We start from the raw sequence: 72,089 nt of genomic DNA, 5'->3' as shown, positions 1-72,089 counted from the left end.
GAGGGCGCGTGAGTGGAGTCCCTAGTGGATGAGGAGGCAAAAACAGTGGACAAAGTGTTAGATACAGAAGTTTGTCCCTCAAGCCTTGGAGATTTCAACACTTGTGCAGCAGTCCCTTCCCCACCTGCCCATGCAGGAACCAGTCACCCTGTGCCCAGTCAGTGAGATGCAACACCCCTGCCCATGGTGGCTCGTTCAGATGTCAGTGGTGAAATGCACCCTGGCAGACAGATGTTTTTCAGTTAAAGGGAGATGGCTACTCCCCTGCTTCTCCCCTCTGCAAATCCCTCCACTGGCTTCCAATTCCCCAACGAATCCAGTTCAAACTACTAACACTGATCTACAAAGCCATCCACAACCTGTCCCCTCCATATAGCTCTGAACTAGTCTCCCAATATCTTCCCTCACGTAAACTCCGATCCTCCCAAGATCTCCTACTCTCCTCCACACTTATTCGTTCCTCACACAACCGCCTCCAAGATTTCTCCCGAATATCCCCCATCCTCTGGAATTCCATGCCTCAACACGTCCGACTATAAAACACCCTCGGCTCCTTCAGACGGAACCTGAAAATCCATCTCTTCAAGAAAGCCTACAGCCTGCAATAACCATCCTGCCACCTCGCCATCGCCAGAGCCGCCGCTTCGCCCCTACCTTCTGTCTCTTCCCCACTATCCCATAGAATGTAAGTCCGCAAGGACAGGGTCCTCTCCCCTCTGTACCAGTCTGTCACTGTAAATTTGTTTACTGTAAATGATATCTATAACTCTATATGTAACCCCTTTCTCATGTACAGCACCATGGAATTAATGGCGCTATATAAATAAATAAATAATAATAATAATAATAATGTCGGCAACATACTGGTGTAGCGCAGGTACGTTGTTGGAGAAGTAATGGCGACTGGGCAACTGGTAATGGGGAACTGCAACAGCCATTAGCTTTTGGATGCAGTTTGTATCCAACAGGTGGAAAGCAGCATTTCCATGGCCAACATATTGAAGAACGTGAAGTTCAAGCTCTTTGCTTTGGCATGTGTAGAAGAGAGGACAGGGCTGCACGTGCTGCTGTTGCGCCAGTTCCGGAACTGCTGGGGCTGAGCCTCCTGTTGCTGGAGGGAGCTAGTAACCTGGGTGAAGGGAGCGTAGCCAGGGGAAGGTTAAAAGGGGTTGCACGAGAACTGCAAGGGGCTTCCTGCCAGAGTGCTGAATGGGTGCGGACCGCAGATGCAGTGAGGAGAGCGATAGGCTGCAGCACGCAGAGACAGGGCAGCCATGAGAGACTCGCCTATATCGATGGGTGCGCAAGGAGATGCGTGCCAAGCATTGCAACACAGACGTTCAGGTATCGGCCAGCACACAGAGGAGCGCACGCCGGGCAGAGCATTGCAGAGCAGCCATGGAGGTGATGGCAGCTGCTCAGAGACACGCGACAAGTGGAATTTTGCAGAGAGCTCTACTCTTCTACTCCACAATTGAATGGACTAGGGGCTCAGTGGGCAAAACCGGTGAACACCCGCTGCCACCAGAAGCAGTACCGTGTGTTGGGTGGGGACGCCTGAAGACTAGTGATGAGCAGGTATGCTCATTGCTCGAGTTTCTCCGAGCACGCTCGGGTGGTCTGAGTATTTCAGCATGCTCGGAGATTTATTTTGCAGCTGCTAAGCAGCTTGAATACATGAGGGGATTGCCTAGCAAACAGGCAATACCCACATGTACTCAAGCTGTCTAGCAGCCGCAAATCATGCAGCTGCGTAGACAAAAACCAACAATTGAAAAAAATCATCATTCTAAAACAATGTGCTAAATTCTGCAGACACACGAATAAGACGTGTACTGAATCAACCAGAGTCCTCTGCGACTAAGAATGGTGGATTAAAAGAATTGTAGAAAAATCCATCAGTCTCCTTTAATAGAGCAATGGCAGTAAGTGGTGCTGTAAAACTGTTGGAAATCACTGAGGTCACTAGCTGATAGAATACGCAGAAGAGATATTAGAGAGAATGCAGCAGACGCGCAAAATTCAGCGCAGAATCTACACTGTTAAAATAGGGGACAGTGACAGTGAAGGGCCCCTGTGCAGGACTTGTGTCTGGGCCCCCACCATCAATCCCCACCCATATAAACAAGCGCATTTACATGTATATTCACATTATATACAATACAACAAAATATTCACATGTCTGTTTACACACTACACACTTGTACATAGTAAATACGGGCACAAAATCTATAAAAGATGCACATACACTACTGTACATTACTGTGATCCACTTGTTCCCATCAGCAGATGATCGGATTGAAGAAATAGAAACCAACTAGGATTAACAGTCGCACCTTTTAGTTACACAAGTCTCACTATATTACAAGACGAGCTGTAATGTTGGTAGCAGTGACTTTCCCAAACACATACAAGTGTTACAGAAACTTTGAAAATTGAAATCATATTAAAATATATTTAAGTCCAGGATGTAACAGGAATTTACCTCGGGGGTGGGATACATTTATGCGGATAGTGGCAGAGTTAAATATACACCGTCCTTCATCGTGGGTAATTCTACTATAGAAAGATTTTAGACAGATTAAAAATGACAATTGATGACCCAACCAGAGCGTGTCTACATCTCGTGGGCTGTCCTCACCACGCCGTGTGATTCAACCGTTACGTTCCCCATCATTAGGTTTCACACGAGGGACCTTACTGCCCCCCAAAAAAAGACTCTGCCGATGCTACAGTCCATGCGGCTGACGCTGTGGCTTATACGACTGCTAAAAGCTATACTTGTACAATAACGTTCTATTATTCTGTAAGAATTATAATGGTCTTTATTATTAAATACAGATCGTGGTATATTATTGTAATGAATCGCACTGCTCCATCATTCTGAAATGTCCCGTGTCTGACTCGTGCTTGATCAATGAAGCCTTTAAAAACTTTACAATATTGTGTCTTTTATACAGTTAGTAAAAATGAAATCTATACTTTATACTTGAGATCTAGAAGAGGTGGGAATAGCATTTTTGGAAAAGGAATTCCTATTGGTTTTTATCTATATGTCCGATAATACTATTACACAGTAACAAGGTGGGAATATCACTACCTAAAAGAAGAGGCTGCCAACGAACTAAATTGGGAATCTCACAATTAAATCCAAATAAATGTGAGGACGGAGAGGAACACCGGCTCTGACAGATGGTCCGATATTGTGGAGGCGATCAATGTGTGGGGGCGGGGGGGGGGGGGAATTACAAACTTTGATATAGTTTTTTTTTTTCAGGAGTGCGGGACCTGTCAGATTATATTTGACAAGAAATATAGAAGCATCACTAATAAACGGAGTGGTCTAATTTTTGGCATTTACTTTAAAAATGCCCAATTCTTATACAGTACTATCACAGGCTGACGCAAGACCAACATGTGTTTTTTCACTTTGCAATATCAGTCACGTTAATATACAAATAATTTATTTAGTACTATTTAAATATCAAAATACAAAAAAATATTACAGAATAGCTATAAAACACCCCTATAGGGATAAACAAGGGAATCAAGGCAGCAGTCTCTGGGAGGTGGTAAAGTAAGCCTAATGCTCCCACTGGTAGGCCCTTGATTGTGACGGCCTAACAGCAGAAGTTGGCACCCTAATTTTGCGATGTGGCACCACCGCTCCTCGACGGCTGTCCCTTCAATCCCAAAATCTATAAATGTAAGGGGGTACAAAAACTCTCACGTCCCTACCCCATTAGAGTATAATGCTTTTCGTCTGTCTGTCTGTGTCTGTCTGTCCCAGTGCCCATGTAGGGCGGATAGCTCCGCAATGTGAAAGCAAAGTACCCAGCCATCCAGAGTCCAGATGGACAGAAGCTCAGCTGAAGCAGCTGTGCGACAGCAGTGTGGAGCAGAAGCAAGAGAAGAGATCCTAAGCAGTACGGGGGATGCAGGTCGCTCATCATGTGGCAGATCATCCCATGGTCCAATTCCCTCAGATCCGATCCAAAACAGATGAGGGACCCCCAAGAGTAGACTCTTGACAGGGAGTATGCTGCATTACCGCAAGAGGTGTATATAAGGGGACAATACAAATATCTCGCTGAGGATCTGTTTATACCAAGGAAGGTGACGGGCACAAGGGGGCATTCTTTGCGTCTGGAGGAGAGAAGGTTTTTCCACCAACATAGAAGAGGATTCTTTACTGTTAGGGCAGTGAGAATCTGGAATTGCTTGCCTGAGGAGGTGGTGATGGCGAACTCAGTCGAGGGGTTCAAGAGAGGCCTGGATGTCTTCCTGGAGCAGAACAATATTGTATCATACAATTATTAGGTTCTGTAGAAGGACGTAGATCTGGGTATTTATTATGATGTAATATAGGCTGAACTGGATGGACAAATGTCTTTTTTCGGCCTTACTAACTATGTTATGTTACTATGTAGGTGGTACGACCCAGGCACGTACTGAAGAACCTAGAAAGAAGTGCAGGGAAAGTAGAGAATGTTAACTGTATGGAACTCTATGCTGATGCTGTATCTGAAAAGGATGTGCTGTGAACAGAGGAAAGTAAAGTTTTAAATGGACTGTCTTTATATGCAACAATGCCATCAGCAGAACTTCAGCCAGCTCGATGGGACCCCGACGGTGCAGAAGGTGAAGCAGAAGGTATGCTGCAGATGGGACATTATATTCTTGTGATGGGAGACCAGGGCGCATTAAAGCACATACTCTCAGCCCCGACCATGGCCCTGGCACACCCTCACATAAGGAAAACACAGAGCGGCAGATGCAGGAGGATCCAAATGGATCCAATTCATTTGTGAAGATTCAAACACACTAGACCACTGAAGTGTATATAAGCTTGATAATACTTTATATATAGGCTGTCAAGAAGAGGAATTATAGCAATAGCAGTTTGATTTTAACTGACCAGTATAAACTATGTAACTAGCAACCAGATATTATGCTGTATAGATATCATGGACCGACATCCACTCAATTAATACGGTCTCAGAAGCATGTACTTAGGTGTATACTTGATCTATAAAAGGTTCTTACACTGACTAGCTCACAATATATGGTGACATAGGATGACCACAAATGTTACAAAGGGAGACTCAAAGATGTACGAGTGTCAGGCTAACATTATAACGGAAGGCTATGGTGTCAGTTATAAGGTGACCATTATGAGAGTGGCCTTTAGGTCCCTCAAATGAAGGACAAAATACAGAAAAATATTTCAACAATAAAGTGCAAGTGTGCTTGACAATCAATAGCTCAGATTAAAATTTAGCCGCATATATAAGGGTGGTTTCACACTTGCGTTTTTGTCTGCAGCGTTTTTTGCACACAAAAACGCATGCGTTTTTTCCCCTATATTTAACATTGAAAACGCATGTGTTTTTTCCCCTATATTTAACATTGAAAACGCATGCGTTTTTTTACTTGCATGCGTTCATTTTCAAAAATGCAACTTGTAGTATTTTTGAGGGGCGTTTTTTGGACAAATAAAAACGCATGCGTTTTCATGCGTTTTTTTAGCCAAAAAATACATTTGAGTTAATGGAAACGCATGCGTTTTTGTGCATGCATTTGTTTGCGTTAAAAACGCATGCTTTTTTATATTAAAAAAAACAGAAAACACACTGATATGCCACCCCCCACCATAAAGGTGATAAAGGGATCCTAACCCTAACCCTAAAGGGATCCTAACCCTAACCCTAACGGGATCCTAACCTTAACCCTACAGGGATCCTAACCCTAACCGGATCCTAACCCTAAAGGGATCCTAACCCTAAAGGGATCCTAACCCTACCCCTAACCCTAACCCTACCCCTAACGGGATCGTAACCCTACCCCTAACCCTAACGGGATTTGGGTTATGGGTAGGGTTAGGGATACGGTTAGGGTTAGGATCCCTTTATGGTTAGGGTAGGGTTAGGGTTAGGATCCCTTTATGGTTAGGGTTAGGGGTAGGGTTAGGGTTAGGATCCCTTTAGGGTTAGGATCCCGTTAGGGGTAACATAGTAACATAGTTAGTAAGGCCGAAAAAAGACATTTGTCCATCCAGTTCAGCCTATATTCCAGTAGTTTTAGGGTAGTGTTAGGGTTAGGATCCCTTTAGGGTTAGGGTTAGGATTCCTACCCCTAACCTTAACCCTAGCTATTTATGTTTATAGTGTTTTTTTTACTTTATTTAGATGATTGGCAGCTGTCACACATTTCTCAGCATGCGTTTAAAAAATGCAAACGCATGGAAAAACGCATGTAAACGCTTCAAAATGCCGCGTTTAAACCACATGCAAAAACGCATGCGTCTAAAAAACGCAGCGTTTGCATGCGTTTTTTCAACCATGCGTTTTTTTTTTTTTCAAACGCATGAGTTTTAAAACGCAAGTGTGAAACCAGCCTAAGACAGATGTCCTGTGCTCAGAACTTCTGAGGAGGGCAGAATGTTATCCGACTGTAGCTCTGTTGGCCCATTGTGGTCTCACTAGGAGAGTCCCCTGATGAACACTAGCAAAATCTAATGGGGGAGAAATGTGTCAGGTCTGAGGATGAATCTACCTTCATGGCTGACACAGGACATCGGTCATATCTTATATAGTGGAGTGTTGTCCTCCACTGCACCTCCTCCCCTGCATCCATTTACTACTTGCATTGAATAAAGAAAGGATTGTTTTACTGTTCACGGAGTGCCAACTATTTTTTCCTCCTTGGCCAGACTGTCTACAATGTGGTGCTGCTCAAATAAGAATTTTTTTATTATGCACAACTATATTTTGTTATATTATTCTATCAAAAATCAATTTTCTTAGGTTCTAAAAAAAGGGTCCCCTGTCTTTATTAATGATATGGAAAAGCAGGTAAAAAAAAAAAAAAAAAAATCAATAGGATGAAGGCACCAAAGAGCAGTTTCACACAAGGCACCATTCAGGCTAAGGCTGGCCGTGGCCATTGTGATTCATTATGTGAAACAATACTTACCTGGGAGAGGAGATGTCATGATCTATAAGGTGGATCTCCTCGGGCGGTAAGAGTTAATTTAAATCTCATCATGGCTGGTGCCAAAGTCTCATGTGTAAAAAACACCATTTGTTTACTGGTTAAACTGGACTTGAATAGAATTGAACTGGAGACTTCTCATTGAATTCCTTTTATTTCCTGCAAGACAATGCTGGTCAAGGGCTTTATAAAGTTGCTTTTGCGACAAGTGGACATTGCCTGAATATTTTCCATTGGTGGAAAGAGCTGAGTGATCTCCCACAGGTGAAGACTTGGAGATTTATTCCCCTTTTCACCATGGATGAAAAGCCAGTGACGATCCACCTCTGCAACCCTTTCATAGAGCTGGCATACGTCATAGCCTTCTTAAAAAGATACTGCAGTTCGGTCAGAGGAGGGACACAATTGAGGAATAGCTCTAATATCCCCAATGGGAAAATGCTTTTCTGGGTGCGCTTCAAGCAAGATCCAGATGGTATCGGAGGAGTTTCCCACCCCCCAGCTACCTTTTCTGTGGGAAGTAATCGGGGCTACCTGGTCTACCCAGGGCAACCGGACTATTGTCGATCGTGCTTTCAGTTCACTCACACTGAGGACTCCTGGTCCAGAGTACGATGTTGCCACAACTGCGGGATGCCCATTTATTGGGCTGGCACAGACGCAGCCAGATCTGGAAGAGGCACCAGTTTCCTGGATACCTCGGACATCCCATCTCCACCACTGAGTCATCTAACACCCTGGAGACCTCCCTGCCAGAATCTATAGACCACCACCTCTTGGAAGCCGCACAGAAAAAGGACTTTGCCACCCACTGCCTGAAACTGGTAGCTCTAAAACCTCTGGGGATACTGTTGTGAATTCTGTGGCAGAGCTCCCTCCTGTGGTCACAAGTGGTACTTCGGCTGGTTCTCTCTGTGAGCTTCCGTTGGTGGAGGAAAGTGGTACTGCGGCTTCTGAGTTTCCTTCCTCAGGTGATGTGGTGAAGTCGTTAGGTGTTTCTCTATTTAACTCCACCTAGTGCTTTGATCCTGGCCTCCAGTCAATGCTCTAGTATTGGACCTGTTTCCTCCTGGATCGTTCCTGTGGCTTGCTGCTCTGCATAGCTAAGTTCCTCTTTGCTATTTGTTTGCTGTTTTTTCTGTCCAGCTTGTCAATTTGTTTTTTCTGCTTGCTGGATGCTCTGGGACGCAGAGGGTGTACCTCCGTGCCGTTAGTTCGGTACGGAGGGTCCTTTTGCCCCCTTGCGTGGTTTTTGTAGGGTTTTGTGTTGACCGCAAAGTTACCTTTCCTATCCTCGCTCTGTTCAGAAAGTTGGGCCTCACTTTGCTAAATCTATTTCATCTCTGTGTTTGTATTTTCATCTTACTCACAGTCATATGTGGGGGGCTGCCTTTTCCTTTGGGGTATTTCTCTGAGGCAAGGTAGGCTTATTTTCTATCTTCAGGCTAGCTAGTTTCTCAGGCCGTGCCGAGTTGCATAGGCAGCGTTAGGCGCAATCCACGGCTGCCTCTAGTGTGGTTGGTGAGGATCAGGGATTGCGGTCAACAGAGTTCCCACGTCTCAGAGCTCGTTCTTGTTTTTTGGGTATTTGCCAGGTCACTGTGTGTGCGCTGACCTCTATGTCCATTGTGGTACTGAATTACCTTTCAGAACAGGATACGTCTGAGCAGTCTGCGTCTGGATTGGCATCAGTCAAATCTGGATTGATGTGAGACCGTCCACAAGAACGTTAAAAGATTTAAAGCAGACCCAGCTAGTTGTGATGATGACATTGGGTCCTTTCACTGTGGGCACATTTTTAATTTAACGCCTCATCCCACCTCCCCCCAAAAGGCAACATTTACATGATATACAGGCAAAATATATTGATTGTCCATTTCCATCCTTCATTCTATATTCTATTGTACACTTGTTTCACTTGAATGATGTTTTATTTATTTATTTTCTCCTTCAATAAAATGAATTTAAAAAAAAAAAAAAAAAATAACAGCTTTGTTTGAGAAACAACTTTTTCCTTCCTGGTAGATTACTTTTCATCTTGTTGGGGGACTTGAATTGTGGCTTACACATGAGTGTGTGAGATGTGAATGTGATTTGGAGGGGGGAGGACAGAATGGAAAAGGTGTCTGGAAGCTGAATGTTCGTTAATATGCTGGAAAACCAGAAACTGGAAATGGGCTTCAATGCTCTAGACTAGAGGTGTAGGCAGAAGGACGATTTTGGGAATGTGTAAATGTGTGGATGATGGGAAAAGTTAAAATGATATTTTAGGTGGGAAAGGTGAAGGTTCGGCTGCAAAGGACAAGCAGATTCCAATGAAACCGAGCTGCCTGCTGTGTCCATATGTCCCGTAATCCTCCGTTAGAAAGGATCCAGCAATAATCCATTAGCAAAAAAGTTTTGCATAAAAGTTTTTTGTCTGGTTAAAACAACTGATTTCAGCTGCAACTATATATATTTTTTTTATCTTGAAGCCTATGGTAAAGTCATCCATTAAATATCCATTTGTTTTCTTTTATTTCTGTGGATACTTTTCTGCCCAATGATGACAAATATTCTGAGTGATACCTTTTCTTCCATTTGAAGCGGATCCAGTAAACAAAAAAACACAATAGATTTTCAAAGAAAAACAGATTGTCATTTCAAAAATCCCTTTCCTATGGAATTTATTGTTAAAAAAAAACCTGATCATCAACTGGATCGTTTTTTTTATCAGAACAAAAAAAATGAAAAAGCAAAACCGTTGTCTGCACAACTTTTTTTACCAACAGATTGCTGCTGGATCTATTCTGAGGACAGGTGAAAACGAGCGCATATTCTCTGATCTGATATAATCCAGTCTTAAAAAAAGTCTCTTATCAATTCTGTCAGTCTAACACAGTACCACAATATAATTTTTTTTTAATGCACATCATGAAAAAGATGGAACTTGTTCAAGGTTCTGTAACTCCTTCCTGACATGCTGTGTTCCCGCAAACAGCAGTAGAGGTACGGCGCACTGATAGTGTGGCCTCACGTCGAGCGCCGTGGCGATCGGGTGCGGGTGTCAGCTCTATGTGAGAGCCGACTCCCTGCAGCAATGCCCAAGATTGGGGCTAGCATCGATCGCGGGAATTTAACCACTCTGATGCCGCTGTCAGTATTGACAGCAGCATTGATTATCATCGTGCAAGGAATGAGTTCCCTGCGCGCTTCCATCAGGACAACACCATGCAATCACGTTGTTCTGATGGTCTCTATGAAGACCCCAGCTGCAAGATGGCTGCGGGGTCCTTCAGGGAAGTTGGCTTGTGAGTGCCTGCTGACAGCAGGTGCTGACATTCTCCTTCCCTGCCTGTCAGATGCCAATGTGATATTCTGTAGGGCACAGCATCAGATCAGAGATCTGACACCATAGAGTGATGTCCCAGAATGGGACAATGTAAAAAAAAAAAGTATATGTTAAAAGGTGTAAAATATTTTTTTTAATATCTCTAAAGAAAAAAAAAATTATATATATACAGTTAGGTCCATATATATTTGGACAGAGACAACATTTTTCTAATTTTGGTTATAGACATTACCACAATGAATTTTAAACAAAACAATTCAGATGCAGTTGAAGTTCAGACTTTCAGCTTTCATTTGAGGGTATCCACATTAAAATTGGATGAAGGGTTTAGGAGTTTCAGCTCCTTAACATGTGCCACCCTGTTTTTAAAGGGACCAAAAGTAATTGGACAATTGACTCCAAGGCTATTTCATGGACAGGTGTGGGCAATCCCTTCGTTATGTCATTCTCAATTAAGCAGATAAAAGGTCTGGAGTTGATTTGAGGTGTGGTGCTTGCATTTGGAAGGTTTTGCTGTGAAGTAAACATGCGGTCAAAGGAGCTCTCCATGCAGACGAAACAAGCCATCCTTAAGCTGCGAAAACAGAAAAAACCCATCCGAGAAATTGCTACAATATTAGGAGTGGCAAAAATCTACAGTTTGGGTCATCCTGAGAAAGAAAGAAAGCACTGGTGAACTCATCAATGCAAAAAGACCTGGACGCCCACGGAAGACAACAGTGGTGGATGATCGCAGAATAATCTCCATGGTGAAGAGAAACCCCTTCACAACAACCAACCAAGTGAACAACGCTCTCCAGGAGGTCGGCGTATCAATATCCAAATCTACCATAAAGAGAAGACTGCATGAAAGTAAATACAGAGGGTTCACTGCACGGTGCAAGCCACTCATAAGCATCAGGAATAAAAAGGCTAGACTGGACTTTGCTAAAAAACATCTAAAAAAGCCAGCACAGTTCTGGAAGAACATTCTTTGGACAGATGAAACCAAGATCAACCTCTACCAGAATGATGGAATGAGAAAAGCATGGCTAAGGCGTGGTACAGCTCATGATCCAAAGCATACCACATCATCTGTAAAACACGGCGGAGGCAGTGTGATGCTTGGGCATGCATGGCTGCCAGTGGCACTGGGTCACTAGTGTTTATTGATGATGTGACACAGGACAGAAGCAGCCGAATGAATTCTGAGGTATTCAGAACCATACTGTGTGCTCAGATCCAGCCAAATGCAGCAAAACTGATTGGTCGCCGTTTCATAGTACAGATGGACAAATACCCAAAACATAAAGCCAAAGCAACCCAGGAGTTTATTAAAGCAAAGAAGTGGAATATTTTTGAATGGCCAAGTCAGTCATCTGATTTCAACCCAATTGAGCAGCATTTCACTTGTTAAAGACTAAACTTCAGACAGAAAGGCCCACAAACAAACAGCAACTGAGAACCACTGTAGTGAAGGCCTGGCAGAGCTTCAAAAAGGAGGAAACACAGCGTCTGGTGGTGTCCATGAGTTCAAGACTTCAGGCAGTCATTGCCAACAAAGGGTATTCAACCAAGTACTAAAAATGAATATTTTATTTAAAATTATTGAATCTGTCCAATTACTTTTGGTCCCTTTTAAAACAGGGTGGCACATGTTAAGGAGCTGAAACTCCTAAACCCTTCATCCAATTTTAATGTGGATACCCTCAAATGAAAGCTGAAAGTCTGAACTTCAACTGCACCAGAATTGTTTTGTTTAAAATTCATTGTGGTAATGGCTATAACTAAAATTAGAAAAATGTTGTCTCTGTCCAAATATATATGGACCTAACTGTATATAAATTATTTTCCAACAAATACATTTATGCAATAAAAAAAAAATACATAAAAGTACACATTTGATATCGCCACGTCTGTAACGACCTGCTCTATAAGGCCATTCCCACACGTCCAGATAATTCCGGTACCAGAGTAATCAGTGTCCGTGTGCTCACGTGGCACATCAGTGTGGCACACGTGCGGCAGCTGTGTGCTGACTGGGTACCACACGGACCATGCAGGAGACAGCGCTACAGTAATCATTGTTTTTTGGGTGTTTTTGCGGTTGAAATAAAGTTCCCAGTAACCAACCCACTCCCACCCCCTGTGCGTCCGCCCGCTGGAAATAAAATACTCACCCAGCTCCCTCGATGCTTCTTCTCAGCGTTGTAGCTTGTCCTGTATGAGCGGTCACGTGGTACCGCTCATTTCAGTGATGAATATGCGGCTCCACTCCTATGAGAGGTGGAGCCGCATATTCATCACTAATGAGCGGCACCACATGACCGCTCATACAGGACGAGCTGTGGCGCATCGAGGGAGCTGGGTGAGTATTTTATTTACAGCGGGCGGGTGCACAGGGGGTGGGAGTGGGTTGGTTACTGGGAACTTTATTTCAACCGCAAAAATAAAAAAAAATGATTTTTCATTCCTTCTCTCCAGCGAACGCTGCTGGAGAGAAGAAATGAATGGCGGCTTCAGCACCACAAGCTGGGGGGACAGCGCTTACTGTAGCGCCATCTCCTGCACAGCATACGGACTGCACACGGACAGCATCCGTGTGCGGTACGTGTTTTACACAGACCTATTGACTTTAATGGGTCCATGTGATCCGTGCGCTCCCATGAACACTGACATGTCTCCGTGTTTTTCAAACGGACACAGTCCGTGAAAACACGCTGACATGTGCAGAGACACATTGATTTTAATGTGTCTACGTGAGTCAGTGTCTCCGGTACGTGAGAAAACTGTCACCACACGTACCGGAGCCACTGATGTCTGAAACCGGCCTAAAACGGTCTTACTAGTTAACCCCCTTCAGTTAACACCATAAAAAAACAAATGAGGCAAAAAAAAATGCTTTATCATAACACCGATCAAAAAGTAATAAAATGCGATCAATAGACAAATGTAAATAAACATGGTACCGATGAAAATGTCATCTTGTCCCACAAAAAAGCCATCATACAGCTCCATCAGCAGAAATATAAAAGTTATAGCTCTCCATAAAGAGATTCAAATATTATTATTTTTTCTGTAATAGGTTAGTTTTTACCCTGTAAATGTGTCATAACATTTAAAAAAAAAAAAATTATGAATATTGCAGTAATCGTACTGACCCAAAGAATAGATCTGCCTTATTAATTTTGCCACATGCAGAATGGCATTTAAATAAAATAAACACCCCCGGAAGCAATTGCTGGTTTTGGAATTGCTGTTTGCTTTCTATTCTGATTTTTAGGAGACAGAATAAACAAAAATAAAAAAAATGTAATGGGTCCGAAAATGGTACCAATAAAAACGTCAGCTGGTACCACAATAAGACCTCACATGACTGTTGGCCGAAATGTTGGAAACATTTTAGCTCTCGAAATGTGCTGATGCAGAGACTATTTTTCGCAAATAGAGCGTCTTTTAGTGTGTGACCGAAGCCAAACATAAAAATCCGATATAAATCTGGCATCTCTGTAATTGCACCGACCCGAAGAATAAAGTCGCCTTATCACTCATACCACAAGGAATGGCGTAACAAATAATTACAACCAATTCTTCACATGCTGTTGATTTTTATTTATTTTTATTTTTTTAAATTCTGCCTCCAAAAGATCGCAAGAAGGCTCCGGGCATTTATTTTACACTCAGCCCTTACATTGGGGTTTCCGTGTAAAGCTATGAAATACGCCATTCAGACAGAACCCCCGGCAGGAGATCCCTATAATGAGGCAGATGGAGGCGCTGTGGATGCCATAGGACCTGTGATCCGGCAGTATCCGTCGTCTTAGGATTGCATAAAAGTGCCGTCGGCCAGTTTTGTGCACTTCTGAAAAGAAGGACATCGCTGAACAGAAGCCAGACGGAGTCCAGAGTAACTCTGCTGCCTCATTATAGTGAATGGATCCATCAGGGGTTTCACCTGTCACATGGGGGTTTCCATCTAAATCTCTAAGTGACGTAAGTGCTCAGAGTAGAGTGCCGGAAAATGTGCTCCCAAATGTTACGCAAAATGTTCCCAATAAATGCTTCCACTCAATCCACAAGAAAAAAAAAAAAAAATCACTCAGGTCCATCATCTGCTAACGGAAATATAGGGGGCTTCCACGTTACTGGTAGCACAAAGGCTCTGAAGAAGGCTCAAAAGAAATTCAGCAAATTCTCCGCTCCCAAATCCAAATGCCCCCCTCCCTTCAGAGCCCCCGTGTGCCTAAACCACATTTAGCATCCACATGTTTGGTCTTTCTGTAGTGATGAGAGCCGCCTAATTTACAGGTGCATGTCTCCAGAAGCACGGGCTGGGCATAATGTACTGGGCACTACAAAGGCAATTTGCAAATTTCACTCTGCAACATCCACTGTTGCTCGTTTCTGGAAAACACCCATGGGGACAAAAATAGATCAATTCACAAAGGGGTATAATTTCCACAATGGGGTCACTTGGAGGGATTCTGCTTTTCCAGCACTTAGAGGTTCTGTATATGGAGTCCGTAAACTATGCTAGGAGAATCTGTGCTCCAGGAGGCAAATAGCGCTCCGTTACGAGTATCCTTATGGCTAGGCAATACTGTACAGCCACATATGCGGTATTGCTACATTCAGCGAAAGTTGGACAAATTTTGGTGCCATTTTTACCGTTCTCCCAGTATGAAAATGTACAATTTGAGGCTAAGAATTTTGGTAGTAAAACAAATGTTTTTTCCTTCACTGCCCAATGGTATAAAATTCTGTGACATACCTGTGGTGTCAATATAATCAATGCAATCCTAGATGAATTAATTGAGAGGTTTAGATTATAAAATGGGGTCTATTACACATATTTTATAACTGCCTAACAAAAAGATTTAAAAAAAAATTGTGCCAAAGTAGACATGTGTGAAGTGTTATTAACTATTTTGTGCAATATGACCGATTTAAGAGCATGAAAATTAAAAGTTTGAAAATTGCAAAATTTGCCAATTTTTTCCACAAATAAATGCAAGTAATATCAAAGAAATTTTACCACTATCAAGAAGTACACACAGTGTCACTAGAAAATCTCAGAATCAGTGGGATCCATTGAAGCGTTCCAGAGTTATAACCTCAAAATGACAGTGGTCAGATTTGTAAAAATTGGCTTGGTCAGGAAGTTGAAAACAGGCTTCGGGGTGAAGGGGGTAAAAAATAAATATATATATAAAAATAAAAAATCAGCGTGGGAGGGATCCTTCTCTTCTTGATAACCAGTCATGCTAAAGCCGACAGCTGAGGGTTGCAGCCCACAGCTGTCAGTTTTTCCTGTGCTGGTTATCAAAAAATGGTAGAAACCCTGTCATTTATTTATAGCGCAGAGGCGCAGGCTGAAGGGAGTACTACTCTCATCAGCCCACACCTGTGACTGGTGGGAACCGCAGCTCTCTGGCCAGCAGTGAATATTTTAGCACCAATGAGAGCTGCCGGAGAGCTGTTATGCAGGTGACAGCATGGATAACAGCACACGTTCTCTGCCAAACCCAAACAGTATCATGGACCGTGCATGAACACCAAGTTTTCAGTATGGACCCTGAACTTCACTGTTCAGGTTCATGGCTCGCCCAGCTCTACTGAGGATTAGAAAAAAAACAAAACACGACATTACTTCTTTGTATTGATTTATGCACCTTTTGTCCATTATTTCTTTACAATGTGAAAATTTGGTAAACTCGGTTGGCTTTTTCTTCTGAAAGTTGTGTCCCTAATTGCATAATTTTACCAATACCTGCATCTGAGCTGCATGTTGTTGATTCAGTGGCACATTACACGCAATGCTATTATCAAACCCCGGGGACTAGCAGTGCAAGCCTGTCATGTAAGTAGTGTATAGCGCTGCACGACACTGCATAAAAATAGTGTTGCAAAAAATTGTACAGATGTAATTTCCTTGTGACATTGGCTGGTTAATATTATTGCTCTGTTATGTCTATAATTGAATTTTGGGAATTTTTAAAAGTTCCTTTTTTGCTTTTGCTGTGATTTTTATTCTACAATAGTGTAGGAACTCAAAAGACACTGTAGACAATTGACTTGGTTCGCATCTTTGCGTATTTTAGCCAAAATACTAAGTTGTGCATCTGATCCGACACACACTGCTCCGGCGTCACTTCATTAAGGGGTACCGGTACTTCATTCGCTCTGGCTATCTGGTGTCCCAACCATGTCTAGGGCACTCCAGTATCCCAAGGGCCACAAATGACAGCTATAGGGGCCTCCCGTTTGCGGCTCTTGCACTACATCAGTCTCTCTTAGGCACAACCTGCAAGATTCCTACATCTATATAGAACTGCACCACTGGGTCAGGAACCTGCAACAGAAATAACTGCCGGCATCACCACTACAAGACTAAGCTTTGAACTTTACATAATTACCGTCAATTTGTGAAGAGGGACAGAAAGATGCCGGATTAGTCACCTAGAATGAGCCAGATATCATAAATCCATACAAGATTTGTCGTCGTGAACCGAGGCACAACATTCAGCACAGAATCTACACAAGATATCCCGCTGGAAAGTAACATTGACACATTACAAAATGCACAATATGATGGTCGGGGCGGTATTGTACGGCCTGATGTCACCTTAGTGTTTCTGAAGCTTTTTTTTTTTTTTTTTTTAAAGGCAGAAGAGAAGACCAACAGCTTTAATGGCATCATGGACATCGATCATTTTAGATTTGGGAATTTTACGTCCCCTACACTCATTTGTAGAGGCGGTGAGCTCTGTGCATGAGGCCATTCAGTCCTGGCTGGACTCAGTGATCACAGATATGGAGTCCGGTGATTTTGTGCACTTAAGGTCTAAACTGATCTCCTTCGAGGTTTATTATCGCAACAGAACAATCGCGGGAGGACAACGATGCTGAAACATTTTTAAATGCAGTGGCCCGTGCACTACAGAGCAGTGCGGAGCATCAGGCTGGTGATTGTCTGAAAAATTGCCTGAAATTAATGGTGTACAGTCAAATTAAGGTTTGAAAAAAAGAGATGGTAGCATGCAGGTGTGGACATGGACAGTGAATGGCTCCTGTGCCCCCCACCATCAATCCCCACCCATATAAACACCTACATTTACATGTATAATCCCATTAAACACAATACAATAAACTATTCACATTCCCATTTACACATTACACATGTACATAGTAAACACGGGCACAAAAGCCGATATAAAATACGCGCATAATGAGGACATTACTGTGATCCACTGGTTCCCATCACAAGACAATAGTTTTTGGGTTTTTTTCAATCCAAGGTGTAACAGCAGCACCTTTTAGTCACGTGTTTCACTATATAAGGACTTGTTTTTTTAGGAGACCGCTGTAATTTTGGTAACTGACCCTTTTTAAAACACAATATATAAGTGTTCGGATTGAGTTTTCATACGATTTGGATTTTCAAAGTTTCTGTAATTCCCGAGTGTAACATGATGGACTTGGTATGTAATATACTGCACAATCATGATGTGACCCACATGAATTTACCTCAGGGCTGGGATACGTTTATGCAGATAATGTGGTGCAGCAGCAAAAAAGGCAAACAGATCTAGGATGTATTAAGAGAAGCATGGATTCTAGATCACGGGAAGTCATTATTGCCCTCTACTCCTCCTTGGTCAGGCCTCACCTGGAATACTGGGTCCAGTTCTGGGCACATTATAAAAAGACATAAAAAAGCTGGAGTAAGTTCAGAGAAAGGCTAACAGGATCTTTAGCGGACTGCAAAATATGTCCTATGAGGAACGGTTAACATATCTGGAAATGCTTAGCTTGTAAAAAAGAATTAGAGACTTAATAGCCATCTACAACCATCTCAAGGGCTGTCACAGTGTAGAGGGATCATTCTCATTGGTACATGGAAACACGAGAAGCAACGGAAAGAAACTGAGAAGATACAGATGAGATTAGAAAAAGCTTTGACAGTGAAGGTGCTCAATGAGTGGAACAGGCGGCCACTAGAGGTGGCGAGTTCTCATTCAATGGAAGTCTTCACACAGAGGCTGGACAGACATCTGTCTGGGATGATTTCGTGAATCCTGCATTGAGCAGGGGGTTGGACACGATGACCCTGGAGGTCCCTTCCAAGTAACATTAAATCAGCCAATAATAGAAATATACCAAAATAATCAATGACCCGACTGGGGTCTACACCTCGTCGGCAGGCCTTGGTATGACGCAATGGACTTTGCAGCCAAAAAAAAAAAAAAAACTCTACTGATGCTATAACCCACGTGGCCGACAACGTAACTGATGTGATGACCAAGTGATCTACTTGTATTGTAATACTTTATTATTCTGTAAGAAAATGTTATGGTCCATATTAAATAAATACAGATTGCTGTATATTCTTATACAACCATTACAGAATAATATAAAGTAATCATTGTGCTGCTCGATGGTAATACAAATCATTCTGAACATTAATTGTTCTGCTCTCCATCATTCTGAAATGTCCTGTGTCTGATGCATACTTGATAAAGTTTTTATATTTTACAATATTGTGTGTTTATTTTATGTAATTGAGGGTAAAACCCTAACTTTATAAATAGGGGTTAAAATTGGAGGGGAGGGGCCATAAAGTATTACATGTATGACAAAACACTATAGAAAACAATGGAACTGTCAACTTAAAAGATGGCCTTGGATAATCTCATATGTATTGCTAGAGATGGGGAAAATTAGCCGGCTTGGACAATCTGACAGGGTGTGATACGGCGAGGTGATACATTACAGCGGTCATAGTTTGATGGAGCTTAAAGGGAACCTGTCACCTGAATTTGGCGGGACTGGTTTTGGGTCATATAGGCGGAGTTTTCGGGTGTTTGATTCACCCTTTCCTTACCTGCTGGCTGCATGCTGGCTGCAATATTGGATTGAAGTTCATTCTCTGTCCTCCGTAGTACACGCCTGCGCAAGGCAAGATTGCTTTGCGCAGGCATGTACTATGGAGGACAGAGAATGAACTTCAATCCAATATTGCAGCCAGCGTGCAGCCAGCAGGTAAGGAAAGGGTGAATCAAACACCCGAAAACTCCGCCTATATGACCCAAAACCAGTCCCGCCAAATTCAGGTGACAGGTTCCCTTTAATGGAGGTGGAGCAACGGTCACCTTGATATTTGGTGAATTATATGGAATCAAAACGAAGAGCATTACAATTACAGAATAGAACCAGCCACTTTATCCATAAGAGTTTATCGTGCATTTGTGCTCTACCCAAGGCAGCCGGAGTATTGTCCATCATGCTTTCAGTACATTCACACCCAGGACTCCTCCAGAGGTAAATGCTGCCGCAACTGCATGATGCCAGGCTATGGGGTGAGACATTGATGCAGCTGGAACTGGAAGAGACCCAATTTTTCTGGAACCCATGGAGACAGATGCAATATCTGAACAAGTTACAGAGTTGACAGTGGCCCACACACTTGGCCAGTTAGCTCACCTCGTCTTAGAGCCTGCCTGATAGGAGGCTGCACACAGTGTCTGCCGGTGACCAGTCACAGACACCGCTGCACCAACTATTCAGGGCCTTTCCTCAGAAGGACCTTCATGACGTCACGGTCACATGATTGCGCCATGTGACAGGTCACAAGCGGAGGTTTCGTTTCCAGTAATGAGAAATATGGCCCAGAAGTGTAGTAATAAGAATCCAAGTGGAGGGAAAGCGCTGTACCTGCGGATCCGGGAGTTAAGATCCCTGTGGTGATGTGCGCTGGCATTGGTGGTCAGCGGGAAGTTCTAGTGCCGGGGCAGGAAATGCAGAGAAATTGCGTGGAGATCATGCATGCGCAGTGGATAGCCTGAGGGAGAGGTTCGAAACGCTCAACCAGGCGGGCGCCTGCGCGATTGCAAGGAGAATGGCTGGAATGTGCACATGCGCAGAGCAAGCCAAAGGCGCAGAGGCGCTGGGAGAGGCGGGCATCCACAGGAGGAACTGTGTATGCGTGCGCAAAGCACGCTGAAGAGAAGCGCTGGGAATGAAACTTGCAAAATAGAGGGGGAGATGAGAGTGAAGTATGATGGTAGATGAAAGAAAGGATAGGAGCCAGATGATCGCAACAAATAAGGTGAAAAGGTGATATGAACAATAGAGATTGAAAGAAGGAAAAAGGAAATAAGAAAAAATAAAATCGCAAAAAATTATTTAAAAAGAGGGGGGAAGGGGACTACTAGATTAATGAATGATGAACATGTGATGAAAGGTAATAAGAATGGCGAGTGGAACAAAAAAATAAAAATTAAATAAAGTAAAAAATTAAATGAAAAGCAGTGAAGTGAATGTAAAATGAAAAATGGAAAAGTGAAAAATAATAGAAGTAAAAATGAAAAACAATGATAAGAAAATAAGTACTAAATAAAAATAACATGAAAAGTGGGAGTCAAAAAGAATACAAATAAAACTAAAATGAAAAAAGGAGAAATGGAAAAAATGAAGATAAATCTAAAATGAAAAAAGGGAAAAAAAAGAGCAAGTGAAAAAAATGTGTAAAAATAAAATGGAAAAAATTAAATAAAATTAATGAATAAAATATAAATAAAAAGAAAAAAATAAATTAGGAAAAAATTTTTTTGTTTTGTTTTCTGGGTACTTACCCCAGTCAGGTGTAACAGCCTGAAAGCAGTGAAAAAGGTTAGTGCACAAGAAACCAACTGGTCAGTCTGTTAAACACTAAACCGCCAACAATAGTATATTGAAAAAATATATAGCATAATCATAGAAATATGCATTCAAACAAACTATTGAGTATGTAGATCGAATACAGCAGGAGACCCGGTGGCTAAGGTACACTTTCAGAAAACTAGGTCAAGTTCCCGATTTTAGGCCTTAGTGACCGGGAGTTTTCATGTAGTGTAGGTGATCGCTGGAGAGTTATCTCCGGCGATCATCTACAGGCTCTGCTACATCTGGATGCTTAGGTATAGGTTTTCAAATGCAAAAATTGAGTGATATTTTATTGTATTCAAAACAGTAGCATAAGGGTGTTGAGGTAACGTTTTGACCCCATAATGGGCCTTTATCAAACCTCACTGGAAAAAACAAGATACAGTACATTGGATGTTGAAGTAAAAAGTAATATGCCAGAACTGTATACAAAAGCGATATACTAACATGCCAATCGGATAGAATAAGTTCCGATATCAAATAGAAAGAGATCCGATACCAATAGAAAAATGCATGTGGAACTACATACAGGGACATAAAATACATGTATAATATATACAATATATACACAATGCCCATATAAGGGTGAACGTAGGTTGCAATCAATGATGCAGACATAAGCAGATATAAGCATGACGTGGCGTAAGTGCAGCGCCCCAGGGTCCTGGTAGTTGCAGTAATGTCATTCTTCCACCAGGGGAAGTGATGTTACACCTGAAGGCAATAAAGGAGAAAGCTTGCCAGGTATCACATACATCCCAACACAGTTCACACTCCAGGCCAACAGGGGGAGCCTTGCATCTATTTATTAGGACACTCCTCACAATTAGGAAAAACTGGTGGCTCGGGATAGGAAGTTAGACAGACGGAAGCTGACTGGAGGGAGGAGTTAGTCAGTCCCTGTCAGGCAGACAGAGGGAAAGGAGGAACATCGAATAACTGCTGACAGTGTGGTCCCTGACAGGAGTGGGATCCTGTCAGAGGCCTAGACAGAAGGCCACGGAGCTGCGCCTGCCCCACGTGCGGCAGACTCCAAAGAAAGACATTAAAGGGAATTGCGTTGCAGAGAGTGAGAAACGAAGTCTTAGCAAAGGAGAGGAAAACCAGAAGGAGTTTTGCCCTGTAATAGGCTGCCTCCTTCTGAGGCGCAGGAGCCGGTAGCCGGAACACCGAAGGAGTACAGACCTCTATGCTTTTCTTCAGAGACCGACAGGACAGCTAGTTCCATATTGGTTGTCCAACCTTTTACCCAGGAGGCAGGGTAGCAAACTGTGGAGGCCGGGGCGTCTCTAGGGTCCCTGTAAAAAAGCCTCAGGCCACCAGTCATACGGGTTGTTCCTATCCATCCAGGGGACAGAGAGAAAAAGACATAACATCCAGAACACCAACATCAGTTGTGAGAACCTCACCGAGAAGCTCAGCAGAAAGGTACTACAACACTCAGGTGCTAGAGGAAGGCTACTGATTTCCACCTGGTTAAGGGGACTCGATTTCCCTTCAGACCGGCCGGACTCTGCCCAACAGTGATCTGGTGCTCTGGACTGTGGATGCTGAAGCCTTCAGTAAAAGGTAAAGAGACTGCAACCTTGTGTCCTTGTTCTTTACTGCGTCCATCTACACTTCTGGGAAGCCCTGAGGACATACTTCACCTGTGGGAAGGTATACCATCTAGCTGCCATAATATCACCCCAGCGGACCCCAAAGCAGCGTCGGTCACCCTGACCGAAAACCACAGGTGGCGTCACGAACATTAAACCTACCTGGGTTGACCCAGAGAGGACCTGTCAGGCAGACAGGGGGAGAAGGAGGAAAATCTGAGCTGCAGACAGAGGGTCCCTGTCAGGGGTGGGATCCTAGCAGAGACCAAGCACGAGATAGAACGTTACGGAGCTGCGCCTGCACCTCATTGCGGCAGCATCCTAAAAAAGGACACGAAGCGAAGTATATTGTGGAGAGTGAGAAACTAAGTCACAGCACAAGCAGACAATACCGGGAGGAGTTCTGCCCCAAGATCGGCAGCCTCCTTCTGCGGCGCGTAGCCGGTGGCCGGAACACCGAGGGAGTAATGGGCTCTACGCATTACTTCAGAGACCGGCAGGACAGTCGTTTCCAAGTTGGCTGCCAGACCTTAATACCTATGAAGACAACGGAGGCAAATTGTGGGAGAGGGGCGTCTCTAGGGTCCCTATAAAATAGCTCCAGGCCTACCCCGTCATATGGGTTGTCCTATCCATATCATCTGGGGGACAGAGAGAGAGAACATCAGAAAGATCCACGAAAGTTGTGAGGACTCTCCCGTGGTGCTCAGCAGGGAGGTACTACAACACACAGGTGCTAGTAGGAAGGCTACTGATTTCCACCTGGATAAGGTAACTCTGGATGTGCCTTCGGACCAGCCCGCCCTGGGAACGGTGCTCTGGACTGTGGACTCTGCTGTCTCTACCTTTTACTGAAGACTTCAACCTTTGTGTCCTCGTTATTCATTGCACCTTACATAGTCCACCATCACCACCTACACTCTGGGAAGCCCTGGGGATATACTTCAGCTGTGGGAAGGTATACCATCCAATTGCCATTCCATCACCCCAGTGGACCCCTAAGCAGCGTCGGTCACCCTGACCGAACACCACAGGTGGCGTCATGAACACCATAACAACTACACCTTTAATTGGACGCCCCTCAGAAGGGCCACGGACCGGGTCGGGTCACCGTGACATTCCCAGAACCGAGAGAGATAGACCCGGTACCGAGTACCCCATTGCCCTATATGTGGGGGCGCTCCAGAAACACAGTAGAGGATAAGGAAACACCGCAGAAGGAAAACAATTATGAAAAGGGCTCCTAGGTGGAGCTGTGGAAGGAAAAGAGATGCTGAATAAAGAAAAAAGGAGGGGGAAGGAAAGAACAAAAGGGAATGAGGGAAAAAAAAAAAAAAAAAAGCTAAAAAAATGTATTCTGCAGGTTTATAAATAGTGCACTGCTGTCCATTAACTCCATATCAGGTCCAGAACAATATTAAGGTCAAAGCACAGGTGGTGTTATATGAACAGCAGCAATGAATGTGTGCACCATCCAGGAGAGCGTGTGCCAGCAGTCTTTTCTTAGGATGGAATTATATGTAAAAGGGGTGCACCCCTATACTGATAATGATACAGGGTGCAAAACCTAGTCTGTAGGGCAAACTAGATGCAGCAAAAAAAAAAAAAGAGAAAAGACTAGACTAATGATGGTATGCACACCCGAAATATATATCTATCTATCTTTATATTTATTTTGTGTACTCGTTGGTCTGGTGTGTTGATATGGACTGGGACGCCAGGGAGGCTGCATGGCTGGCGCAGTCCTCCAGTGTATTCCATACAGTTAAGCTCTCTACTCCAGATTCAGATTTCTCTGCACTTTGTGCCGAACTCACTAGGGCCCATGAGACAGGTGTCAAACTCAAACTGAGAGGCCTTGAGGAATACTCTAAAGCAGGCCTTGTACCTAGGGGTTTACGTATTTCCATTTTTTCCAGCTTGGGAGCCATCGGCCTCGTTCCAGCAAACTTGGCAACAGGGTTTGACACATTGTTCTAACATCCTTATCGCCTTATTGATTGATCATGATAGGGAATTGTTTTCCACTACAAAGACACACATTAAGGAACTAGAAACTAAATTAAACAAATATGAGGAGACACAAGTGGGGGCTTTCAAAATTAAGCTTAAGGACGCGCTGGATAAGTATGAGGCGGAGGTCATTGCGGGTCTATAGATGGAGACACAAGGGGAACACTAGAACAGGTGCTTCTACCATCAGGAGTGGTGTTACCCTTCCCGTGAGTACCGAACCTTCCCTCAGAGGGGCAAGCTCTAGTGATTTTTTATCCTCAACGGGGAGCGAACTCAACCGCGGACCAGACGTGGCAGACGAAAGAAGAATTCTCACAAAAAAACGCCCCACATACCATCGGGGGGAGAACGTCGCCATATCGGCACAAGTACATGGAACTGAAATCCGGGACACGGTAACATCGGACTTAGAGGTACCGAGTGACACTTTGCAGGTTATCCACTTGTCTGATTATCCTCTATCTCAGATAGAAATGTCGGTCCTCCGTAGAGGTTTAACATTTGTCCCCACACACAGGGTAGACAAGTTCACCCTCATCAAGGACTTGTATCTTTTTTTGCAGGAATATCACTCTTCAAGTAATGTATAAAAGACCTAATATCTTGCAGACTGTCCCCCAGGATGAACGCCAAGTTCTTCAGGACTTGGTGGATCTATTGGAAGAGAATCAATCTACGGCTCCCAACAACAGGTTTCCATACAGGAACAAATCAACAAAGGCACCCTCTTTTTCATTGGTCCCAGCTGTTAAAATTTTCTATGAGCTGGTGAAACGCGACATAGTGGCAATGTCCCCTCAGATTAGTACAGCTCCTAACCTTTCCTTTGCAGAGCGACGGGCCATTTCGGACTTGAGTAACAATTGGGGCCTTTATAATCAAGGAGGCAGACAAGGGGGGCAATGTCGTCCTGTGGCCCACCCACATGTACCAGGAGGAGACAATTGAGCAACAGAAGATATTACAGCAAATTACCATCAGATCCCACAGGTATTTTTATCCAAATTCCAGACCTTGTTGTGTAGAGCTAACCAACTTGACATCATTACCTCCAATGAGAAACGGTACATGTGGGTGGAGGATCCCATCATTGCCACGTTTTACATGCTGCCCAAAATCCACAAGGATGATAAAGTGCCCCCTGGTCGTCCCATTGTCTTGAGTATAGGCAGCCTATGCGAAAAAGCCTGCAATTATATTGATTTCTTTTTGCAACCCATCGCAGTGGCATTACCCTCATACGCAAGGGACTCAGACCATTTTATTGAGATTGTTCGGGACATTGTTCTACCCGCTGAATTCCATTTGGTCACATGCGATGTGGAATCATTATATTCCAACATCAGCCATGTTGACGGGATCAATGCGCTCTCTTTTTTGATCAACAGAAACATGAAGACTCTAGACATCACCTGTTTTTGCTTGAACTGTTGATATTTGTTCTATACCACAATTTTTTTCTTTTTGACAGGACTTTTACCTCCAGGTGTCCAGCGTGGCCATGGGGGCTAAGTGTGCGCCAGCCTATGCCAACATCTTTTTAGGCTGGTGGGAGGAGAACGTGGTATATCCCTCTGACATTCAAGGAGAAGGTGCGTCACTGGCATCGATATATCGATGACGTGTTTTCTATGGCTGGGCACCGAAGTAGAGTGCATACAATTTTTGCAGGATTTGAATGTTAATACCTATAATATTCTCCTCACACACACTATGTCCACGGCCTCCGTCACCGATTTGGATTTGAAGGTTTCTGTAGAGGGCAACCATCTGGTCACGGATCTCTTCTGCAAGTCTACAGCCACCAACTCACTACTTGAATATAGCAGTTTCCATTCTGCTCATACAAAGGTGGGTGTACCAGTCAGTCAATTTTTGCATGTCAGACGGAACTGCATGCATGATACTGACTTTATATCACAGGCCCGGGATCTCACTAACCGTTTAAAGCAAAGAGGGTACCCCAAACATGTGATATCTGCCTTTCAAAGAGCACGACGGGAGGACCAGTCATGGTCTCCAAGATCACGGAACTCGGAAAAGGCCACGAGATTTGTCACAGATTATAATACCAGCTGGCCTCAGGTAAAGAATATCTTTCGGCATTGGCCTATTCTTAGGACCGATGTCCAGACAGCTGAGGTCACAAGTGACAGGCCACTCCTTGCGACAAGACGGGCCCCAAATCTACGGGACCTTGTAAGTAGCCATTTTTTCAGACCTACCGTTAGACTAAACAGGGGCATTCTCCTTAAAGGGTCGTTTCCTTGTGGGGACTGCAGTGTATGCCCATTTATGATACCTACAAGGGACACCTTTTTCAATCCGGTTGACTCGACTAGCCACTCTCTCGAACATTACATCAATTGTAAGACGAGAGACGTGATTTATGTGATAATATGTCCTTGTGGCAAGCCGTATGTCGGACAAACCTCTCAGCAACTGAGAAAGAATCCAGAAACACATGTCTACCATCCATCTGGCAGACGCAGACCAACGGAAGGGCAAGCCCCTTACCCCGGTAGCTGCACATTTTTTTGGCAGCCCATTGGGGAGTCTACCTCTAACACTAGGGTTGGGGGTTTGCAAAAGGTAGGGGGGGTGGGGAGGGTAATCCACGCAGGCTACTGCTTCAGATAGAATCCAGGTGGATTTTCACCCTTCGATCTGTAGCACCACAGGGATTGAATGAAGAACTTTTATTCACGGGGTTTCTAGGTTGATAATGGGCCCTCATTTACGAACATGTCTACTCTTTATGCTCCCCACTTATTGTGGCTTGCATATTTAATGCACTGTGTGTTATCATCACTATTTTCATGTTTGTTTCTATCCTTATTTCCAAGGGCCGTCTTCTGTCCATCAAACATCTGGGGGCAATCTGCCTTCTGTCGAGCCATAGGACCTTATATGTCCCAATTGGCATTTGCGGTTCCCATGGTCATCGTTCTGGACTTTACAAGCGAACGTTTGGGTTTCAAAGGATTTTGGACTCCGCCATTGATCTTCTGGGAATTTGGCTACCTTGATGACTATGAACTATGTTGCATTGATTCCGGGACTTTACGTTAAACCAAGTGGATTGGCCCAGGCTTGCCGCCATTTTGGGAGTCTCAACACGCACATATCAAGACCTGGACTCTACAAATGTTTTATCGGTTTCTTCTGTTTGCCCCTGTTTTGCATCCTGGGCAGCCCCTTGTTTTTCCACCATAGGTGCCATATGGCGTTCTACCTGTCTCTGTTCCACTTTATCTGTGCTACTATGGGCTCCTTAGGGTATTATACTTTATTTACCTGAGATATAATAAAATATCTTCCTTTTGGGCATTCTTTGCTCTTATTTGTAAATTTGTTTACTCAGATGTACAGTTGGATCCCATTCATTTCAACAGTGACGTACTATAATTCTCTTGCCTTTGTGCAGGGTTGATATCCTTCAGATCATGGTTCATACCCTTGTATGGTTTTTGTGTACTCTTAGCATCCAAAAGGGCTGTGATGTCCATGGTTTTTCTTCTTTTACTCTCAGTGGATGGGGGACTCCTATCTGCCATCATCTATTTTTATGGTGGTGTTTCATATTGTCTCCTCCTCTCTTGCCTTTTGGGAAGGCTAATGTTTTTTCTACCCGTGGGCCTGTGCTTAATGTCCTATACCTTTTAGGCATTGTGATATTGGTTTCCTTCACTTTCCTTACCCGGGAGGCTAGTGCTTCCTATGTTTCCTTTAAGACTGTAAAATACCTAGAGGAGACCAACAAAGAAGAAAAGAAAAAAAGTTGTTCTCATGTGCCACACTAATGGACTCTGCTGTTCGTATATCTATGATTATCAGGGTTCATATATAAGGCTAACAATTTCGGCCACTCCTTTACCATTTGGGAACTTTGACTTTACATGACATATACCTTCCATAAAATGAGCCAGATTGCAAAGGTTTATTATGTTTCTACCCGGGGGGGGGGCCTTCCCCCTCCCCTTGGGGTATTCAGTTAGACGTATTTTGTTAACATAATATGTCTGTGGTCTTTTGTTTACTTGCTTTTGCACTCGTACATCATATGCCCCCCGTAGCTTATCGGCATTCATGCCGTGTGAATAGAGAATCTATTCTGCATTTTTTTCTATATGGCGCTCTGCTACTGAGGCTTCTGTCTGGCGCATGCGCGGTTTGCTCCCCCCAGGGTTGCCTTGCGCATGTGCATCATGACAGCGACAAATCTTCTGGCTATAGCCACAATTGTTGCACCTTCCAGGGCGGCTGGGAGGGGCGCCTGCAGTGTCTGCCACACACCGGTTCGTATTTATCTAATCAGCAATTCCTCCATTTACCTCAGAAAATACTGATGACCTCACATCCCCTGACGAAGCTGCTGTTGCAGCGATACGCGTGGGGCTCTTGCCGCACCCCTTATTCTTGTCTCTTCTGGGTGCCTCAGCCCGCTGCACTCCCCCGCAGCTCGAGTGGTATTTATCTGCCTAGAGTGGGCTTATTTTTCTCCACCTTATTTTCTCCAGGAGCAATTGCACATTATCTGTTATCAGTTGCTGCCCATTTCTGTTGGACCAGGTCCACATAGGTATTTGGACATACATCTTTGTGGGGTTTATGCTCATATGTTAGCCTAAATATTGTAATGTGCACATTGGGACTTAGGCTTTCCAGGTACCTAGCATGCTCAGACAATACGGTTATTTAATGTATAGCCGTATATATCATCGTGGGGTCTGTGCCTACATTCAAGCCCAACATTGTGATATGAATATTGGTATTCGGGCTTTCCAGGTATTGAGCATGCTTAGATAACACTGTCACTCATAGTCATGCCTATTTTATAGGGTTTCAATCGTGTGTATATGTTTGCAGCACATTATGTGTCATGACATTCTTCTTGTTTTGGTTCAATACTAACATAGTAACATAGTTAGTAAGGCCGAAAAAAGACATTTGTCCATCCAGTTCAGCCTATATTCCATCATAATAAATCCCCAGATCTACGTCCTTCTACAGAACCTAATAATTGTATGATACAATATTGTTCTGCTCCAGGAAGACATCCAGGCCTCTCTTGAACCCCTCGACTGAGTTCGCTATCACCACCTCCTCAGGCAAGCAATTCCAGATTCTCACTGCCCTAACAGTAAAGAATCCTCTTCTATGTTGGTGGAAAAACCTTCTCTCCTCCAGACGCAAAGAGTGCCCCCTTGTGCCCGTCACCTTCCTTGGTATAAACAGATCCTCAGCGAGATATTTGTATTGTCCCCTTATATACTTATACATGGTTATTAGATCGCCCCTCAGTCATCTTTTTTCTAGACTAAATAATCCTAATTTCGCTAATCTATCTGGGTATTGTAGTTCTCCCATCCCCTTTATTAATTTTGTTGCCCTCCTTTGTACTCTCTCTAGTTCCATTATATCCTTTCTGAGCACCGGTGCCCAAAACTGGACACAGTACTCCATGTGTGGTCTAACTAGGGATTTGTACAGAGGCAGTATAATGCTCTCATCATGTGTATCCAGACCTCTTTTAATGCACCCCATGATCCTGTTTGCCTTGGCAGCTGCTGCCTGGCACTGGCTGCTCCAGGTAAGTTTATCATTAACTAGGATCCCCAAGTCCTTCTCCCTGTCAGATTTACCCAGTGGTTTCCCATTCAGTGTGTAATGGTGATATTGATTCCTTCTTCCCATGTGTATAACCTTACATTTATCATTGTTAAACCTCATCTGCCACCTTTCAGCCCAAGTTTCCAACTTATCCAGATCCATCTGTAGCAGAATACTATCTTCTCTTGTATTAACTGCTTTACATAGTTTTGTATCATCTGCAAATATCGATATTTTACTGTGTAAACCTTCTACCAGATCATTAATGAATATGTTGAAGAGAACAGGTCCCAATACTGACCCCTGCGGTACCCCACTGGTCACAGCGACCCAGTTAGAGACTATACCATTTATAACCACCCAATACTAGGAGACTTGACTTATTTAACCTATGAGCAAGAGACATTTTGCTATTTATATCTGTACAGCCTATTATATTATGCATATTTGTTTATAATTACCGTATATACTCGAGTATAAGCCGACCCGAGTATAAGCCGACCCCCCTAATTTTGCCACAAAAAACTGGGAAAACTTATTGACTCGAGTATAAGCCTAGGGTGGAAATGCAGCATTTACCGGTGAATTTCAAAAATAAAAATAGATCATTATTTCCCCCTAGCTGTGCCATATAGTGCTCTGCACCGTTCATATTTCCCCATAGGTGTGAACCATATAGTGCTCTGCACCGTTCATTGTGCCCCCTAGCTATGCCATATACGGTGCTCTGCACCGTTCATTGTGCCCCATAGATGTGCCATATACGGTGCTCTGCACCGTTCACTGTGCCCCATAGCTGTGCCATATACGGTGCTCTGCACCGTTCACTGTGCCCCATAGCTGTGCCATATACGGTGCTCTGCACCGTTCACTGTGCCCCATAGCTGTGCCATATACGGTGCTCTGCACCGTTCACTGTGCCCCATAGCTGTGCTGTGCCATATACGGTGCTCTGCACCGTTCACTGTGCCCCATAGCTGTGCCATATACGGTGCTCTGCACCGTTCACTGTGCCCCATAGCTGTGCTGTGCCATATACGGTGCTCTGCACCGTTCACTGTGCCCCATAGCTGTGCTGTGCCATATACGGTGCTCTGCACCGTTCACTGTGCCCCATAGCTGTGCTGTGCCATATACGGTGCTCTGCACCGTTCACTGTGCCCCATAGCTGTGCTGTGCCATATACGGTGCTCTGCACCGTTCACTGTGCCCCATAGCTGTGCTGTGCCATATACGGTGCTCTGCACCGTTCACTGTGCCCCATAGCTGTGCTGTGCCATATACGGTGCTCTGCACCGTTCACTGTGCCCCATAGCTGTGCTGTGCCATATACGGTGCTCTGCACCGTTCACTGTGCCCCATAGCTGTGCCATATACGGTGCTCTGCACCGTTCACTGTGCCCCATAGCTGTGCTGTGCAATATACGGTGCTCTGCACCGTTCACTGTGCCCCATAGCTGTGCTGTGCAATATACGGTGCTCTGCACCGTTCACTGTGCCCCATAGCTGTGCTGTGCCATATACGGTGCTCTGCACCGTTCACTGTGCCCCATAGCTGTGCTGTGCCATATACGGTGCTCTGCACCGTTCACTGTGCCCCATAGCTGTGCTGTGCCATATACGGTGCTCTGCACCGTTCACTGTGCCCCATAGCTGTGCTGTGCCATATACGGTGCTCTGCACCGTTCACTGTACCCCATAGCTGTGCTGTGCCATATACGGTGCTCTGCACCGTTCACTGTACCCCATAGCTGTGCTGTGCCTTATACGGTGCTCTGCACCGTTCACTGTGCCCCATAGATGTTCCACATAAATTTGTGCCGCCGCTGCCGCAATAAAGAAAAAAAAACACATACTCACCTCCCTTGATTGCAGCTCCCGGCGTCTCGTTCCGGCGCCTCCATCTTCCCGGCGTCTCTGCTCTGACTGATCAGGCAGAGGGCGCCGCGCACACTGTATGCGTCATCGCGCCCCCTGCCTGAACAGTCAGAGAGCAGAGACGCCGGGAAGATGGAGGCGCCGGCCGGGAAGATGGATCGGCGCCCGGCGGCTGGAACGAGGACAGGTGAATATGCTATACTTACCTAGTCCTGGCGATCCTCGCGCTGTCCCCTCCTGTCTTCGGTGCCGCAGCTTCTTTCTCTATCAGCGGTCACCGGCACCGCTGATTAGAGAAATGAATAAGCGGCTCCGCCCCTATGGGAGGTGGAGCCGCTTATTCATTTCTGTAATGAGCGGTCCCACGTGACCGCTGAAGAGAGGAAGAAACTGCAGCGCCGAAGCCCGTGGGACGGCAGGGACAGCGCGAGGATCGCTGGGACTAGGTAAGTATACCTCAGCGCCCTCACCCCCTCACCCGCCGACCCCACCGCTACCGTGACTCGAGTATAAGCCGAGGGGGGCACTTTCAGCCCAAAAATTTGGGCTGAAAATCTCGGCTTATACTCGAGTATATACGGTACTATTGTACTATACTATATTTGCGATATATAGGGTTGTCGCTTATCGGTCCTATATCTTAGGCCCTTTTAAATGGTTTTATCTGTGGTCTTTTTTGAGGTGTAATAAAAAGGTTTCTGATTTTTTATAATTTTCGGCTGTGCATACCATCATTAGTCTAGTCTCTTTTTTGCTGCATCTATTTTCTTAGGATGGAGGGATTGTTGACAGATGTTCCAGTTCATAACGTCCACCCTCCGCTGCTCCTTTCCCATCCTTCTTGTGTTCAAGAATCTGTCGCATTTGCTCTTGTGCATATGCTGGCTTTTCTGTAAGGGGTCCTGGTGGGGCAGGAAATCCTAGAACTTCAGGTGCCATGTATGGACGGAGCCACCCAACCAGCGGAGTACTAGCTGGAATATAGTGTGTGCGCTTGTGGTAAAATAACAGGCCGTCCACCTTGTAGGGATAGGACTGTGTGAGGACACTCTGAATTGAATCCAACGAACAGGGGAAATTCGGCAGACCAACGAACTTGAAAGGGTTGATCTTGGAAATATTACACAACCCATCTTCTTCCTGCAGCTTTGATTGGAGCCAGTTAAGGCGAAAGTCAGTGTGGTAGTCGTACACCGAGTCTCCCCTCCAACACATGACATCTAACACGTAATATGTGCGAGACTCCTCGTTATATATGCAGTCTAGAATAGTGTAGTCTTTACCAGTACCACTGTTATGCCGATTTCCACCTGGTAGTAATGATGGAAACCTGTTCACGCAGTACCCACTTTTAGTCTAAGCTGCAGTAGAACCCTGTGAAGCCACAACTAAAGAACGCTTTCCAGTGGGGCAGACTACAAGAATATAAAGATCAGCCAGATCTGGAGGAATTTCTATTAGCCACTCAGAAAGCATAATCTGGTTAGCATAATGTCTGGGTAACTTTTTGCAAGGCTCCACATCCATGTCCTCTGCGTCTTCATCTACGTCTTCTGTTTGTTTCCCATCCTCATCCTTCTCTTCATCTTGGTCTGTCCAATCCCCAGATGCGAGCCGGCGAGCATGGTTGCTATAGTCCAAGCGCTTTAGTTTCTGTAGCTCCAGCAGTTTCCTCCTGCGCTCGCTCTGCTCCAGAGAGCTGGATTTGCCTTTATACTGCGCTAATCTTGGATGAGGAGCTGAAGTACTATTGAGGTGGGAAGAAACAGCGAAGCTCCCGGCAAGGGCCTCTGTGAGGGCGTCCATCATCTGCTGTTCACGTACTCTCTGGTGCCTCAGAGGAACCCTGTCTCCAGACACAAAGCTGAAGTACAGACAGTGAATGCCAAATGACCTCATACTTATAGCACTACAGACAAAAACCCATCTTGAAACCCAGATGATGGACTGGAGAGCTTATACCTTATATCCGGACACAATCAGCCTGCGTCTGACAGCGGTGAGTTTTTTTAATTTAAGAGCGCTATGCAATACAAAATCCAAGAGAGCACGAACAAGGCGCTAGTTCAGCAGTTGACTCGCCCAGGCATTTCAACTGACACTAGCACACCTCAATCAGCTAGCCTTCATAAGGACATTTTTCTGTGGAGTTAGCCCATTAGGCGCACATGTTGACTTAGAAACCAAACAAAAGATATGGGATAATGAACATGTGGACATATGGTCACTATTATCAGCAAACCAACAGTGCCTAGACAAGGAAAGGAGGACGGGTGAGCGGCTACAAGATAGGAACAAACCAAAAATAAAGCAAACTATGAATAATTGGCTGCAGGCCTTCACGGTTCTCGGCTGCATCATGGGCCAAAAACCATCCAAAACGCTGTTCTGAATTTTTTATTTATCAGGACCTAATATAAAATTCATATAAGTCCCACGGCGGTTCTACATGGAGGCTGTACGACGAGGAGTTCCGCAGGCGGCTGGCCTAAGCGGATCTGGGCTGGGGCGTAAAAGCAACGGACGTATGATTACTACTCATGCGGTCCCAAAAACCGTCCCCCTTTTCAGCAGCGACCATTTATTACTCAGCAGCCGCAGGCCTGAATTCAGTGGTCATACGTGGACCGGGGGCCTGCTTACTTTTTAACGAAGGATACTGCCAATTCCACGGGTCCTGTAAATACAGACACGAATGCTCATCCTGCCGCCAAGCAAACAGAGCGCTTGCAAGGCATAACCCCGGTGAACGTAACCACAATAAGCCCATGGCTAAGCCTTTATTTTAATAAAGAAGCTGCGCAGCAGCTATATTACGGCTTTAAACACGATTTTATCCCCTTCAAATTTAGTCAAACACCGACTACGGCAAACAATCTAAAAATCGGTGTGCAAATTCTCTGAGATTTTACATAAAAAAAAATCCAAAAATGTAGAACTAGTCAGGATAGCGGGTCCAATTAAATCATTGCCATTCAGGAATTTCAGAATCTCACCACTAGGTATTGTTCCCAAGAAAGAACCCGTAAAAGATTGGCTGATACATCACCTTTCCTACTCAAAAAGGCAAATGAAAACCCTGATATAACTAAGTAAAAAAAGCAAAAATGCATTTAAATAACAGAGTTTTTAGTAATACTGTTTTTTGATAAAAAAAATAGCACAAAAGCCATCCCACCTCGTCACGGTAACTCTGATCGGGACAGAGTTACCGTGACGAGGTGTGATGGCTTTTGTGCTATTTTTTTGATCAAAAAACAGTATTACTAAAAACTCTGTTATTTAAATGCATTTTTGCTTTTTTTACTTAGTTACATCAGGGTTTTCATTTACTTTTTTCTCTTGTAGGTTTTATGTGGCCATTTTGAACATGCGTTTTACCTCTGCATGTATACCAACTTAAGTTAAGCTCAATTATGTGTTTTTTTTCTACTCAAAAAGGCGCATAGGTTAATGATGTGATACCCGCGGAAGAGACGTCTAACATACGCTTTGTTTGACAGGGCAATCGTGTGCAGCTGGGCCCGGTGCCCTGCTGGCAAAAATCAAACAGTCAGCATTACGCCTATTGCCTGTGCACCCTGAATGCTTCCATTTATTAGGTTGTAATGTGGACCAGCTGTTTTATTTCAACATGTGCCTACCGATGGGCTGCTCCATTTCCTGTCACTATTTTGAGCTTTTCAGTACCTTCCTCGACTGGGTAGTAAGATACGAAACCGGCAGCAATTCAACAATTCACTACCTCGATGATTTTTTGTTTATTGGACCCAGGGACTCCAAACACTGCTCCTTCCTTCTCCAAAAGTTTCAGTTTATATCTCGTCAATTCAGAGTACCACTATCACCAGAAAAAACAGTCGGCGGGTGCAACGTGCTGCCTTTCCTCGGCATCGAAATAGACACCAATACAATTGCTTTTCGATTACCAGCTGATAAAAATCACAAAAACCCTGAAAATGGTAGAAAATTTCCACGAAGCAAAAAAAGCCACCTTACAACAGATTCAGTCCTTGCTAGGTTTGCTCAATTTTGCTTGCCGCGCAATGCCAGTGGGCAGAGTTTATGCCGATTGTTGCTAGCGACCAAGGGCATCGCCCAGCAAGGCCACAGAATTAGACTCAACCGCTCTCTGAAGGCGGACTTGCTGGTCTGGAGGACATTCCTAGAATCCTACAATGGGCATACATGAGTCATGGCACGAGAGAGGCCAAGCAAGGATCTAGGCCTAGTGGTGGGTGGAAATATCACAGATGGTTTTGTGGCAATCTACAAGGACCAATGGTGCAAAGGCACCTGGCCAGTCTTATGGACCACGGCTACGACCCAGCACTGGTAGAAGTTTTTTCTATAGTAACATCAGTCGAGTTTTGGGGTGCCAATTGGTTAAAAATCTATGTTTGTGTTTTTCAAACACCCGAGAATAGCAAAAACCTTAAAGGGAACCTGTCACCTCAAATTGGCAGGATATGTAAATGCCTTTTTTCTGGCCTGATGGGTGGCGTTTCATCTTCATTTCTCCACCCCATCCGTCCCTGTTGTCCGTAATATGTTCGAGAATTAGAGTACTTGCCTCCATAGTTCGTGCGTGTGCAGTATGCTTTGCCCATCTGCGGGCAAAGCCGGAAAGCATTACTGCGCACTATGTCCTGGAAGTATTTCGCTGTGTTGTGGGACATAGTGCACCGGCACATGCGCAGTAATGCTTTTCGGCTTTGCCCACAGTTGGGCAAAGCATACGGAGTGTGCATGAGCGAAGATAGCATTGAGCACGTGTAAGAGGGTGGTGCTGTTATGGACAATAAGAAACACGCTGTCACTTTAAGAGGCTGCATCCCCTTGTCTGGTGTGTTGGTATGTTCTGCTTTTCTCCCCTGCTCTGATGTTTGTTATGAGCTGGTCTGTGCTGTGTGGAGGGGTGGAGCTGAAGCAGCGTGGGGAGGAAAAGTTTCAGAGAGACCTGAGAGTACTTGGTCCTGTTCTGGCTGCAAGGAAGATTACACAGCTTGAGACGAACTGTGTTTGTTAAATAGACTTTCCCGGTTACAGCAAATGGTGGCTTTTCTGTGCTGGTTTGTGAAGCCACGAAGATACTGAGAAAGGGACTTCTAGTATCCAGGAGCAAGGAGAAGACCACGCTTTGCAGAGCTGACAGGAATCCGTGCGCACCACCATTTTGGACTTCAGGGGCCCCCTGGGACTGTACCTGTGACCCCAACATCACCGTGAGTTTGTTTCTGTTTGGTGCACCTGTTAGAGCACGGTAGCCGTGTGGCCTGCGTAGTAAAGGCCAGGGAGGTTATTTGCAGAGTAGCATCGATATTTGTTTTATTGTGTAAAGTTGCTTGTGAGACAGATTCTGAGTTTGTAATTGTTGAAGCACACTGCTATTTTACAGACAAGATAACTCATGTGTATCATCTTTTGCTATTGTAAACCCCTGTTTGCATCTTCCTTGTCCCTTCCATTCCCTGTCTCCCAATAAATCTATCCTTTGTTGTTTGCACCTCATCTTGTGTACAGTAGTCTACCTGCCCCGTGGTGGTCCCCCGGCCATCGCTTCACACGTGCGAACTATAGAGGACAAGTACTCCAATTCTTGAACATCTTGTGACAACAGGGACGGATGGGGTGGAGAAATTAAGATGATGCCGCCCATCAGACCGGAAAAAAAGGCATTTACATATCCCGCCAATTTGAGGGGATAGGTTCCCTTTAAACAGCATGTCCTCCTCTTCCCTACCCTTACTCATGCTGTTGCACCGCCTAGCGCCATTATGCATCAAACATCTGGTGCTGTGCCACATTTACATCAGTTGCAGATAACATTGTTAACTGTTATCTTCTGATTGGCAGGCCTTCAAAATCTTCCTTCCCAACGTGCAGCCATCGGGCCTACGGTGTCCTCCTTCCCTTTGGGACATGATGGCCAATCACTGTTGCCCTTAATCCGCCTTTCAGTGACACCGGCTACCTGGCAGGTTTACGGTAAGGCATGGGAAGAGTGGTGCTCGCTAATTCAAGGAAGACCAGTCGATAGGTGCAACCGGGTGAGATGCGAAGTGTTAGTAGAACTCTTAAAATCGGCTCAAGCGTCAGGTAACATAGTAACATAGTAACATAGTAAGGCCGAAAAAAGACATTTGTCCATCCAGTTCAGCCTATATTCCATCATAATAAATACCCAGATCTACGTCCTTCTACAGGTACATTAACGGCATCTATTGGGAATAGCCTTCTTTCAGATAATGGGGTGGGCAGACATAACTAAATATTTTTTCAATCAAGCAAGCCATTAAAAACTGGAAAAGGCTTCAACCTAGGTCAGGAATGCCATCGCTCCGTTTTGTTAAGGCTATTGTACAACATTATTGAAATTTCTTCATCAGTATGCAAGTCACAATACAAGTCAACACTAATATCTGCAGAGTTCGCAATAGCCTTCTTCGGGGCACTTCGCATTAGCAAACTAGTGCTGCAGTCATAAAGCATTGGTAGGCGGCTTAATCAATGAAGACCTCGTTATATGTGGCGACGCTCTGCGCATTAGAGTGTGGAAATCCAAATGCGATCCCACTGGTAGGGGGATGTGCGTCTGTCAAGGCAGCAGACGGTACTATATGCCCTGTAAAAATAGATGCTATACAGTAATAAGACATGTGGGTAGATTTTTTCCTCTTTCACACACCCATGGGTCCGCACTTACCACACTTATCAGTTTCACACAATCTTTAAACAGTGCTTAGAGGCAGTATGTGTTAAACAAAAGAATACAGGACACATTCCATCCGAATAGGGGCGGCCACCAAAGCAGCTACAGCGGGGGTATCGAAGTCGAACTGCAGAGAATGGGCCTCTGGAAATCTGCATGTTTTGCCAGATATACAATACCAGACCTGCTTTAACACCTCTTGTCTTACAGGCGGCTGTAAGCCCACAGTTTGGGTAGTGGGACATTCTTTTGTCTATTGGACTTGCAAAATGGCCAAACTATGGCCGTGCGGAAAACATTTTTGACCGGCTTGCGGGATAGTGCTGAACAAGCCCTAATGATGCTGTGTGGGGGTCGGGGTCCTGTGTAGGTCATACATATGATCCTCCGTGGCGGTAGGGTAGAGGAGCGCAAAGGTTTGTAACTCATCGGCTTGCTCACTCAGCGGTCACTGACGGGGCCTTCAGCGATGAGTCCATTGCAAATTGTAATTGCCCTTAATTAATAAACTGACCAAACTGTTCAACCCATCCAGGCCTGTTGGTGTTTTTTTATTACTGGATTGGTGGGAGGGGGGAGGAACTGTTTAGTATAGACTGCAGAGACTCGTATGTCATTCTCCTGTCCTGAAGAACATCTCATGTGTAAGGCCAGCGTCACACTCAGCGTATGAAAATACAGTCCGTTTTTTACGGCCGTAATATGCAGAACTGATCCCAAAATAGTGATCCGTATGTCATCCGTAGGCAGGGTGTGGCAGCGTATTTTACGCATGTCATCCTCCGTATGTAATCCGTATGCCATCCGTACTGCGAGATTTTCTCGCAGGCTTGCAAAACCGACATACAGTGGATCCATGGGCTCAAATGTTCGTTAAGACACACACACACACACACACTGTATTTATATTTATTTCCCATCTTCACAAACCCAACATATGACATCAGACATGGTTTACATACAGTAAACCATCTCATTTTTTTGCATATTCTACACTACTAATGTTAGTAGAGTATGTGCCAAATTTGGGCGCTCTAGCAATTAAAGGGTTAAATCACGGGAAAAATTGGCGTGGGCTCCCGCGCAATTTTCTCCGCCAGAATGGTAAAGCCAGTGACTGAGGGCAGATATTAATAGCCTGGAGAGGGACCATAGTTATTGCCCCCCCCCCCCCCCCGGCTAAAAACATCTGCCCCCAGCCACCCCAGAAAAGGCACATCTGGAAGATGCACCTATTCTGGCACTTAGGCTCTCTTCCCACTCCCGTGTAGTGGTGGGATATGGGGTAGTGAAGGGTTAATGTCACCTTGCTATTGTAAGGTGACATTAAGCCAGATTAATGATGGAGAGGTGTCAATTATGACACCTATCCATTATTAATCCAATAGTACGAAATGGTTAATCAAACACATTACAAAGTATTTTAATGAAAGACACAGGGTGTTTGAATATTTTATTATACTCTTAATCCACCTTAAGACCCTCATTCTGTAAAAAAAGAAAAAAAAAACAAAATCCCATACCTTCCGTCGAACAGTCATGTCCCACGATGTAAATCCATCTGAAGGGGTTAAATCATTTTACACCCAGGAGCTCTGCTAATGCAGCTGTGCTCCTGAATGTAAAACCCCGGGTAATGAATGACCTGTAGTGACCTCAAGTCGCGGTGATGCGCCCTCTGCTGGATGTCCTCATGTGAACTTGAGCGTGGGAACTTTTCCCAGGCTCGAGTTCATCGAATAACAAATCAAATCATTACCACATACAAAGTGCAAGAGTGCAAAAAAAAGTACTGGAGGAATTGGATATGGGGGTAATATACTTTAAGGGTCACCAGGTCAAGTATTCAGCACACCAACATGTGTCTCGGTAAAACTTCCTTCGTCAGGGTTTTTTTTCCAAAATGTGTGTGGTTACGGAACCAGGTGACCCTTAAAGGTATATTACCACCATTTCTAATTCCTCCAGTACGCTTTTCTTGCACTCTTGCACTTTGTGCATGATTAAGTGTGGATATATCAAATAACAAATCAAACTAGAAGGGCATTTCCCGAAGGAAATACATGGTGCTTGAACAGCGCTGCCAGCTTTACAGCAGCACTTACTTATCACACACAGGACGGGGGGCACTTGCTTATCACACACAGGACGGGGGCTGCACTTACTTATATACAGACATCCCCCTATATACAGACACCGTACATTTGCCTAGCTGCCAGCTTTGTAAGGTCAGTGCACCTGCGCTGTGGCTTTAATCCATGTCAGTTGGGGGTCATGGAAAGGTTGCCATTAATTCCTATGGGAATTTTTTTTTTTTTTTTTTTTTTTTTTTAAACTACAAATTGGAGCAACTCCTAAAATACATAACACACCTGTCCCCACCGAGGGCGGCGAACGCTACCTTAACGGAGTCTACGCCAAGCGGTTTGGGCCGCATTAATTGCGGAAAACGCGGAGAATAATAAAATAAGAAATCGTATTACAATATGTTGCTTGAACCTAGAGGGTTCAAGCACCATAATCATTACCACACACTTTTTTTTTCTTCAAACTCTGGGCTCCAGATCCAGCATGCCACCGATGATTTCCGTGCCAAAATAATGTGGGAACTTGTTATGGTCTTCGATAATGTGAGCAAAACCTCCTTGTAGTCCAAAATCCACTGAGAAATAAGGCAAGCCTTTTGGAACAGATCGCCCAACATCCTTTGTAGACAGGTCTATTAGCTTCTTATTCATAGACCATTCCTCGTCAGATTCCAGAATTGCTTTCTTGAAATAAATGGGTGCCATATCTCCCACCTCCTTCGCAGGGGAATACATTCATAGACCAGATGAAAGAGTTTTTTAAGTTTATGTTTGTTTCCAGAAAGACGCAGTCCAGTCAGTTATCGGCAAATAGCCTGACTAATGTTTTACGGAACATCTGAACTTCATTCCATACGTCTTCATCCAGAAGCGTCGCTGCAGTGTAGTGTTGTAAAGGAACGATCAGACAATGTCCCTCCGTGAGGGAAAGGTGGTTGGGAAGACACAAATATACCTTCACTCCTATAGCAATGATCAGGTGCTTTGGCAGCTCAGCATTATCGAAGCAAAATGGACATTTTTCCATTCTGACAGCCAGTCTCCGATGCTCGGCCATGGCTTGCCGCCTCTTTCCTCTTCCTCATTTGCTCGCTCTTTCTTTGCAGCTTTTGAGACAAACATATCGTCCAGGGTGTAGTAATCCTGGTCAGTCTTCTCTCTGAGCTTGGCTGCAATTCTCAGGTATAGCTTGTTCTGGTCTTCGGCTGTTCCCATCTTTTCTCTCTTGACCAGATCTTGAAGGCTCTAATGGTCGTCATCATGGAAGTAAAGCACCCTCTCCTTGTCCACGTGTGTCTCAACCAGTTGTCTTTTTCGCCTTCCTCCCCGCAGCTCTGCAGGACCCGCCATGGAGTTTACTGGCCACGCTCTACCAGACAGGTCCGTTTTCACCAGCAGAACTTCTTGCTCTTCTCCAGCTTCAGATTTCTGGGATTTTTCTCTCCTTTCTCGTAGTCTTCCAGTCGATTTCGCTTTTGCTGACGAGCTTCTTTCAGTTGAGCTTTGAGTTTTGCAGCCATCTCAGTGTTCCCCATTATTTCCGCCTTTACAATCTTAGCACCGAGCTTGTTATTATTTATTTATATAGCACCATTAATTCCATGGTGCTGTACATGAGAAAAGGGGTTACATACAGGGCTATAGATATGGTTAACAGTAAACAAATTTACGATGACAGACTGGTACAGAGGGGAGAGGACCCTGTCCTTGCGGACTTACATTCTACGGGAATTATTATAAGTGCTTGTTCTTTTGTCTACTCAGATCTGCAGTCATCAGCTGGCAGCACAGCGCCGGGGTTTTAGATCAAGACGAAAGTCCACCATACACATAAGATGGCTGTCGGGCAAGCAATGCTTAAGCCGATCATTCAACCCTACAGCCATCTCTGTAATCTCTACCATGCACAGGAGCGTTAACATTTCCGAGTGTTCCTGTGCTCTTTATAAGAAGGCTGCCGACAGACATCTCTGCCAGTGGCACTACACCTGACCACCCGATTAATACCTAGCCTCCACATTTTTAACCGTGCTTTAAAAACACATCTCGACAAGCTTATCACATTACTTCACTAATCTAACTGTTCTTTGTTCCCTCTTTTTACATTTTCCTCAGAATCTAGTCTCTCCTACTCATCTGTCTCCTCATCCCCCATGCACCCAACAGCACTTTATGACTGTACTTGGATACTGGCTGATGACTTCATTCAGCTTAATTTGAAACCCCCTATTTATTATAATTATGACTGGACCACACATAACAAGAGCGTTCTACCTACTGCGTCCCCCTTTATCATTACAGATTGTAAGGTTGCGAGCAGGACCCTCACTCCTCCTGTCACTGGTGAACTATGTGCTACTCTGTTATGTCTTTATTGTTTGTACATGTCCACCTTAATTGTAAAGTGCTGTGGAATATGTTGGCGCTATATAAATAAAATTATTATTAGGGTATTTACTACTTTTTGATGATTTTTTGCTACACTTATTGGGAGGGGAGATGAAGAAAAAAAATATAAAATCTGGATTTAATCTACTAACACACCTTTTTATTTTAAACACAGTGCTAGGTAAGTGAAATGTAATCTATATTCGGTGGATCAACACAATTATGGATTATATCAAACTTATGGGATTTTTTATATTTTAATTCTTGTTTTTCTTTTTAAGCACAGAACAAAAATCACTTTGCTAGATTCTTAGGCTATGTTCACACTTTGCGGATTCCACTGCGGATTTTTCCGCAGCAGAATTCCAAAATCCGCAGTGAAAACCCGTCGCGGTTTTTACTGCGGTTTCTTCTGCGGATTTTCATCTGCAGTTTCCTATTGGAGCAGATGAAAATCCGCAGAAAAGAAGTGACATGCTGCGGAATGTAAACCGCAGCGTTTCCGCGCGTTTTTTTCCGCAGCATGTGCACTGCGTTTTTTGTTTCCCATAGGTTTACATTGTACTGTAAACTCATGGGAAACTGCTGCAGATCCGCAGCGTTCAAATCCGCTGCGGATCCGCAGCAAAATCCGCAAAGTGTGAATATAGCCTTAGACCCATGGCTATTTTATTTTTCTGTAGCCAGAGTTGCTTTAGGGCCATTTTTGGTTATACGCAACATATTGATCACCTTTTATTTCATCTTTCTTTTCCAAGGATAAATAAAAATAATAAGTTTAAGGGGAAAAAAGCAATATGGAAGGAACTGGGGTGGGATGGGGAGTGATGATCGTGGTTCCTCAAATTCATGATGAGTGGCGGTGTTTGCTACACCACAAATCTTACTCCAGCAGGGACTGGAGTAGGATTTTGTGGCGAGGCACACACAGCGGTGTATGCCGCTCATTGGTCTCCTCATCAAAGCTGATGTGAACAACGCTGGTCTTGATGTATCGCGCCCCTAGTACCTTACGTTTTTAACATTTAAAGCAATAGCGGAGTTTATGTACTCATTAACCGTAGTGCCCCGCCACATAATGTGTATATAAATATATACCGGTAGATATGTTTGCATATAGGTCACACAGCATATTTGTGTACATGGATTATTAAAGGTGAGTGGGTCCTTTTTTTCCATATTTTTATTCTGTAATACAGACAAAAAATGTGCAGCAATTCCAGTACATGCATGCACTGCCAACGCTGGCACAGGACCTGTGCCCACACCATCAGCAGTGGGTGTAAACTGTCCCTGCAATGGCTAGGGTTAACTTTGATCCGGACCTTTTAACTCCTGAGTAGAGGATATGCTCAGTAGCGATACCCGAATGCTTTTACAGGACACATCATTTTGAGCCTTCAGGAAGCAACACATTTTAGATTTTGGAATATCTGCATTATAAAAGCCATAACTGGTTTGTGGGCCAAGTTATTTTAATGACATTTAAAATATATTACTTGATTTTTATATTTGTTTACTCGGTTGGTGTGAGCTCCCTCACTTTTCTTTCAATTGTCTTTTTATTGAAAATTTTTAGAATAATATAACAGCTTTCGGTAAAAGTAAGCATAACAGTAAACATAACATGTTACCTAGTTTGAAATACATGAATTACATAGTAGACAAAACTGTCCACTTTAGATGAGGACATAAAAGTGTTAGCATTGAGTCCTACATTTTTGAACTAGCTTGATCAAACTAGATAGATTAACTTTAATCAATGAATAAAGAAAAGAAAAAAGGATAGAGATAAGAGAGGGAGGAAAGCTTGAGAAGGCGTTATTGGAGGAAGTAAATAGAAGGGCAGACAGGAGGGCGGGGGGGGAAAAGGGTGGGGAACGGCAGTTCCTTGGGACAATTGTGTATTCATGATGATAATGTAGAGAGAAATGATGAACTAGTTCTAAATAGGGTCCAAGATCTCCAAGTATTGTGAAACTTATCAATGGTATGGTTTATTTTTGAGGCTAGTTCTTCTGTGTGGTAAAGCTGTTCAAACTTGGAATATATTTGTTGTGTGGTAGGTATTGATTTTGAGTTCCAAAATTTTGGTAACAGATTTCCCCGCCGTCAGGATAAATTGGGCCAATTTAGAAGCATTCCCATCATCTGGCCAGATTGGAAAGTTTAGCAGGACAAATTCTGGTTTCAGGACAATACATTTACCCACTATTTCGTATATGGTAGATTCCAACACCCTCCAGAAAGTGGATAGTATTGGGCAAGACCACCACATATGTTTGTAGCTGCCTTCACCTATTCCGCATCTCCAACAGTTTAAAGACGAGGCACGGCTCCATTTCTGCATTCGATTGGGTGTCACATACCATCTAGTGATAATTTTAAATGAGTTTTCTTGGATGCGCACGCATTTAGAGGGACCATGTGAATGTCTGTATATATGATTAATTTGTGATTCAGAAAAGGAAGTACCCATGTCCCTTTCCCATTTCATTATGTAGGCTCGTTTCAGTGATGTTTCCAGTTTTAGTATAGATTGGTATATTGTTGAAAGGATACGGGTTGGTGGTAGCTTTCTGGCACATAGTGTTTCATAGGAGGACAGGGACCTATTGAAGTCGACCAAATGGTGACTCTGGCGAAGAAAATGTGTGAGTTTACCGTATTGCAAGAATGTTAGACCTGAGAGACCAGGGATTTTGCGTATTTCTTGTAGGGGAAGAAGGGTTCCATCTTCGCATAGTCGCTCCAATGAGATGTGCGCCACTTGGTTAGGCAGTGAGTCTAAAATGTCTTTGACATGTTAGTGGAGAGAGGGAAGGGATCAGGGCACGATGAAGTTTACCCCATATCTTTAATGTAGCTAGTGTATGTAGATTTTTTGGTTTAGTTAGAGTCGGATCATTGTTTTGCCCTAATAAAATGGAGCGTAGTGGTAACGGGGACAATGCTTTCTCTATTCTGAGCCACTGTTTGTCTTCTGTGTTTCTGATCCAGTGGATCATAGTAACATAGTAACATAGTTAGTAAGGCCGAAAAAAGACATTTGTCCATCCAGTTCAGCCTATATTCCATCATAATAAATCCCCAGATCTACGTCCTTCTACAGAACCTAATAATTGTATGATACAATATTGTTCTGCTCCAGGAAGACATCCAGGCCTCTCTTGAACCCCTCGACTGAGTTCGCCATCACCACCTCCTCAGGCAAGCAATTCCAGATTCTCACTGCCCTAACAGTAAAGAATCCTCTTCTATGTTGGTGGAAAAACCTTCTCTCCTCCAGACGCAAAGAATGCCCCCTTGTGCCCGTCACCTTCCTTGGTATAAACAGATCCTCAGCGAGATATTTGTATTGTCCCCTTATATACTTATACATGGTTATTAGATCGCCCCTCAGTCGTCTTTTTTCTAAACTAAATAATCCTAATTTCTAGATATGTTTCGTTCTAGATATGTGCGATGCTTGGTAGTATTTTACAATATCTGGTGCTCCCATTCCACCCATGTCTTTTGGTATTGTGAGAGTTTTGAAATTAATACGCGGTTTATTTGTGTGCCAAATATATCTAAGAAATAGGGAGTGTATTTTAGCTAGGAAAGAGTGGGGGACCTGGATAGGGATCATATTAAACATATACAGAAATTTTGATAAGATCAGACTTTTTAGGATGTTTTTTCTCCCTATCCAGGATAGAAAATTGTCCTTCCAGGACCTGAGACATGAAGTCACTTCTCCCAATAGACGGTTATAATTAAGAGTGAAGAGGTCCTTATCAGTAGCACATAACTGAATGCCTAAGTATGTTAAGCTTTTCTGTTGCCAGTGAAAAGGATATGTGGATTTGATGTAGTTCACCTCTCTGGTTGGTAGGCCTATGTTTAGTAATTCGGATTTTGTTTTGTTCATTTTAAAATTTGATAATTTACCGTAGCGCTCTAGGATATCCATAATGGCTGGCATGCTTTTTAAGGGTTTTGAGATTACTAATAAGAGGTCGTCTGCAAATGCTGTTGTTTTATAGTGGTTACCGCCTATCTGCATGCCTTCTATGTCTGTGCATTGTTGTATGGCTTGTATGAGGGGTTCTAGGGACAAAACAAAAAGTAACGGAGACAGTGGGCAGCCTTGTCTGGTACCATTTAGGATTTGATATGAGTCAGTGAGAAATCCATTTATTCTGATTTTCGCTGTGGGGTCTGAATACATGCCCATAATTGCCGTTATTATTGCAGGGGGGAAGCTAAATTTTAGTAAAGTTTCTTGTAGGAAAGTCCAGTCAACCCTATCGAACGCTTTTTCAGCATCTATACTCATTAGTGCAATTGGAATCTTTTTTAGTTTGGCATATTGTAACAAGTGTAAAATTTTATATGTGTTATCTTTCCCCTCTCTACCTTTCACAAATCCAGTTTGGTTTAAGGAGATTAACTGAGGCAGCACGCCCGCCACTCTGCCAACATTCTCGCGTAGAGCTTTAGATCCAGATTCAACAATGATATGGGTCTATAACTACCACATTGTTCTGGGTCTTTCCCTTCTTTATGAATCAGTGAGATCCTTGCTTCAAGAAGTTGGCGAGGCGCCTGCTCACCTCCTTGTAGAGCGTTACACATTTTGAGAAGGTAAGGGAGTAAGATTCCCGCATTGGACTTGTAATAGTGAGCCGTGAAGCCATCCGGGCCCGGAGCTTTCCCTTTGGGGCACTTCGACAGGGCTGACTGGAGCTCCACAAGAGTAAATGGTTTAACTAGTAGTTCTTGTTGGTTTGTTGAGAGGGTTGGGAGATTTAAGCTTTTTAAGAATGTTTGAATATCATGTTTCCTCTGGTTTTTTTCCTGTCCCTCTTCATCAATTGGTAAAGGGATTTATAATAGTTTAAAAATTCTTTTTCTATTTGGGAGTAATTTTGGGTTTTAGAACCAGTTCTAGTTAAAATAGAATGAATAAATGTGCGTGCTTGTCTTTTCTTGATTAATGACATGGATAATTTTGTGGCTTTATCTCCATGCACTAGTATGTGATTTTTCCAAGACGTGAAAAATTTAGCAGATTGCTGTCTAAGAATATCCTTTAATCTTTGTCTTTTTTCTGTGAGTTCTGTTAAGGTTTGTTGTAGCAGTGTTTTCTTGTGTTGGGATTCTAGCCATATTATCTCTCTATGTAAAGAATCTAGTTCTTTATTTTTTATTTTATTCAGGTAAGACGCCAGTGATATCAGTTCACCCCTTATCACTGACTTGTGCGCTTTCCAAAGCATTAACGGTGATGTTTCGGCTGTATTGTTTAATTCAAAATATGTTTTAATTGCTTTGATGATGCGAGGTTTAATGGTGGGGTTGTCTAAGAGGGAATCGTTTAGTTGCCAAGATCTATTGGGGGAGAATTCTTTGGACAAGAGCAGCGAAGTTACCACTACCGAGTGATCTGAAAACAGTGAGGGAATAATGTCTGCTTTTTGGATACTAGGTAACAATGATCTAGGTGCAAATAAGCAATCTATCCGGTGATAAGAACCATGTGGGCGTGAGAAAAAAGTATAGTCTCGTTCAGTCGGATGTAAATATCTTTAAATATCTATGAGGTTTAAGGAAAGAAGAGCTTGCTTTAATCTTGCTAGGTCTTTTAGTGAGATCGCACTTTTTTTCTTTGTAGTATCTATGGAAGGTTCTATAGCCAGGTTGAAATCCCCCCCCTAGTATGAGAGTACCTTCTCTAAAGTCTCTTATTTTCTTAAACATAGACAGGAGCCATTTTAATTGTTTCTTGTTGGGGGCATAAATATTACAGATCGTAATAGCCACTCCCGCCAAAGTTCCTTTTATCATTAAATAGCGGCCATTTGTATCTGCCATTTGGTCTTGGAGTAAAAAAGGGATTCCTTTAGCTAAGGCTATGGATACTCCTTTGGATTTTGCTTGGGGGGGGGGGGGGGGGGGAAGTGGCATGGTACCACCTGTCATAGTATGCTTTTTCAAATGTAGGGACTTTATTGCTAGTGAAGTGTGTTTCTTGTAGGAGTAATATGTCAATACCTTTTTTCTTAAAATGTGAGAGGGTTTGGCCTCTTGGTATAGGAGAATTGAATCCATTGGTATTGGAGGTGAGCAGCTTAAATACCTTCTAGTTGTCAGCCATGTGGTTGTATTTCTCAGCGATAGTGTGCGTCCCAAGGTGCCTGGAGGAAGAAAAGGATGAGGGAGGATGGGGGAGGGAAAGAAAGGAAGGGCGTAGAGAAATTAGGAGAAGAAAAGGTTAGAAATTGAAGAAACATAACAGTGCCAATTTAGTTGTAACATTTTGAAATATGTCAAAATATTGAAGTGATGCCTGCTGGTAGGAGGCAAAATAACTTGTAACAGTAGCTACCTTTTAAACTTCTGATATTACTTTGAGCTATAAAGAATATTTATAAAGAAGAAATGGTCAAAAACCAAGGTATGTTCTACAGATTACTCCTAAAGAGTCTCAATGTAGCTAAAACCAACTATTTTTCAAGTCAAACTTTCAAGTGTCTTGATCCTTGATAGGAGTCGATTTGGGACCTTTGCGTTTTGATTTCTGGGACTTAGGAGTTGAGACCTGGTGCCAAGGGGTGGGCGTAGGCAAGGGTTGTAACAGAGCAGCCGCATGGAATGTCTCGATGTCGGGGTATTGGTCTAGTGAAATGTTCAGTTCCTTGCATAATTTTTGTATTTCAGCAGAGGTTCTGGCCTGTAATCTTTTATCTTCAGTGATGACTTGTATTCCAAATGGGAATAACCAACGGTATTGAAGTTTTTTCTGAAGTAACGCATCAGTGAATGGTTTTAACAAATATCGTTTCTTTAGGGTGGTTGCTGACAAGTCCTGAAATAGTTTGATCTGTGTGCCTTCGAATTTAATATCTTGGGCTTCTCTCGCACGTCTCAACACCAAGTCTTTAGTGTGAAAGTCTAAGAATCTACATATTATATCTCTAGGTGGATCTCCTTTCTTAGGTTTGGGACGGAGTGCTCTATGAATTCTTATGATTTCCATATCTTTGGGATCCTGCTCCATTAATAGGGAACCGAAGATTTCAATTGCTGCCTTATTTAGGGCTTCAAAGGCGACAGATTCCGGCAGGCCCTTTATTCGGATATTATTTCTACGCTCCCGGTTCTCGTGGTCCTCTAAAGTGGCATGGACGATTTGTAGTTGTTCTTCCTGGGCTTTAATACAGGTCAAAATAGCATTAGAGTGTTCTATGCAGCTGTTATGGAGTGTTTTCTAGGGTCTCTAGTCTATGGCCTTGTTGGGATATTTCCTGTTTGATATCTGCCAATTCTTTTCCAATAGGCCCTAGTGCCTCGGATAGGATTCGTTTAATGAAGGAGCGTGTCACCTGTTGGTCTCTATAATCAGAACCTATGTCCGAATCGCTTTCCATGTCTGTATCTGTTTCCCCTACTAGTGCTGGGTTAGCAGGGTAGTTTGCTTTGTTGTCACTGGGGTTAGTAAGACGCTTTTTTAGATATTTATCTAGGTCTGATTGGGTGGCTTGTGAGTTTGCCTTAATTGACTTTGGCGTCTTTGTACTGGTTTTGACCATTGTGTAACTTGTAAAACACAAAGAAAGCAACTGATTCCTCCTTTTATCAGCAGGCAAAACTTCTATTACATCATATTACTGGAGTATTTGCACTGTAACTCTATCATTAATTTAGTTATCACTGTCCCAGCTATAGAAAAGAAGAAGGAGCCACTGTTCTTTTAAGTGGCCACTAGGTGTCAGTGTCAGCTCACTTAATTATTTTCCCCACTGTAAGGCTGTGTGCACACGTAGCGTTTTTCTCGCGGTTTTTCGCTATAAAACCGCGAAAAAAACGCTAACATTAAGCATCCTATCAATTATAATGGAAACCGCAAATTATGTGCACATACTGAGTATTTTTCCGCAGCGGAAAAGATTCGCGGTAAAATACGCAGCATGTTCATTAATTTGCGGAATCGCGGCGATTCCGTGCCCATAGACTTGTATTGTACCACTTGAATTCCGCAAATCTATAAAAAATTTGCGGAATTCAAGCAGATTTGCGGAGGTACACAGTGCGGCCTACCGGAAGTCACATGGCCATCCCATCATGCCAGGAGCATCCCATAATCCAGGAAGACAATATTCGTCTTCCTGGATGATGGCTGCCAGCATGGACTGGTATGACTGGATGGCGCTGGATGTGCCTTTTATGATTAGTGTGGTAAGTGTCTATGTGTGTGTTTTGTGTGTGTTCGTGTGTGTGGTGTATATGGTGTATGTGTGTTGTCAGACATAGGCCGATGAGACTACTACTACTCCCATCGGCCTATATCTATTCCCTATTGTAGCAGCAGGCTCAGCTCGATGGGAGCAGTATTTCCCATCGAACTGTTCCTGCGTGCAAAATAAAAACTTTTTTTGATGCCCCCCTCTCTCCCTATAAAGTTTCATTGGTGGCCAGTGGCCCGTATTAACCCCCCCCTCCCTATAAAGTTTCATTGGTGGCCAGTGGCCCGTATTAACCCCCCCCTCCCTATAAAGTTTCATTGGTGGCCAGTGGCCCGTATTAACCCCCCCTCCCTATAAACTTTCATTGGTGGCCAGTGGCCCGTATTAAACCCCCCCCCCCACACACACACACACACACACCCCTATAAACTTTCATTGGTGGCCAGTGGTTACCTGTGAAAATAAAATATACATACCTGTCCCCGCCGATCGCCACCTCAAATAAATAAAAAAATAAAAAACCCATACTCACCTATACGCCCAATTCCACGAATCCCTCGTCAGAAAAAATAGTAAAAAAACAAACCACAACATATACCTACCCTCCGCAGCATCCAAATAAACGAGTGTCCCACGATGATCTACAGTTTAGAGCAGCCACATAACATGCGGCTGCTCTAAACCGCGGCCGCCGATACAATGAACGGGATCGTAAAGCGATCCCGTTCATTGTATACCGAGTTCTCCCGAAGGCAGCTCGCGCTGTTCGGGGGGACTCGTTCGGTGAAAACTGCGGCTGCGCGGACTCACCGGCTGACCGGAGATGAACTTATCAGTCCATCTCTGGTCAGCCAGAATAGTTAACCCTTTGCTGTAAAATAAAAAAAATTGTCAAAAACCTGTTGTGATCATTTAATTAAAATACTTTTTCAAGACTTTTTTTTAACCCTTTACTAGTCTTGGATTAATAATGGATAGGTGTCATAATTGACGCCTCTCCATTATTAATTTGGCTTAATGTCACCTTACAATAGCAAGGTGGCATTAACCCTTCATTACCCCATATCCCACCGCTACACGGGAATGGGAAGAGAGTGGCCAAGTGCCAGAATAGGCGCATCTTCCAGATGTGCCTTTTCTGGGGTGGCTGGGGGCAGATGTTTTTAGCCAGGGGGGGGGCCAATAACCGTGGACCCTCTCCAGGCTATTAATATCTGCCCTCAGTCACTGGCTTTACTACTCTGGCGGAGAAAATTGCGCGGGAGCCCACGCCATTTTTTTTACGTCATTAACCCTTTACTTGCCTGTAGCTATTAAATTTTAAGGGTTAAAGGCAAATTAAGGGTTAAATGGCAGAAAAAAATGGCGTGGGCTCCCGCGCAATTTTCTCCGTCAGAGTAGTAAAGCTAGTGACTGAGGGCAGATATTAATAGCCTGGAGACGGTCCACGGTTATTGCCCCCCCCCTGGCTAAAAACATCTGCCCCCAGCCACCCCAGAAAAGGCACATCTGGAAGATGCGCCTATTCTGGCACTTGGCCACTCTCTTCCCATTCCCGTGTAGCGGTGGGATATGGGGTAATGAAGGGTTAATGCCACCTTGCTATTGTAAGGTGACATTAAGCCAGATTAATAATGGAGAGGCGTCAATTATGACACCTATCCATTATTAATCCAAGACTAGTAAAGGGTTAAATAACACACATTATGTAAAATGATTTTAATGAAATAAAAACGAAGGTTGTTGTAATAATTTATTGAACCCTCAATCCATCTGAAGACCCTCGCCCTGTGACAAAGAAAAAATAATAAACCAACAATATCCTTACCCTCCGCAGATCTGTAACGTCCAACGATGTAAATCCATCTGAAGGGGTTAAAATATTTTGCAGCCACGAGCTTTGCTAATGCAGTCATGCTCATGGCTGCAAAAACCACGGAGAATGTAGATAAAGTTGGTCAATGACCTATATTTACCTGCATTTGTGGTGAGGCGCCCTCTGCTGGCTGTTTCTAGATCGTGGGAACTTTCCTAGAAAGCTCCCAGGCTCGAGTTCATATGAGGACAACCAGCAGAGGGCGCCCTCTTATGAACTCGAGCCTGGGAGCTTTCTAGGAAAGTTCCCACGATCTAGAAACAGCCAGTAGAGGGCGCCTCACCACAAATGCAGGTAAATATAGGTAATTGACCAACTTTACCTATATTCTCCGGGGTTTTTGCAGCCATGAGCATGACTGCATTAGCAAAGCTCGTGGCTGCAAAATATTTTAACCCCTTCTTATGGATTTACATCGTTGGACGTTACAGATCTGCGGAGGGTAAGGATATTGTTGGTTTATTATTTTTTCTTTGTCACAGGGCGAGGGTCTTCAGACGGATTGAGGGTTCAATAAATTATTACATCAACCTTCGTTTTTATTTCATTAAAATCATTTTACATAATGTGTGTGTGTATTTTTTAACCCTTTACTAAAATTGGATTAATAATGGATAGGCGTCATAATTGACGCCTCTCCATTATTAATCTGGCTTAATGTCACCTTACAATAGCAAGGTGGCATTAACCCTTCATTACCCCATATCCCACCGCTACACGGGAATGGGAAGAGAGTGGCCAAGTGCCAGAATAGGCGCATCTTCCAGATGTGCCTTTTCTGGGGTGGCTGGGGGCAGATTTTTTTAGCCAGGGGGGGGCCAATAATCATGGACCCTCTCCAGGCTATTAATATCTGCCCTCAGTCACTGGCTTTACTACTCTGGCGGAGAAAATTGCGCGGGAGCCCACGCCATTTTTTTTCGCCATTAACCCTTAAATTTAGTAGATAGAAAGCACAAATATTGCACATACACACTACTAACAATTAGTGTGGAATATGCCAAAAAATGGGGATATGAGATGGTTTACTGTATGTAACCATGTCACATATGTCGGGTTTAGGAAGGAGATAGCAAAATTCGGGAATTTAATTACCGGCTTTTAAGCTAACTACCGCTGTCTGATAGATTACATATATATATAGATATAGATATAGATATAGATATAGATATAGATATAGATATAGATAATCTATATCTATATCTATGATATAGAGAGAGAGTGTATATTTTTTTATTATTTTTTGGAGCACATGGATCCATTGTATGTCCGTATGTCGGTTTTGCAAGCCTGCGAGAAAATCTCGCAGTACGGATGCCTTACGGATTACATACGGAGGATGCCATGCGCTAAATACGCTGACACACCCTGCCTACGTAGGAGATATGGACAATATTTTGGGGAATTGTCACCGATTTACGGCAGCAAAATACGGACCGTATTGTCTTATGCTGAGTGTGAAGCTGACCATATACTGCGTGTACACTGTTATGTACTGCGTGGCCTGTATTCACACATCGGGTATTCTAAAAAATGTCGTGGACTGTGCTACATAGTATGTGGCTGCTATATACAGAAATACATATGTCTAATAACTGCTGCGTTAGAATCTTGGCACCATAAGTGTACTGATTTTTTTATATTTATCAAAATAATAATTTTATCAAATGTAGTGACTGGTTCTCTATCAAAATTGTAGATAGAAAAACACCCGGAGGTCTGGGACCGTGCGAGTGAGGAGTACAAAGCCTCCGCTTCTAAACGGGATGCCTGGCCAGCCATTGTAACAGAAATTTATCCGCAGTGGCCTCAGCTACCAAAAGCGGGCCAAAAACTTATTTGTAAGTATCTTAAATTCGTGTTATTTTTATTACGTATGTACTATATAATTGTCTATTTGTGTCACTTCCCTCTTTCTGTCTGTCCTTCTGTCTGTCACGGATATTCATTGTTTGGGGATTTTGTCTTTCATTTAATCCAAGTGGCTGGTTTGTTGTGGCAAAAAACACACAAACATTGTTACAACCAATGTGCGACGGGCTCAGACTGGCGTCAATATGGCCGCTCTTTCCTCACCGCAGTCAGTGCCCGTTCCATACTCCCCTCTAGTCATGCCTCACACAGGGTTAATGACATCGTTAACAAAGCGAGGTGTTACGCACTCTGGTTATACACCTAACCCTGTTTGACAATGTTTTTACTATAGATTCTGCGTATGCAGCATCAATAGTACAAAGATTGAAAGTAAAAAATAATAAAAATTACGTTATTCTCACCCTCCGACCTCCCGCCCTGTCCTTGACAGTGCAAGCGGCAAGTTCGATGCAGCAGTACCTGTCGTGTCAGCGGTCTCTGCGCAATCACTGCACAACCTGATCATAAATCCCCTCTGTCCAGTGCCACTTTGGATTGGTGAAACTTGTGGACATACGTGGCTGGGCAATATAGTACTTGTCCTGTCCAATATACTACGTGTTCAGGCATATTCTGTAGTAGCCGATGCGTTAGAACTGTGCCACCATCTATTTCCTTTCTAATTTTTATAAATTGTTCAATTTCAGTGGAAGATGTGAAAAAACGTTGGAGATCAGTGACCGACAGACTGATAAAGGCACAGAAGGTAGAAAGTGGCAGCTCGCCCTCAAAAAAGAGGGTGCCGTTTGCAGACCAGCTGCAATTCATTTTAACCAGCAGAAATTTGCGGCGGTAAGAATATATATATATATATATATATATATATATATATATATATATATATATATATATATATATATATATATATATATATATATTTATTGGAATTTTCCACGTTTAAAAGTACTCTTGTATTGACAAAGTCTTTTTTTTATTCCTTGTACAGAACTGAAGGCAATGTTAGGGCCGAAACCCCACCGGTCCAGAAAGACAACAGCCTGGAGCTGGGTGATGGAGAGGAGGTGGAGGACTATCCTATTTGCTCCTCACCAAATCCACCCTTGCCTAGGCAGTCATCATCCATGCAAGCTGCAGTTATGCCCCCCACCTGTACTGTGGCAAGTTCGTCATCTGCGGTGGATGCGGCGGTGTTGTCTTCCGCTGCTGTTCCTGCCTCTTCTGCTGCGTCCAGCTCCTTTGTTGGGGGTTCAAGGCCCACTGGGTTGGGGTCTGGTTCTGCCCGTCCTGTGCCAATGGTTAGGCCAGCACCCAAGAAGGGGAAAAAAAAAGGATGGTTCGACTAGTGCCATTGAGGCACTCACAAGTCGAACCCTCAATATGATAGACCATTCATCTCCACAAGATGAAATGGATAAATTTGGATCTGTGGTAGCTAGCCGCCTAAGGTCCATGACATGGGACAGGCAGAGCCTGTGCATGACAGCAGTTAATGCAGTCCTAATGTCTGCTGCTGTCCCATCAGCAATCCCCCCACCACAAGACATAGTGGTGGGAATTATGAAAGCATTTACGATCCCAAGTGGGCCGCCACCACCACCACCACCAGCTGCTTCTCAAAGGTTTTTTCATGCAGCACACAGGCCCGACGCTGCTGAAGCCTATAATTCCAGCCACTGTCCAACTCGTCAAAGTTCTGGGCATAATGTTTCACAAAACACGAGTATTTCGTCGCAAGATATGTTTCCGGGGTATGGGTACGAGCCAGAGTACCAGCAATTTTGATGAAATAGGTCCTAAATCCCCCCCGTCCTGTTTACAGGTTGTTCAAAAATCCATAGTTGATGCACTTTTGTCCTGTTGACAGGTTTTGATAGCGTCCATTCTTGATGGACTGTTTTGGACAATGTTTGTCCTTTTTTTCTACAAGCTACGTCTGTTACCAACGTTACATTTTTATGTGTAGTACACATATTTTGTTTTGGGAAAAAATTATACATATATTTTTTGGAAATGTGTGTCCGGACAAAGGTGAATTTGTTTGGATTTCTGTCCCCAACCCAACTGTTCTGTTGACAGGTTGTTCACAAATCCATTGTTGATGCAGTATTTTGTCCTGTTGACAGGTTGTTATATTGTCCATTTTTGATGGACTGTTCTGGACAATGTTTGTCCCTGTGTTATAATACCAACGTCATTTAAAGACGTTTTGTTTTTATGTGTAGTACACAGTGTTATTTATGAATAAAAACTAAATTTGTTTTTGCAAAAATGTCTGGTAATTTCTTATTCTAAAAAAAGGTTATTTCAATTTGCAGATTATGAACTGTGAGTAATGGGATAATAACTGTCAGTGACTAAAGAGTAAGTTGCGGACACAAGGTTTGATTTTTCAAACAAAATTCTTATTTATTAATTCCTTTTGTTTTTTAAATGATAAAGATCAAAAGGACATTGAATGCATGGGGTTAGCCATCCAATCTGCTCAGCTGTACTGATGAAGAACACAAGGGCCTTGATTGCTTTGGGGTTAGCCATCCGATTTGCTCTTCTCAACAGGTTGACATCTTGATGGGGATTAAGTGTTCGATCTTCTCTGCTGTTCAGGCTGCTCAACACCGGCACAGGAGTATTGCCAGTGCACGGCACCTTCAGGACTCATGAAGTAGTCAGTGAAGGTTTCTCGCACACGCACCCCCGAGATGGATTGCCTGCCTTGACCCAAGTTGTCCACTGCAATTAATTCAGACAGCTGTGACTCCTCAACTACCTCTGTGCTGTATTCCCGAACGTAGTTGTGGAGAACACAGCATGCCTTGATCACAGTGTCCACGGTCTCCGTATCTAGCTGGATGGCAGTGTGAAAGATCCTCCACTGACTACACATGATCCCAAAGGTGCATTCCACATATTTTCGTGCACGGCTCAGCCGATAGTTGAAAATCCTCCGCCGGTCATCCAGTGCCCTTCGCGGGTATGGGCGCAGCAGGTTAGTTTTTAAGGGAAATGCCTCATCCGATACCATCACAAAGGGTACAGGATGTGTGGAACCAGGCAAAGGTCTTGGGGCTGGGAGCGTTCCGCCATCTCGAAGAATTTGAAGTCCAATCTGTGATGATTGCAGCACCCGAGAGTCCCCAGAACTGCCATAAGCACCAACGTCGATGGCAACAAACTTGTAATGGGCATCAGCCACCGCCATCAGGACCACAGAAAAATATTTTTTATAATTAAAGAAGCGTGATCCTGATCTTGGTGGCTTCAGCACTCTCACATGTTTGCCATCGACAGCACCTACGCAGTTGGGGAAATTGGCCACAGACTGAAAGCCTGCTGCTACCTGCAGCCAAGTCTCTTCGGTTGGGCAAGGCATCACGATGGGCTGCAACTTCTGCCAGATGACGGCACATGTGCACCTCACAATTTGAGAGATGGTGGATTTGCCAACCCTAAATTGGAGGTGCAGGGATGTGTAGCTCTCTCCTGTGGCCAAAAACCTGGAAAAAAATGTGAACAAATTAGAATATTTTAAATAATTATGAAAATATGCATGACAACATAACTAGTACGATTGAGGGGCACTAGATCTGTAAACATTGTGGCGCAGTGGCAGAAATATGGGGGCACTGGCAGCATTGGGACATAATTGCAGCATTATGGGGGCAATGGCAGCATTGTAGCGCACTGTCAGCATTATGGCGGCACTGTGGCAGCATTATAGGGGCACTAACAGCATTGTGGCGCAGTGGCAGCATTATGGAGGCACTGGCAGCATTGGGACGTAATAGCAGCATTATGGAGGCACTGGCAGCATTGGGACGTAATAGCAGCATTATGGAGGCACTGGCAGCATTGGGACGTAATAGCAGCATTATGGAGGCACTGGCAGCATTGGGACGTAATAGCAGCATTATGGGGGCACTGTTGCAGCATTAACTATGGGGCCAATGTGTGGATTTTTTTTTTTTTTTTTTTTTTTTTTTAAAAAGGGCCTTACCGCAAGGTGATGAGCAGCCTTTCCTCAGCAGAGATTGATCTTCGCATACATGTGTCTTCGTAGCTGAGTTGTGGAGCCAGAATTATAAGAAGGCGATCAAATGCCTGAATCGTAAGCCGGCTAAACTGGATAAATTTTTCAGGAAAACTGAATGTAAAAAAAAAAAAAAAAAAAATAATAATTCTCAAACCACAGATATATAACACTACAGTTTATAACATCAAAAAAAAAAAAAAAAAAAAAAAAAAGGTGAACACAGAAGACAATATATCATTTCTACCTATATCTTACCTCCTTAAATCTTGGTAAAGGACATGAAAGTGTCCCTTTTCCTCCCGCTCATTAATAATGGGATGAACCCACATACGTTTTGGACGTCTTCTATTCCTTCTCAGAGATTGCTCCTATGGGAGAATATAGTATTTATTATTTACCCAGAATTGTGGCACGATTCTCATGCATCGGGTATTCTAGAATATGCATGTCCCAGTAGTATATGGACAATGATGATTCAAGAATTCGCGGCAGACTGTGTCCGTCGATGTTTGATCGAGGCAACCTTTATGACATCATCGTCGCCATGGCAACCATTATGACAACGTCGATGCGCCCGTTGCTGATTGGCCTGGCGGCATCGACCAATCAGGGACGCGGGATTTCAAGGACAGACAGAAAGACAGACAGACAGACAGACAGACAGACAGACAGACAGACAGACAGACAGACAGACAGACAGACAGACAGACAATTACATATATATATATATATATATATACATATACATATATACATACATATATACATACATATATACATACATATATACATACATATATACATACATATATACATACATATATACATACATATATACATACATATATACATACATATATACATACATATATACATACATATATACATACATATATACATACATATATACATACATATATACATACATATATACATACATATATACATACATATATACATACATATATACATACATATATACATACATATATACATACATATATACATACATATATACATACATACATACATACATACATACATATATACATACATATATACATACATATATACATACATATATACATACATACATACATACATACATACATACATACATATATAGTACTGTACAACGCATAGACAATCGCTGCTAAGGCTACTTTCACTTCCATCAGTTCTGTTCCGTCGCAATACACTGGCGCCAACATACCCATGGACGTTGTGAAATAACTGCATGACGTGGGCAGCAGATGCATTTCTTATACACATCCGCTGCCCATTCTGCAGTCTGGGGAGGAGTGGGTGTATTTTCTGGTCGCACATGAGCAGTCAAAAATGGTGGATGCGATGCACCAAGAAAAACATATAGGTAAGGATTTTACGTGTCGACGGTCTGCCAAAAAAAGACACATACATCGCACAATGGATGCAACGTGCGGCAAAACGTCGCAAACCATTGCTAATACAAGTGTATGGGAAAATAAAATCCTGCAAGCACATATGCAGGATCCGTTTTATCCCAAAACGACAGATTGCGAGGAAGCGTTACGGAAGTGGGAAGTAGCCTATCAGCAGCAACAGAAACACTACAAATCCACAGCATAGTCCGCATAGTGTGCACATCTAATGACATTATATTACCTGCTCAGTGTGGTGGTGCAGCAAAATCAGTGCCGTCAGCAACAAAAGATGGTTTTGTTGTGGCGAAAGACGCCAATGGGGCTGAACGTGCGGCATGTTGAAAGCAGCAAAAAAGCAAAATGGAGAAGAGGGGATGGAACAGGAAATGACCTATGAGAGTCTTTTTTTCTTTTTTTTTTTAACCAACTTTATTTGTTATTAAAAACGCTTAAAAAACGCATCAAAAACGCTAGAAAAAAACGCATCAAAAACGCACCAAAAATGCATGCGGATTTCCGGAAGAAAACATCAGGTTTTCTTCAGGAAAATTGCATGAAAAATCTGCACACATTCCTGAACGTGTGCACATAGCCTAATAGTGTGATATACTAGAAAGTCTCTTATTTGACTGGCTGGACTCTTGTTTTTATATAGGTATATCGATGAGAGGTTAAATATTAAATGGTTAATAGAGTTCAACTTCTTATTCAGATGCGGATCACAATTTTCAGGTATCCGGTTTTAGGGTCAGACTTGCATATGGTTTTATGTGCTAACTGTAGTTTCCGTACAGGTTATGTGAGGTAAACTGCTCTGAACTACTAGCTATGTTGGTTAATAAGGAGTGTATTGTGCTTTTGGGAGCGGGATAGCAGGTGAGGGGGTCCGCAAGAGCAGCTGGAGGCAAGGGTACTCCTGTCTCAGATCTGGAGTGTAGCAGGTGCTGTGACCGGCAGAGAGAGACACATTAAAGGATAATATAACGCCTGGTGCAGTGATTAACTAGGCCGGATCTCCCTCTCTCCACACCCGACACTGAGCGGTGGTCAAAACAGAGTCAGCTGAGGGGGATAGCCTAGGGCAACAGAGAAGGGGTCCAGTTCTCAGTGCTCCACTGCTGAGTACACACACACCTCCTCGTACCGGAATATGTCCCCCCAGGACGATATCTCTCTGTGGGTCAGTTGGCAGATAGTCGTTCCCAACAGGGCCCCTGCACCACAGCAGCCAAACGTCAGCGCCGGATCCGAGGAGACATCAGAGGAGGCCAGCAGCCGAGGGGAAGCGCGACCCAGGACAGGGGCGACTATACCTTCAAAGAGTCTTCTCCGTCCGCCGCCTGTGTGAGGTCCAAGATGGCGCCCACCCTCTCACACCGCACCTCTCCTTAGTACAGGGCTCACCAGCGGAGGCACAGGTGAGTTGTCGCCAGGTCCGGGGCAGCGGTCGCTGCAGTCGGCGCCCCTCCGCTTCGCTCTCCCAGGCGCGCACCTCCACGCCAACGCTCACCTAGTGATCGCGATGGGAGTGCCGGCGGTCAGCAGCGGAGACGCAGGAGCCGCTCCAGGGAAGCCGTTCCGGGGCACTCAGTCAGCAGGTGTCAGGTGGGATCCTCCTCTATCTTCGCACCGCGGTGTATGATCTGATGTCGGGGTTCCGGCATAGGCAGGGGGGAGGGGGGAGAGCCCGGTGAAAGCGTCCCTGGTGTGTCTGCGGTCCGCTCACCTCTTGTAGGGTCCTCCACCAGCAGCCGCTCCCACCCAACGAGAAACACCGGCTCCCAGCAGTGAGGCGCTAGTCTCTCCACAGTCTCCTCTTTCCAATCTCCTCTCCGTGGAGGGGAGAGAAGCCGCAGGTCTGCGGACAATTGGCGGGCTCTCTTTTCTCTAGTTAGGCCTTAGGCCTGCTTGTAGGCCCCAGAGTTCCAATGTGCTTGAAACGCAGATTTGCGACCAATATGAGGCACAAATGTCTCTAGAGATCAGATATATAATGCCCTCCAGATGTGTGGATGAGTCCACAAACTCTCGGATTCTGTAGATTATGATCTTTAACAGAGGAGCTCGTGGAAAGTGCGTCCTGCTCTCCCAGCTGCTAGCCACGCCCCGGTGTGAGCTCCCTCACAATGAACAATAACTACTTCAGACTTCATTATTTATTCATTAAATCTCTAGAATACAGTTCTAGCCTCGAGGTTGGCTCTGAGCCTCCAAGCAATACTCGCCCCGTGTTTACTTGGGTATTATCTTACTGCTATCATTTCACTTTTGCATAAACTATTACTAACATTAACTCCTTCCTATTATTAGAAAGATGCGATACAACATAAGCCAGGTTTGTGACTTCACTGACGAGGCTGGTCCTTGGACAGAACTTCCACCACCTTATCAAGGATAGAGCCGACCTCTGCCATTGCACCGAGTCCTTTGTCCCCACACATCAGGGTTTTTTCAATGCATGCAATATCAATGTATCCAAAATTGCGAAGACGTTCAATCTGTTCTGTAGTGATGGGATGATCCCACATGGCTGTGCTCATAGCTGGACAGAAGAGCAATGGCTTCTTTAAGTCCCATGCACGAACTATGCAGGTCACCAGATTGGGGAAGACTTCCAGTGGGATTTGTGACAAAGTGTTGGCATCTAGGGGAGCAAGAACCATCAGATCTGCCCAGCGTCGTAACTCGATGTGTAACACAGGATCTGATCGGCGGTTCCACATCTTCCACTCGTCATCATCACTGTAGATTGGTACCGGTATATCCTGTATGCTGTAGAAATGCTTTGCTCTCTGTTGTCACAACCTGCACTTCAACCCCAGGTATCTTTTGCAGGCCAGACACTAGAACGGGCAGCTTCAGGGCCGCCACACTGCCGGTGACACCAACAAGCACATGGTGGTTCATCTCTTCCTCACTGCGTATTTGGACAGGTTGTGGTTTTGCTTCGGGTCGTAAGGATGTTGGTGGGCTTTCTAAAAGGGGAATAAAGCTTCAAGTCTTCACCTGTGGGAGATCACTCGGCTCTTTCCACTTCTGGAAAATATTCAGGCAATGTCCACTTGTCTCAAAAGCAACTTTATAAAGCCCTTGACCAGCATTGTCTTGCAGGAAATAAAAGGAATTCAATGAGAAGTCTCCAGTTCAATTCTATTCAACTCCAGTTTAACCAGTAAACAAATGGTGTTTTTTACACCTGAGACTTTGGCACCAGCCATGATGAGATTTAATTAACTCTTACCTGGGAGGGGAGATGTCATGATCTATAAGGTGGATCTCCTCGGGCGGTAAGTATTGTTTCACATAATGAATCACAATGGCCACGGCCAGCCTTAATGGTGCCTTGTGTGAAACTGCTCTTTGGTGCCTTCATCCTATTGATTTTTTTTTTTTTTTTTTTTTTTACCTGCTTTTCCATATCATTAATAAGGACAGGGGACCCTTTTTTTAAGAATCTAAGAAAATTGATTTTTGATTGCCCCAAATATGAAGTTTGGATTTTAGCCTATTCCATCAAGATGAAATAAGACACAATATTCTAAAGTTTGAAGACTTCATTTATCAAACCATAAGCGGAATCAGACACAGGACATTTCAGAATAATATAACAAAATATAGTTGTGTAAAATCAAAAACGCTTATTATTTGAGCAGCACCACATTGTAGACAGTCAAGGAGGAAAAAAATAGTTGGCACTCCGTGATGCAGTAAAACAATCCTCTCTTTATTCAATGCAAGTAGTAAATGGATGCAGGGGAGGAGGTGCAGTGGAGGACAACACTCCACTATATAAGATATGACCGATGTCCTGTGTCAGCCATGAAGGTACATTCATCCTCAGTCCTGACTCGTTTCTCCCCCATTAGATTTTGCTAGTGACAGTGTTCATCAGGGGACTTTCCTAGTGAGACCACAATGGGCCAACAGAGCTACAGTCGGATAACAATCTGCCCTCCTCAGAAGTTCTGAGCACAGGACATCTGTCTTATATATGCGGCAAAGTTTTAACCTGAGCTATTGATTGTCAAGCACACTTGCACTTTATTGTTGAAATATTTTTCTGTATTTTGTCCTTCATTTGAGGGACCTAAAGGCCACTCATAATGGTCACCTTATAACTGACACCATAGCCTTCCATTATACTGTTAGCCTGACACTCGTACATCTTTGAGTCTCCCTTTGTAACATTTGTGGTCATCCTATGTCACCATATATTGTGAGCTAGTCAGTGTAAGAACCTTTTATAGATCAAGTATACACCGAAGTACAGTCATGGCCAAAAGTTTTGAGAACGACACCAAAATTATATTTTCACATGATCTGCTGCCCTCTGGTTTTTATTAGTGTTTGTCTGATGTTTATATCACATACAGAAATATAATTTCAATCATATTATGAGTACCAATAGGTTATATTGACAGTTAGAATGAGTTAATGCAGCAAGTCAATATTTGCAGTGTTGACCCTTCTTCAAGACCTTTGCAATTCTCCCTGGCATGCTCTCAATCAACTTCTGGACCAAATCCTGACTGATAGCAGTCCATTCTTGCATAATCAATGCTTGCATTTTGCAAGAATTTGTTGGTTTTTGTTTGTCCACCCGTCTCTTGATGATTGACCACAAGTTCTCAATGGGATTAAGATCTGGGGAGTTTCCAGGCGATGGACCCAAAATCTCTATGTTTTGTTCCATGAGCCATTTAGTTAGTTATCACCTTTGCTTTATGGCAAGGTGCTCCATCATGCTGGAAAAGGCATTGTTGGGCGCCAAACTGCTCTTGGACGGTTGGGAGAAGTTGCTCTTGGAGGACATTCTGGTACCATTCTTTATTCTTGGCTGTGTTTTTAGGCAAGACTGAGTGAGCCGATTCCCTTGGCTGAGAAGCAACCCCACACATGAATGGTTTCAGGATGCTTTACAGTTGGCATGAGACAAGACTGGTGGGAGCGCTCACCTCTTCTTCTCCGAATAAGCTGTTTTCCAGATGTCCCAAACAATCGAAAAGGGGATTCAGAGAAAATGACTTTGCCCCAGTCCTCAGCAGTCCACTCCCTGTACCTTTTGCAGAATATCAGTCGGTCCCTGATGTTTTTTCTGGAGAGAAGTGGCTTCTTTGCTGCCCTCCTTGAAACCAGGCCTTGCTCAAAGAGTCTCCGCCTCACAGTGCGTGCAGAAGCACTCACACCAGCCTGCTGCCATTCCTGAGCAAGCTCGGCACTGCTGGTAGTCAGATACCGCAGCTGAAACAGTTTTAAGAAACGGTCCTGGCGCTTACTGGTCTTTCTTGGGCGCCCTGGAGCCTTTTTGACAACAATGGAAGCTCTCTCCTTGAAGTTTTTGATGATGCGATAGAGTGTTGACCGAGGTGCAATCTTTGTAGCTGCGATACTCTTCCCTGTTAGGCCATTTTTGTGCAGTGCAATGATGGCTGCACGTGTTTCTTTAGAGATAACCATGGTTAACTGAAGAGAAACAATGATACCAAGCACCAGCCTCCTTTCAAAGTGTCCAGTGATGTCATTCTTACTTAATCATGACTGATTGATCCATTAACACAGGTGTGGGTGTTGATGAGAACAGGGCTGGCGATCAATCACTAAAACGATGTTAGCTGCTCCTTTTAAGGCAGGACTGCAATGACGTTGAAATGTGTTTTGGGGGTTAAAGTTCATTTTCGGGGCAAATATTGACTTTGCAAGTACAGTAATTACTGTTAAGCTGATCACTGACATTCAGGAGTATATGCAAATTGCCATTAGAAAAAATGAAGCAGTAGACTTTGGAAAAATTAATATTTGTCTCATTCTCAAAATTTTTATCCATGACTGTACATGCTTCTGAGACCGTATTAATTGAGTGGATGTCGGTCCATGATATCTATACAGCATAATATCCGGATGCTAGTTACATAGTTTATACTAGTCAGTTAAAATCGAACTGCTATTGCTATATTTCCTCTTCTTGACAGCCTATATATAAAGTATTATCAAGCTTATATACACTTCAGTGGTCTAGTGTGTTTGAATCTTCACAAATGCATTGGATCCATTTGGATCCTCCTGCATCTGTCGCTATGTGTTTTCCTTATGTGAGGGTGTGCCAGGGCCATGGTCGTGGCTGAGAGTATGTGCTTTAATGCGCCCTGGTCTCCCATCACAAGAATATAATGTCCCATCTGCAGCATACCTTCTGCTTCACCTTCTGCATCGTCGGGGTCCCATCGAGCTGGCTGAAGTTCTGCTGATGGCATTGTTGCATATAAAGACAGTCCATTTAAAACTTTACTTTCCTCTGTTCACAGCACATCCTTTTCAGATACAGCATCAGCATAGAGTTCCATACAGTTAACATTCTCTACTTTCCCTGCACTTCTTTCTAGGTTCTTCAGTACGTGCCTGGGTCGTACCGCCTCTTGTGGTAACGCAGCATACTCCCTGTCAAGAGTCTACTCTTGGGGGTTCCCTCGTCTGTTTTGGATCGGATCTGAGGGAATCGGACCATGGGATGATCTGCCACATGATGAGTGACCTGCATCCCCCGTACTGCTTAGGACCTCTTCTCTTGCTTTTGCTCCACACTGCTGTCGCACAGCTGCTTCAGCTGAGCTTCTGTCCATCTGGACGGCTGGGTATTTTGCTCTAACATTGCAGAACTATCCGCTCTACATGGGCACCCGGGCCGTACATACATACATACATACATACAAGTAAAGCATTATACTCTACTTTAAGGGGGTAGGGACGTGGAAGAGTTTCTGTACCCCTACATTTATAGATTTAGGGATTGAAGGGACAGCCCTCGAGGAGCAGGGGTGCCACATCGCAAAATTAGGGTGCCAACTTCTGCTGTTAGGCCGTCACAATCAAGGGCCTACCATGGGGAGCATTAGGCTAACTTTACCACCTCCCAGAGACTGCTGCCTTGATTCTTGTTTATCCCTATAGGGGTGTTTTATAGCTATTCTGTAATATTTTTTTTTATTTTTTGATATTTAAATAGTTATTTTTTAAGGGGTTGTTTTTCTTTAGGTTTGTGGTTGGTGCACACTACCTCTCTTTGAACTCATTCTTAATGTTTTTGATATTACATACCCAGTATTTTCTCCTCGCCACGACAGCACCCACTTGAGAGGGGATCCGCCCCTTAGGAACAGGAAACCCTATGGAGAGAATAAAAGGGGCGGTCCCCCTCACTCCCACAGTTGGTTTCCTGTTCCTAAGGGAACCCAATGGAGAAGAGGATACCTAGCCTGGATGTCGTCTGTGCGGTTTACCTGTGAGGACGGCAGGGGCTCCAGTGCTGGAAGCAGTGTCGGGGGTCCTGGCTTCAGTTTCCCCCCCTCCGCTGGCAGGCTACGTGAGGCCAGGGCAGCAGGTCGCATGGGTCACGGGCAGGAAGACACATCAGGCGAGCCTGCGGCAAAGGATTATACCCCGGAGTGCGGCGCTGCTGCTGGCGGTAAATGCGGGAGTTATTGCTGCCATTTTCGCTCCCCTGGAGGCAAAGTACAAGCATCCAGTGTGGGAGCAGAGTAGAGATGACGCCGGGCAGTGCAGCACGAGATCCAAGATGGCCGCGACCCGGAAGTGGTGAGTACTTCCGGGTTCAATAGGAAGAAAATGGCGTCGCCCAGCTTTAAAACGCTCCAGCGCTGATTCCTCAGCGTCCAAGCATGGCGACGCCACCTCAGGACTCAGCGGTGCCTTCAGAGGACACAGCCAAATTCCCTCGCAGCAGCGCAAGCAGCGGAAGAAGATCCTCTACAAAGAGTGCTAAAGAGAAGAAGTCTGACCGATCTACATCTCAGCCTGTGCCTGCATCTCCTCCTCCACGGCCGGTACATTGATCATCTGCTTCACTGGGGTGAGTGTGTACCCTCCCTATTAAGCCGATTATGGCCCCTCTTGCTTATATACCCTAGGCAAAAAGATCGGAAAAATCAAAGCACAAACAAACAATGTGCCTTATGTACCCAGCCCCCTCCGGATATTTATGCAAAGAAAATGTGTTATGTCTGTATAGAGAAGACGGTACGGGAGGAAGCCTCTGTAAGATCCGAAGACATCAGACAGATGATTAGGGACGAGTTACGGGCTTTCCATAGTACAGAAAGTATTCCTGATTCTTGGAGCAGGAAGTATAATTCGCCAAGGTCAGATCATTCTTCTGATAAAGCAGATACGGATGCCTCTTTGGAATATATTTCCTCAGAAGGGGAGCAAGATGCGCGTTTTCCTACGGAGAGTATAGATAATCTGGTGAAAGCTGTATGTAACACCATGGGTATTAAAAGCAGTAAAGATCCTAAAACACCACAGGATATAATGTTTGCAGGATTGTCAGAAAAGAAGAGGCCTACCTTACCCGTTATAAATCCAATCAAAGAATTAAAAAAGAATGGGAGAGCCAGGGGCAAAGAGGTTTACCATCTTCGTCAAAAAGACGTTATCCCTTTAAGGATGAGGACATGTCTATCTGGGCCAAAGCTCCGAAGGTAGATGCAGCGGTTGCATCCACGTCCAAAAAATCCTTACTCCCCATAGAAGATTTGGGTTCCTTACAGGACCCACTGGATCGTAAGGCAGATACTTTGTTAAAACGAGCATGGGCATCATGTTCTGGGGCATTTAGACTGGCCATATCTGCTACATGCACTGCGAGGTCCATGCTAGTCTGGCTTAATGACCTGGAGGAAGGTTTAAAAGGAGGACTATCTAGAGAGAAATTAATCTCTTCATTACCCCTAATCAGAGGCGCTACGGCATTTTTAGCGGACTCCTCTGCTGACTCAGATTGGCTGCCAAATCAGCAGGCCTAAGAAACGCGGCTCGTCGAGCCCTGTGGCTAAAAGGCTGGAAGGGGGACGCCCAGACAAAAACAAAATTATGTGGCCTTCCTTGCCAGGGTGAGTACCTTTTTGGTACAAAATTAGATGAGATCCTCACCAAAGTGGGTCAAAGAAAAAAGGGGTTCCCTAATAACCATTTTCCGTCCTATAGGAGAGCCTTCCGGAAGCCTATCTTTAATAAGAGAAGGGATTTCAAAAACCAAGACCGCTGGGCAAATAAGGATAACAAACAAAGAGGCTCCATTTTCGGAAAACGTCCATTTAAAATGGAGGATAAACCGCGTTAGTATGGATCTACCAGTGGGTGGCAGACTATCTTTTTTCGCCCCGCAGTGGCGTGCTGTAACCTCCAACTCTTGGGCAACTAGCCTCATAACCTCAGGCTTAAAGTTAAAATTTGCCCGAGTCCCTCCGGACTCATTCCTGTTGACTTCTGTGAAGTCTCAATCTCAACAACAGTTTTTGGAACAGGAAATAATTGATCTCCTTTCCAAAAAAGTATTAGTTGAAATTCCGTATAATCAGAGGGGAAAAGGTTTTTACTCTCCTTTATTTTTGATCCCAAAACCTGACAGATCATATAGAACTATAATAAATCTAAAAAAGCTGAACATCTTTCTAGAAAATCAGACCTTTCAGATGGAATCAATCAGGTCCGCAATTAAACTTCTATTTCCGGGGTGCTTTATGGCAGTCCTCGACTTAAAAGATGCATACTATCATCTACCAATTTATGATGAACACCAGCAGTATCTGCCTGTGGCGATAATGATTAGTGAGCAAATACATCATTTTCAATACACGGCCATGCCCTTCGGACTGTCAATAGCTCCTAGAGTATTTACTAAAGTGATGTCATTTTTAAGATTAAAAGATACTCAATTCCATATTTAGATGATCTTCTGGTAGTTGGGAACTCCCCCTCACAGTGTAATCAGCGTCTGACACAATCTCATCCCTACAGGAAATAGTATGGTTGATTAACTGGGAAAAATGCAGATCATCTCCAACAACCCATCAAACGTTCTTGGGTCTTATCCTAGACTCTGGATTCCAGAAGGAAACATCTCGGACATTCAAACAGTCCATAATAATAAAAAAGGTGCAGTCTGTAATTAAATAACCCTGTAATCTCCCTTAGGGATGGTATGTCCCTTTTAGGTTCCTTTACGTCGTGCATTCCGGCGGTTCCATGGGCTCAATTCCACACTAGGCAGTTACAATATTTAATTTTACAGGAGGAAAGTAAATTTCAAAGCCATTTAAGTAGTCGTTTAAACCTCCCATCAAATGTAATAGAGTCCCTCTATTGGTGGTTGGAGCCGAATAATCTAGTTGGGGGGAGTCCCTTGGGTAATTAAACCTTCCAAGATAATTTTTACTGACGCCAATCCTAATGGTTGGGGGGCACATCTACAGGGGAACCATTCGAGCCAATGCACTCGGCCCACATAAAATTTGTATCTATTAAAACAGCCTTTCTTGTTGCTTTAGCATCAGCCAGAAGAGTAAGCGATTGTCAGGATTCCTCCTGACCGCTGCCACCAATTTGTCACAATTCACAACGTGGCCGTCACCCCTACGTCACGGGTCGGGGTGACTTTGGGCTAACAGACGGCTATCACATGTGCAGGGGGGCTTATCTTAGTTATCCCTCCACTGCTAACAATGTAATGAGAAAACACACACAAGGCTATTGACCTCTTAGTTTACAGCAGGGGCTTATTCTAGGTATCCCACTGCTTTCAATATACCACAAACTGCAGGGATTTATGTATATCCCGCTTACAGTTCCACTTAACACTTGCATCTCTGGTGCCCCCTTACTCTCAGGTCAGATTAGGTACTGCACCCTGGGTAGTCGCCCGAAAGGCTGCCTGCTAGTTACTGGCTATTGGGCCCGCTGCAGCGACGCGATAACTACTCCCACTCAGGCAGGAACAATAATTATCAGCCCCGCAGCCGCTACAGCATCACCCAAAAGTCTATCACACACTATCGGTATCACTGCCACCAGCTTCGATTAAACGGGTCCGAAGCTAACCCAACACAACAGTAGCGTATTTCCCTTCAGAAGACTTAGGGTACAGTTTAGAACAGGAGAACGAACTAATATTAAATATTATATTCCATAAAAATTAGGCAGTGCTTTATCAAAAATATTTTATAAAGATGTTACAATTGAGACAATTGCAAATATGTACACGGGTAATTCTAACAAAGGGAATAAAGGAGAAAAGATAACACTCACATGTTCAAAGCATGGCAGGCAACCATACGTCCCAGCTCATTTGGACGTGCTGCTGGCTTCAGGAGAAGACAAGAAGTCCAGAAGAAGAAATCAAGCAGAAGACTGAGCTGGGGATGTGTGCAGACTGTTATAGCCAAGCCTGTAACATCCCAGAAAGGGGTTGGATCACCTCGTCCCTCCTACCTCTTCAGTTAACTCATTTTATTCTAATCTATATCTAATTTCGATAACTCCGCTACAAAACATGTCATAGTCCTAACAAACTCATCATTCAT

The 72,089-nt window shown here is 43.9% G+C and overlaps 1 protein-coding gene and 3 pseudogenes across 1 annotated transcript; all 4 read right to left on the bottom strand.

The window, feature by feature from the left end:
• Positions 1-32,880: 32,880 nt before the first annotated feature.
• Positions 32,881-33,937, bottom strand: LOC138671784 (snurportin-1 pseudogene; annotated as a pseudogene).
• A 7,433-nt stretch (positions 33,938-41,370) lies between these two features.
• On the bottom strand, positions 41,371-47,981 carry LOC138671783 (CWF19-like protein 2 pseudogene; annotated as a pseudogene).
• Positions 47,982-57,671: 9,690 nt separating this feature from the next.
• LOC138672369 (uncharacterized) lies at positions 57,672-59,673 on the bottom strand. The gene is made up of 3 exons (XM_069760305.1): positions 59,567-59,673; positions 59,276-59,422; positions 57,672-58,775 (listed from the first exon to the last, which is right to left on the bottom strand). Exons 1-3 carry the CDS (start codon positions 59,638-59,640, stop codon positions 57,857-57,859), a joined length of 1,140 nt encoding a protein of 379 aa, XP_069616406.1. The 5' UTR covers positions 59,641-59,673; the 3' UTR covers positions 57,672-57,856.
• Positions 59,674-62,979: 3,306 nt separating this feature from the next.
• LOC138671782 (phosphopantothenoylcysteine decarboxylase pseudogene) lies at positions 62,980-66,965 on the bottom strand (annotated as a pseudogene).
• Positions 66,966-72,089: the final 5,124 nt, after the last annotated feature.

Source organism: Ranitomeya imitator, chromosome 3 (assembly GCF_032444005.1).
Source record: "Ranitomeya imitator isolate aRanImi1 chromosome 3, aRanImi1.pri, whole genome shotgun sequence".
In the NCBI taxonomy this organism is placed as follows: Eukaryota; Metazoa; Chordata; class Amphibia; order Anura; family Dendrobatidae; genus Ranitomeya; species Ranitomeya imitator.
This window is presented reverse-complemented; position numbering and strand designations above follow the sequence as displayed.

What these genes read in the sequence shown, in the direction of transcription:
- LOC138672369 (XM_069760305.1), bottom strand. Translation starts at nt 59,640, where the DNA reads ATGTGGGTTCATCCCATTATTAATGAGCGGGAGGAAAAGGGACACTTT. An exon ending in CTTTACCAAGATTTAAGGAG is followed by an intron (nt 59,423 to 59,566) that starts GTAAGATATAGG and finishes TTTTACATTCAG; the next exon opens with TTTTCCTGAAAAATTTATCC. An exon ending in AGGCTGCTCATCACCTTGCG is followed by an intron (nt 58,776 to 59,275) that starts GTAAGGCCCTTT and finishes ATTTTTTTCCAG; the next exon opens with GTTTTTGGCCACAGGAGAGA.